At 38.9% G+C, this 71356-nt stretch overlaps 2 protein-coding genes across 10 annotated transcripts; both read right to left on the bottom strand.

Annotated features, from left to right (window-relative positions):
• Positions 1-13792: 13792 nt before the first annotated feature.
• On the bottom strand, positions 13793-41426 carry LOC127635062 (phosphatidylserine decarboxylase proenzyme, mitochondrial-like). Of its 4 annotated transcripts, none has more exons than XM_052114841.1 (8): positions 41337-41426; positions 40875-40933; positions 35306-35460; positions 21235-21471; positions 17555-17693; positions 17208-17357; positions 16815-16975; positions 13793-15894 (listed from the first exon to the last, which is right to left on the bottom strand). In XM_052114841.1, exons 1-8 carry the CDS (start codon positions 41399-41401, stop codon positions 15670-15672), a joined length of 1191 nt encoding a protein of 396 aa, XP_051970801.1. In that variant the 5' UTR covers positions 41402-41426; the 3' UTR covers positions 13793-15669. The 4 variants fall into 4 exon arrangements, with proteins under 4 accessions (XP_051970801.1, XP_051970810.1, XP_051970795.1 ...); XM_052114850.1 differs by lacking the exon at positions 41337-41426 and adding an exon at positions 23336-23501 and having other exon boundaries at positions 40875-40922; XM_052114835.1 differs by lacking the exons at positions 35306-35460; positions 40875-40933; positions 41337-41426 and adding exons at positions 23336-23501; positions 29356-29606.
• Positions 41427-42448: 1022 nt separating this feature from the next.
• LOC127634977 (uncharacterized) lies at positions 42449-63927 on the bottom strand. Of its 6 annotated transcripts, none has more exons than XM_052114781.1 (10): positions 63617-63927; positions 61817-61921; positions 61325-61626; positions 55933-56256; positions 53944-55819; positions 53452-53508; positions 48290-48494; positions 46942-47075; positions 45117-45188; positions 42449-45032 (listed from the first exon to the last, which is right to left on the bottom strand). In XM_052114781.1, the coding sequence occupies exons 3-10, from the start codon at positions 61608-61610 to the stop codon at positions 44762-44764; spliced, it is 3225 nt and encodes a 1074-aa protein (XP_051970741.1). In that variant the 5' UTR covers positions 61611-61626; positions 61817-61921; positions 63617-63927; the 3' UTR covers positions 42449-44761. The 6 variants fall into 6 exon arrangements, with proteins under 6 accessions (XP_051970741.1, XP_051970724.1, XP_051970732.1 ...); XM_052114764.1 differs by having other exon boundaries at positions 61325-61580; XM_052114772.1 differs by having other exon boundaries at positions 42449-45029; positions 61325-61580.
• Positions 63928-71356: the final 7429 nt, after the last annotated feature.

Here is a 71356-nt window from a genome sequence, read left to right as displayed (position 1 = left end):
TAAAAGTGTCCAAATACATGTTGGCTATAGGTGCTGTAAATGGCCACAACAAATGTTTTATAATAGCTGTAGATTGACTACACTGCAGGACATCGTTGTCACAGCTTGATGTGTCTTCATATATGTTATTACAACATATTGCAGGAACTTTTGTGGCATTACGAAGAGCTTGTTATTGCATCTGATGTGATGATTTAGATCCCCGGTATTTGATGACGTAAAGTAAACATTTTTAGCAAAATTTCTTCTGGAACTGTTTCAACAACAACACAACCCAAAGCAATAGATGTTCAGTATAATAGCAGTTAATCTACATCCTAAACACCCTTTCTAAATAGTTTTGTTTACCAATGTCAGTTCTGTTAATGTTTAGCAGGGGAACCATGTTTGTAGACATGACGTGTACTCGAAGGAATGTAATGTTTGTATAAAGAGTAACATTTGGTTGCATAACAGCATCTATAGACTTGTTATAATTTGCTTTGGTTCTTTTTCTTTCAACCTATATTTTTGTTTCCCTATTTCTTTCGAATTCTTTTGGGAACTTTCATTCTGTAATAATTGAATACTCACCGTAACATTCCTGAACTAATTCTCACCACTCTCCTCCCCCATCAAACACACTCCTTGTGGTTTCAACCATGCCTGAATGCCTAAGGGGGGTCACATGCACACAGCCTGCTGTGTTTAAATAAGACTCACTGTCAGCTGGTTAGCCACCTCCTCCTCTTCCTTCCAACCTGGCGCACAGGTTTGTCTCACCTTCTTTTAGAAAGACGGAAGAACAGAATGCACATGAGGTAACAGTGTGCAGCTGTTTCACGAGCTTCAAGTGGATTCTCACTAAACAAATGATCATCAGGCCTCCAGCGGTAAGCAAATTGCCTTTTTCATTCTCAGTGGTGCAAGTACATTATGATTGGTTTTGTTAGTCTAGAAATGATTTGGTCAAGTTATAAACTCTTGAATGTCTTGTATTACAGAACTACTGCCAAAGAGAGAGCTTAAAATTGTATTATGACATACTGTTATTCAGCATAGTTTGTTTAGGTTTAGGTTTAAGTTTTTCTCAGACCAAACTGAGACAAAAATACCTAACAATGCTCCTCGTTGAGCTTTCATGTTACATCCACCAATCTTGGTACAGATATTCAGACTGTTCTAGAATAGTGTACTATGTACTATGAAATTGGAATATCCATCCAAGGAGCTCTGAGCGGGGTGGGGGGGGTACCCCTCTGGGCAACTGCCCATGTCGCCCATGCCTAAATCCGCCGCCACTGCCCGATGACTTTACTATTATTGTGAAATGTAAAAAAAATAGTAAGAATAAAGAATGAAAAAAGTGTATCCAAATTTAATAGTGTACTCTAAATCATTTTACTTATGAATGTTAAAGGGAAAGTTCGCCCAAAAGTGAACCTTCATGTTCAACTTCACGTTATTCCAAACCCATGTAACTTTCTTTCTTTCATGGAAAACAAAAGGAACATGTTAAGCGCCATCCAGACTAATACATTTTCATGTGAAAACGCATTTATTTACCTACGGTTACGCCTCTCATCCACACTAGATCAGTGTTTTCCTCCACCGAAAATCAAGCATTTAGAAAATGTTCTCCATAACCACATTCTTTGAGTTTTTAAACCAAAACAGATAAGTTTGGATTTTTGCCTTATAGAGACTGACAGCCTGAGCCTCCATTCCATTTCATTGTATAGAAAAAAGAACAGCATTCATTTACTATCCATTTACATTTTTGATAATAAAAAAACATATTTAAAGGAATATTCCGGGTTCAATACAAGTTGAGTTCAATCGACAGCTTTTGTGGCATAATGTTGATTACCACAAAAATGTATTTCAAATCATCCCTCCTTTTCTTTAAAAAAGCAAAAACGGAGGTTACAGAGTGGCACTTACTATGGAAGTCAATGGGGACAAATTTCTGGAGGGTTTAAAGGCAGAAATTTGAAGTTTATAATTTTATAAATTTACTTATATTAATTCTTCTGTTAAAACTCATTTATTATTTGAACTGTAAAGTTGTTTAAAACATAATTTTTATGGTCATTTTAGGGTTTTAGAGTTTGTTGACATTATATCATCATTTAGCTTTTTTTTTAAGAAAAGGAGGGACGAGTCAAAATAACTTTTTGTAGTAATCAACATTATGCCACAAATGCTGCCGATTGAGCTTAACCTGTATTAAACCCGGAATATTCCTTTAATGTTAATACATCTTTTTTTTTGTATAATGCATTGTCAAGCTATCTCTCTTGTGACATGCCTGAGACAATAATTTCTATTTTTTCCCTTAGGCATATTCTAGTGCTCCAAATCTGACTGAAACAGGAACTGCTATCCCAAAACTACAAGGAGAGCCTTGATTTTTTCATTCTTGATTTGCTTCCCCATCCTAAGCTTCTCCACCATGAATATCACTCTTGAAAACCCGTATGGTGACGTCACCATCCCCCGTGCCAAGCTGCATGCTCAGGGTGACTCGAGCACCATCATCATGAACCCCATGGCCTTAGAGAGCACCAACAACCATAACTCCAAGAACCCTTACGGCAACTTCATAACGGGGGACAACAACCCCACAAGTGTGCCGGTTTACGGATATTCTAAGAACGGCACCCAGAACCCTCCTCCTTACAACAGCCAGGGAGGATACACAGTGAAGGAGGATGAAGAGCAGGTGGGACGCTGTTACGCCTGTTGCTGCCGCTGCCGAAGGAAGAAATGAGAACAAACGTGCCTTTAGGAGCAGAGGATTATAGGTGTACCAAATGAGAGAGATGTGGGAGACTCAGAATCACAATTCTGTCTCCCAAACTTGCTTCTTTTGGAAGCCAAATCTCATGCAATGATAAAACGACTGGATTTTAGAGCACCAATGACCATTACATACAGTATGATCCAAGGATACTTTGACGCTTGTCCTTAGACAATCCTTAGACAATCCTTAGATTGCACATAAAAAGCTGACCTCCTGTGACAACACAGAAACTCTTTAATATTTACATTGGATTAGTATGTCAAACATTGCTTTTGTTAATATGAAACAGTTAAGTTTTGCTGTAAATCTTTTGTTGAACCACCAAAGCAGCCTCATCTTTGTGTGCCTGATACAATAGCTTTGATATTGTGCTCGTAATAGCAAACAAAATTAGGCAAAGGCATGCTTAGATGGTTACGTGGTAGTGATGACATTTTTGCAACATGATATTACACTGTTCATGCAACGCAGCAGTTCCATGGTGAAATGTCCACTGTGTGGCACTAAAAGTGAATTAAACAGATGAGGTTTTTAAGGTTAATGCTCTATCAAATACTGTACCTCCCCACTCTAAACTTGCAACTTAAGCCTAACCGATAGTGTCATAAAATCAAATGTGAGATGAAAAACAAGTGCTGGAGCAAAAAATGATTTTGAGGTACTTTTACGAGTTGCCAAATCATGTGCTCATGGAGACTTGTACCCCGGCCAATTGCATCACAAGTGCAACACTTTATCAGTTGAGCTACCAGACAATTAGATCACATTAGAACAAGCTTGTAAATGTAGTTGGTTATGCAAACGTACAAAGTTTAGTTGTCATAAGATAGCATTGTAGCACAAAAAGTATGTTTTTTGTATTGATAATCTGCCGTTTTACTCATGATTTGTGTGAAAGTGAATAAAAGTCATTGCTGTTTTAGCACCCCCTAGTGTTCATTTCACCAGGAAACTAACACGATAATTACAACGAGCCACATAATTAGTTTTTTTTGTTGCTAAAATGTAGGAGAAGTAACGTGATTCTATGATTCCAGGTTGTTCAATTTTAGTGTCAGTTCCACATATTTGTTCTGGCAGTATCCACATTTACAATGTTATTTCAACCTCTGCTTTCAACCAGGAATAAATTATATGACTAAACTTGCTTATAATGGACTATAGGGTGAGAATGTTTAGTGGCTGAGGATCCCTATTTCAATTTCAATGCACGTTCTTACACCAACTATGCTTAATAAGCTGACATTGTCTGTCATTGTGTAAATGCATTAAACAATGTTACTTTATTGGTGTATGGCCATAAACGTCTTAAGAATAAACCGATTGACTTTTAGGTCGATTTTTGCCCATTATGCCGATTTTGCGTTGCATGTCAACATCATAACCGCCATTCTTAAAAGCTTATCCAATGTGTGCACCTATTCACGGTTTGATGTAAAAAGCGGAGAACGACATGATTATTTCGAATGTTATGTAAACTCTGATTTCTTGCTTTGTCAATTTTTTTCAATAAGCTGATTTTCGGGAGTAGTCAGTGTATTGGTGTGCATGTAAATGGGCCCTATCTGATTTTAATGGTGCACACTTGAGGTCAGCTCTCTTTATTTGACATTTTGTCTGGGTGAGCTCCACCAAGTTTCTATTGATCAAAGTGATCAAGAATGTGAGCCACACCCGAACATGCCGTCAGACCCAGCAGAGTGAAACTAGCAGAAGAAACCTCTTTCTTTTGCAAAAGGAACTTTGCACTGTAAACATTTCTCTGCAGAATGAGTGTTGTGCTATCCTAGTTTCTATTGAACAAGCTGTTCTGATTGTTCTGAATACACAGCTGGCACATAGCGGCCAAAGACATAACTGAATTTTACCTTAAAGAGCTAGTTCACCCCCAAAATGATGTTGTCCCAAAACTGTATGAGGGAATAATGATTGAGACAGAACATTCTGCTGAACATCTTCTTTTGTGTTCCACGGAAGGAATAAAGTCATATGGGTTTGGAACAACATGAGGCTAAGTAAAAGATGACATCATTTTCATTTTGGATCAACTGTTCCTATAAAATAAAAGAACACATTTATAGCACAAATTGTATTTTATCATAAGCAATGAGATATGTATGATGAAGTGACATTAAGTAGTATTAAGAAGATATATTTAATAAAATGGGGCATGCACATTTGTGTATGTGAGCCAGACTTCTGTATATATGAGAGTATGCTAACCAAAATGTTTTGAATGTTTGTATGTTACGCATGAGTGATCTGATATATCTCAATAATTAAAAAAAAAAAAAACATAATAGCTTTTGTCTCTGTTAACAACTGTCTTCAACTCACTTTACTGAAATTACATATAGCTCTACACCTAGTTACCAACAAGCTGACTCAGTCAGTCTCAGTGATGATAAATTCTTACCATTTAAGTAAAGGCATACAGTCCCATTATATCAGCAGCTCAACCGGTTTGGGACGCCGGGCTTTAATAGAGCAAGGGTGCAACAATAGATCACCACAGTTCCTGGAACAACACAGAATAAGACACGTGGAGACTAGACCAGCCGGTTTAAAGGTGTAAAGAAACTTATGTCACCTGGAATTTGCTGCTCAGCCTTTTTACACTAAAAATATATCCAGTATGTATACCTAACATAACATTAAGTTTATGAAACTTTGCATTATATAATGTCCAGTTTTCACATTAAATGAAAAATGTACAAGCATTTTCCTGGTAATGTAATTTAATGTGCTGCCAAGCATAAGGAGGGATAACTCAACATTTGACTAGAACAAAAATGTTATTTCTTTACATGGCAAAAGAGAATATGATGATAGTTACCGAGAAAAATGATAACTGTATAAGTTAAAGGGCTAGTTCACCCCAAAATGAACATTCTCTCATTATTTACTCACCCTAATGCCATCTCAGACGTGTATGACTTTCTTTCTTCTGCAGAACACAAACAAATATTTTATAAAAATATTTCAGCTCTGTAGGTCCATAAAATGCAAGTGAATGGTTACTAGAACTTTGAAGCTCCAAAAAGCACATAAATGCAGCATAAAAGTAATCCATAAGACTCCAGTTATTTAATCCATGTCTTTAGAAATTATATAATAGGTGTGGGTGATAAACAGATACATTTTGAAGTCCTTTGTTTTACTATAAATCTCCACATTTGACCAGCCCCGACCAGTAGGTGGCGATGTGCACAAAGAATGTGAGTTGACAAAAAACTATAGAAGAAGAATGTGAAAGTGAAAGTGGAGATTAAAAAACATAAAAAAGGACTTAAATATTGATCTGTTTCTTATCCTATTATATTGGTTCTGAAGACATGGATTAAACCACCGGAGTCTTATGTATTACTTTTATGATGTCTTTATGTCCTTTTTGGAGCCTAAAAATTTTGGCCATCGTTCACTTTGCATTGTGAGAACCTACAGAGCTGAAATATTCTTCTGTGTATGTGTTCAGCAGATGAAAGAAAGTCATACACATCTGGGATGGCATGAGGGTGAGTAAATGATGAGAGAATTTTTATTTTTGGGTGAACTATTTTTTTTAACATTTTATAAACTCAACTAAAAATTTTGAATTAATACTGGTAGATCTGATTATCTATAGCCTTCAGAGCTTTAAAAAACATCCAGATAATATATATAAATATATATACACACACTGGTGGCCAAAAGTTTGGAATAATGTACAGATTTTACTCTTATGGAAAGAAATTGGTACTTTTATTCACCAAAGTGGGATTCAACTGATCACAATGTTTAGTCAGGACATTAATAATGTGAAAAATTACTATTACAATTTTAATATGTTCAGAACTTCTTAAACTACTTCAAAGAGTTCTCATAAAAAATCCTCCATGTGCAACAATGACATCTTTGCAGATCCTTGATATTCCAGCTGCCAGTTTGTCCAGATTCTCAGGTGACATTTCACCCCACACTTCCTGTAGCACTTGCCAAAGATGTGACTGTCTTGTCGGGCTCTTCTCACGCACCTTACAGTCAAGCTGATCCCACAAAAGCTCAAGGGGGTTAAGATCCATAACACTCTTTTCCAGTTATCTGTTGTCCAATATCTGTTTCTTTGCCCACTCAAACCTTTTCTTTTTGATTTTCCTGTTTCAAAAGTGTCTTTTTCTTTGCATTTCTTCCCATAAGTCCTGCACCCCTGAGTCTTCTCTTTACTGTTGAACATGAAACTGGTGTTGAGCGGGTAGAATTCAATGAAGCTGTCAGCGGAGGACATGTGAGGCATCTATTTCTCAAACTAGAGACTCTGATGTATTATCCTCTTGTTTAGTTGTACATCTGGACTTCACATCTCTTTCTGTCCTTGTTAGAGCCAGTTGTCCTTTGTCTGTGAAGACCGTAGTGTGAACTGTACCTTTAAAGGAAATCTTCAGTTTTTGGGCAATTTCAAACATTATATAGTCTTCATTGCTCAAAACATTGATTGACTGATGAGTTTCTAGAGAAAGCTGTTTCATTTTTGCCATTTTTGTCATAATATTGACCAAAAGACATGCATTTACATTTAGGCATTTGGCAGACGCTTTTATCCAAAGCAACTTACAGTGCACTTATTACAGGGACAATCCCCCCAGAGCAACCTGGAGTTAAGTGCCTTGCTCAAGGGCCCAACAGTGGCATCTTGGTGGTGCTGGGGCTTGAACCCCCAACCTTCTGGTCAGTAACCCTGAGCCTCAACCACTGAGCCACCACTGTCCCCTATGCCAGACTATTGCATACTGTGGCAACTCAAAAACAAACACACAGACAATGTTAAGCTTCATTTAATGAACCAAATATCTTTCAACTGTGTTTGATATAAAGACAAGAGATTTTCTAGAACCAAATTATCAATTTGTCATGATTACTCAAGAATAAGGTGTTTGAGTGATGGCTGCTGGAAATGGGGCTTGTCTAGATTTGATCAAAAATAACTTTTTTCAAATAGTGATGGTGCTGTTTTTTACATCAGTAATGTCCTGACTATAATTTGTGATCAGCTGAATGCCACTTTGGTGAATTAAAGTACAAATTTCCTTCCGAAACATCAAAATCTGTACATTATTCAAAAACTTTGGTCACCAGTATATATATATGAAATCAGTTTTACTAAAACATATCTGTTGAAAGGTTTGGTATAAACATATAAATGTTTTGTAAAAGTATCAGCTCCACAGTGTGTCTGGTTCCAGGAGGGTTCCCTTGTCCAGGAAGCCATTCAATTGTAGCCTTAAAATCCAATAATCCCAAACTCAGGTTATTTGGGGGAGAGAGCATTGCTGTCAATAAATAATCAGAGAAAAAAAAGTTCACTGTAATTTGCTCTGCAAAACAAACAAAATTACAAAATGTGAAGTTATGCAAGTGAATGGCAGGAATTATCTTTAAAGCACAGCACAATATGAGTCAACATATGAGAATACAAATTTTATTTTGTGCATACACTTACATCTTCTCACATTACTTTTCACTTATCTGTATACACACGTTCTGTCTGTCTTATTGTGTACTTCTATATATTTTATCTCTATTTATATTCTTTATGTCTTGTTTGCCATATTACTTGTGCTCTGTGTCACCAAGACAAAGTCCTTGTGCGTCCTTGGCAATAAAGCTCATTCTGAGAGTTCATCCAAGTTTGAAACTTTTTCGTTATTATATCCATATTTTGCTTATATCAATCCCACTCGATCGAGACAGCACTGACTTTGGTGAAAATAATGAATCAGACACATTCATTTGAGACTCTCTCTGGACATTGGCATTACTATAACATTGTCGGTGCGGGACACTTATGATTATGCCATTTAGGCATGGGCATAGATTTGGCTGGAACATTGGGGTGTGGGTTGGACTTGCTTGTTTTAATTATTAGGGGGGTTACCTCACCCACATCCCCCTGGAATCTAAGCCCCTGCATATAGATCCAAGCAGATCAAACCTTTCATTTTCATTTTGCTGTGTTATGAAAGACAGCGCTTATTCAGCTTGATCATATGCCAATAAAATCCCTCATATATGCCTCCTTTACTGTTGATCCTATGATAGAAGGGATATTGGGGTTTTAATTTGCTGTGAAACAATCCAGTTGAATTAACTTTTGTCTGTAACATCTGCAAAACAAAGCCTGCTGCAAGCATGATGCATATATTTACATATATGTGCATATAAGTGATGCATATAAGTGTGATTCCAACGTTGTGTTCGTTTATGACATGCTTGCGTGGTATTTATAAATGTGAATTTGATATCACAACTCTTGCAACTCGAAAAGCGTTGTATCGTAGATTCTCGATTTCTCTCAATTCACTGTCAAGCAAGGACACATAAAAATAATAACATCTCCCTTGCAACCTCTCTGCGCCCCTTAGTGTGAGAAGCACTGTATTAAAATATTCTCTCGAGCACCACCCATTCATTAACATTTATATGTTGAAACAATGAAAATTTAAAAATACAATTAAAACTTAAGCCTTTTGCATTTTAATTTAAACTGTTACTATTATTGCACGAGCAATAATGTATTATTCACATTTGCCTTTTCATTGTGAAATTGGTCTTGCCTCAAGATTTTAGAGAAAATTCAATGTCAAATAAATTGTATTTTTTAATTTGACATGGATGATGCATTGTTCTAGTGAAAACTAAAATAAAACAAAATTAAAAGTAATTTAATTTTATGTTTAATTTTGGCACATATTTTGCAGACACTTTTTAATAATGAAATGGTTAATAATTAAACGGTTATAAGATTTGAGTTTTAATTTTGTCCTTTTATTCATTTATTTAAAATTGGCAGGATATCCCTTCCATAGATTAGAATCAGAATGAGCTTTATTTCCAAGTATGCTTACACACACAAGGAAGCATCCAGTGCAAAGAGAATAAAACAAATATACATATACAAACATTTGAAATGTACATATAAACATATATATGCAAACAGTAAAATAATAAAAATAAGATACAACAGATAAAGAAGAAACTACAGAAGGCAATAATAATGCTGTTCAAATATGTTACGTGCAAGTTGATTTAATGTATCGTGCAGAAGAGGTAGGATATGTAAACAAATGGAATATAAATATGAATGAATAGTTGAATATGCACATGATTGTACTGCCACAATGGAGAGTATTGGGGGCAGTTTTACCTGTTCATATGGTGAATGGCCTGAGGGATAAACTGTTCTTGTGCCTGACTGTTCTGGAGCTCAGTGCTCTGTAGCGCCGGCCAGAGGGCAACGGTTCGAAGTGTGCTGGGTGAATGGGGTCAAGAGTGATTTTGCCCTTTTCATTGCTCTGAATTTGTACAGTTCTTGAAGAGTGGGAAGGTGAGAACCAATGATCCATTCAGCAGTCCAGACTATCCTTGAAAGTCTTCTGATGTCTGACTTGATAGCTGAACCAAACAAGTTGGCAAGTTGAACTTCCTCAACTGGTGAAGGAAGTACAAACTCTCATCCAGTCAATGTGAGTCTCCCACTTCAGGTTCTGTGAGATGGTAGTGCCCAGGAACCTGTATGACACAGCTGCCACAGTGCTGTTTAGAATGGTGAGTTGGGTCAATGTTGGGGGATTCCTCCTAAAGTCCAATATCATCTCCACTGTTGAGCGTGTTCAGCTCCAGGTTGTTTTTGACTGCACCAGTAAGCCAACTGTTCAACCTCTCTTCTGTATGCAGACTCGTCATCATCTTTGATGAGGCTGATGAAAGTAGTGTGTAGGGTATTACATATATAATTTAGAGATCAATCAGTTAAAATGGGTATTTTGCAAGCTTTTTACCACCATTGTATGTGTTATGATGGGTGTTGAAGCAGGACAAGACGGACAAGAGGTGCGGATCCAAATGCGGTTTTATTGGGATAAACACATAAGAAATCAAAGGTAAACACAAATGAAAGTCCACGATGGGAAAACAGGAAACTAAAACACAATGAAACAGATAAACATGAGGAAACAAAACTCAAACAAAACTAAGAACTCGGGTAAGGGACACAGACCAGGCTAGACGACATTCAAGAAACAAACAACAATCGACAGAGACTACACAAAGAACCGGGGTTTAAATACACAGACAAAGTGGAGACTGAACGAGACACAGGTGGAAACAATGATGAGTGCAGGCAGTGAGGGAGGCCGGGAATTGTGGGAAATGTAGTTTAACACACGGACAGTGAGACTCAGGGCGGACAACAGGGAAAACGTGACATGGACCGGGATCGGTGACGGGTGAGATGAAAAATACGGAGCGGACAACAAGGAAACGTGAAATAATCGTGATAGTGAAACCGAGAACAAAGGGCAGACAACACAGGAACGTAACAGTATGTAGGGTAATTTGTACGCATGCTAAATTTAGGAGGGAATTTAGGGTCTCGAAATATGTGAGCTATGAACTAAATAAACTGTCCTTATTAGGTAATGAAATGTACCAAATCACGTTCGACAACCATTCTAAATTAGATAAATTATAAATAACTACCCGACTTCGGATAAGTGGTTGAAGATGGATGGATGGATAAATAACTATATTATTTGTCTTAATAGATTCTCCACCATTGAAATAGTAATACAACATCTCGTTGTATCAGCTCACACTTTCTATTGTAAGGAATCAGCTTTAATAAGTGAATTATGATTAATAGCTTATTGCAATAGCGGCTTGGTTCTTGGTTGAATGTTCGTTCTGTCGATGTTTTAACTTCTGTATGATCTAATTTATTGTCTGTATGACTGATGATTTTAGCTGTGAAGTGAGGCCTTCTCACTCCTCGGGATGTTGAGTCCCGAGCTGCCGTGGATCTCACATGGGAGGACCTGGCTGTCAGTGAAGCGACCAGATGAAGCATGTGCAGGCCGAAGACGAGTGAAGAGAGGAGATGAAGAGAGCAAGAGCACGAGTTCTTCCTGTGTGGAACTATTTGAACTGAAATTGGCCACATCCTCCAAAGGTGTCCTGTGCCAATCAGAAGTGACTTTTCAGTCTTTTCCGACAGTTGAGTAATGGTCTCTTGTTTCAGACTCTTAAAAATGTCCTGCTCAAAAATAGTGCATATTTAATCATGAGCTTTTATATCTTGGGAATGGTACAAGAGACATAATATTCATTTTCACCAGATTTCTCTTCAGACACCAGCGAACGCTTACATACTAAACATGACATGTTTTTATGGCTGTTATGTGTGTAGGTAACAAAACATGAAAATCCCTGGTTACAAAATCATATTGGTGTACACATCATTGTATTTGATCAAGTTAAGCCTTATAGTAACCATTCTTAGTAGAATTAAATGAATCATACAAAATTTAATTATAGGTGATTGCACATTGCTACACACATTATAAAGAGTTCCATCAGTCTATAATCATTAATTTGTCAGGTACAAACGTTACCACAGTTCAAAGTGATTTTCAGCATTATCTAGCAAGGCTAGATTAAGATGAAATGTCTTAAGAGTTGTGCAAAACTGATGGTCCTTGTAACATTACAAAAGAGAAGAGTGGTGTGGGGGTTCTTGTGAAGGCCGGTAATTTATGGCGTGGGAACATTCCGAACTGAAAGGCTGGGTTTCTCATTTCAAATCATGTTGGTGGAATTCTTCTGCATATATAATCTTACAAGTGTCTTCTGCAAACTTCAGGAGCATAACAGAGGGAGTGGCGGCGCAGTCATTTGTGTACAGGGTGAAGAGGAGCGGGGGAGAGCTCACATCCCTGGGGGACATCAGTACTGATTGTATATATTCTGGAGGGGAATTATCCCAGTCTCAGTAACTGTTGCCTGTCAGTCAGAAAGCTGGTGAGGTGGGTTAATTTATTCCATAGGAGATCAGGGATGATGGAGTTGAAATTCGAACTGAAGACCACAAAAAGGATCCTTGCATATGTCCCTGGTCTATCTAGATGTTGCATTATATAATGCAGTCCCATATTGACTGCATCATCCACTGAACTGGTAGCTCGATAGGCAAACTGCAGGGGATCCAGAAAGGGTCCAGTGATGTCCTTTAGGTGGGCCAACACCAGTCTCTCAAATGACTTCATGACCACAGTCTTGGGTTTCTTTGAGACAGGGATGATAGTGTAGTGTTTGAAGCAGTACTCCAGTGATGTGTTGAAGATCTGTGGGAAGATGGGGGCCAGCTGGTCAGCACAAGCTTTTAGACAAGTGGGTGAAACACCATCTGGGCCCTGTACTTTCCTTGTCTTTTTCTGGAAGACCCAACACACATCCTCTTCACAGACCTTAAGTGCAGGTTGAGTAGCGGGAGGGGAAGAGGGGGGTTGCAGGAGGTGTAAATGTTTGTATGATGTGAAGGTTGGAGCAGGTGTGGGGTGTGAGACTGGGCTTTTCAAATGAAAACACATTCAGGTCATCAGCCATTTGTTGATTTCCTACAGTCTTGGGGGATTGTGTCTTGTAGTTAGTAATATTTCTCAGGCCACCACACTGACGCAGGGTCATTAGCTGAAAACTTGTTTTCCAGCTTTTCAGAGTAGCTTCTTATCAGGTTACGAGGATAAAGGGATTGATAAGAGTGTAAAATCCCAAAAAAATATACTATACCTGAATAGATGTGGTTAGGGGAAATTCTGACTGAAATAAGTTCTAAAAGGATAGATGTATTTACTGGCTAGATTTAGTGACTGCAGGATGCCATGACACCAGCAGAGGGAGTGCTCTTATTACAATGCAACCCTGATTGTTGACAAACCCTCTTTACATGCAGATGATACAAGTTTAGAACCTCTATGGCTTTAGTAGAGATACTTTTAAGACAACAACTCCACCTATCATAGGAGAGAGCATAACGATCAACCGGCATGTAAGTCATCGTGTGCAGACCTGTTGCATATTTGTCCATGTCTTCTCTTATAAATCAGCAATTTTATCGTAGTAAACTCCACACATAGTTAATTCCAAAAGGATTGTTTAGTGTAAAACATGTTTACGATTAGCAGACAGGCAGTCAATTAATTCAGTGATGAGCTGTTTCCTCACAAAGCAGTTTATTCAGCATCTCCTGCATAGACATCCATTCAAATTAAAAAAAGAATAGCCTATTGTCTCCTTGCCAGTGTACCACTGCATTATGCTTGGTTTTGCTAACCCTGGCTTACTCTTGGTGGATAAGTTGGGTTCTGGTGTGAGCGTGAGAGGGTCGCGGAGGCTGGCTTGGGGTAAATAAAAAAAATATATATTTCGGCCTATGTTTCCTGGTCAAGAATCAAAGTATTGCAGTGGTACCATGGTATGGTAGTATCAGATGGTAACACCATGGTACTTGATAAATATACCATAATAGTACAGTAAATTATTACCACATTCATGCAATTACACTGTACTCCAGGATATTTAATAGAATACCATAGTGCTACTATGGTACATATCTAAAAACAGGGTTCCCACAGCCATGGAAAACCTGAAAATATTAGGGGAATTTTTTTATTCTGATTTCCATGACTGGAAAAGTTATGGAAATTATATGCAAATTAATACAATCTTAAAATCTTGGACTTATGTTCAGCTCTACAATATTTAATCAGTTGGAAAGTTCATAGAAATTCATTGGTCAAAGGGAGAAGGAACCTGAAAAAAAACAAACACCAAAAATCATCATAAAAACAAACAAACATGGTATTATTACCATGACAAAACTCAAAGGTAACAACATGGAACATTTTCCTAGTTTTAGACTTGACAATACACAAAATTTAAATAATATTTAAAATGTATTAATGAAAAGTTTCTTTCACTTTGAACTAGATTGTAATTAATGTTAAATTAATTTAATTAATAACTTTCACACTTGTGTGCACAGAAAAACAGTTTGGTTAACACATTCAGAACAAATCTACCCCAGAGGCCCTTACTTCTGCTACCAGAGTCATTCCCCTTATCTTCACATGCGTGGACCAGAGCGGGGGAAATTGGGAATATCTTTATCCCAGTATAGAGTATGTTGAACTTTCCAGATGCTTGTTTAAAAAAACAAAACCAAGAACAGACATTAAGCCATAAGATCACAAAAGAACTTTGATTCATATCAAAAGGGCAAAAAACAAACATAACGAGCGTTAGTAAAAATATATCTTGCGTTTTTGGCACTCATCAAATTGAGACAAAAACAAAAACAAGTACAGCTTTCTCTACTAGCGTAATACTTAACATTGATCTCCCAACTAATCACCTGATCAACAAGCAAAGGCATAGTTCAAAAATTAGAGAACAATGGCAGTGATAATTGTTTGACTTTTCCAGAACAATAATTTTATCATTAAAAGAGCGTAACTATTCTAAAGAGAGAGACGAAAGTCTGGTAACAAGTAAAGAAGGTTTGATAAAAGAAAAAGCCATGATCTCTTGTACATTCCTTATTTACGAGTGGGAGGTGTATCCCCATGCTTGCGGAGTCAACGGTGGAAATATCCTTGACTCTTTAAACCCTTCAACATTGACTCCAGCCAAAGGCAATATGGCCAAACACAGAAAACAACAACCACCCTTTAACAGAATAGAAAAATAATTTAGAGCAAAAAAATCTGGATGGCATTCATGGTACACAAAACTTTACAACTTGATGGTCTAAGCTTTGCCTAAAAAAAAATAAAATAAAAAAAAATTACAACAAAAAGGACGAAAGTGTGTAAACCCCCTAAAAATGACTGGGAGAACCCGATGGCAATAATGCAACAGTGGTGGTTTGAGTGAGTACATATGAGTACACATATATCTCAGTTTAAACAGAGAACATCTCTGCAAATGTGAGTGTATTAGTCCTTAAAACCCTGAATGCATCAGCACACAGATTAGAGTGTCCAGCAACAAAATCCATTCCCCTCTCGTCAGCATTACATTGTCCCGAGAGGTTCTCCGAAATGGATCTTCTGGCCTGGTTGCAAACTAAAGGTAAAATTCTGTGGAGCTTCGAATAACAGTACAATAGTAGAGCCCAAGTTGAACTCGCCCAGGTGCTCTCCTTTCCTCATCGTCACACCTTTTTGGTTGTTGTTCGTTAAATAGCTGAAGTCATTGTAAGAGCCTTTGTTGTAGCGAGGGTTGTTGGTGCGTAGTTCCTAAAGGGAAAATCCAACTTAGTTAATGTGAAGTGCTAAACAAGGGCATAGCCAGGAAATTACTTTTGGGTGTGCCTAAAAAATGGATGGGCCAAATTTTCACCCACATTTTTTTTCTATGAATTTTCCTTACCTCCCGAAACACGCCTCATTCAAACCATTCTTTCACACTTTCAGGAAGAAGATTTTACGAATTTTTACTAAAATTCTGGGTGGTTCTAATTTTGGTGGGCCCCGGCACAACCCAGCCAATCCTTGGCAACGCATAGTTTATGACCTAGAAGACTATATATTTTAATGATTGCACTGCTTACCCAACTACATGTACAAGCTTGTTCAAGCATGATCAAATTGTGCATTAGCTCAACTGATAGAGCGTAGCACTTGTGATGCAATGGACTGGGCTATGATGAGTACAAAAGGACTGTTTTTGTGGGTGTTTATTGAACACTGACACCTGCTGGCCCCGTTGCGAAGGTTTAACCCATACCAACCATCTTTTACCAACCACAGAACAGAATGAAGCAATTATACTGTGAAATTAAATAAATATGAAAAAATACAAATAAAATATCTGGTACTTAGTGAACCTTTAAAAAGAGAAAAGAAATTCCAAACCCATTAGATTAAGTGCACGTATGCAATTTAAGAAATGTATTATTATTAGACAAGCAGGGTCATGAGGTTGCAGAATTGCAAGTGAAATGTCACTCTCATCAAGTCAAATGAAAGCAAGCAGGTGACCACTATCAATTCTCTCACCCATTAACCCACATTGTTACACAATCCTACTACAGTCTGAAGGCATGTCGACATTGCTCGCCATCTCTATAATTATAATCACACTGATCAAAATATTGAGGTTGTTACATTTTGATAAACTATTTAGTCTACAATAAAAATGAAAACAGAGTTCTGACCTCGTCAAAGTAGATGCGTATTGATCCCACATTTGTGGCTCCTACAGCTGTGAGTGAAAAGAAGCCATGTGTCCAATCCCCGCTCAAGACCACACGCTCATTATGGCAGAAAAGTTCCTTAATCCAACGTGCAACTCCTGGATTTACAGACATCAGAGAACCTAGAACAAAAAATACATACATCAGACCACACAAGCCTCGTGATTTAGTTATGTAACCACACACTGATAGTATCGTGAAATGGTTAATTGCCATCCGATTGGAAAAGACGCTTAAAACCTAAGCTTATAAGACCTTGTTATAAATCTATTTAAAAGACAGCAAAACATATTTTCAGAAAGCAAAACAAAACACCACCTAGAGAGAGAAACATATGATTAAAATGCCACTGACCTGGGAAGTGTCGTCTGTGTGCCACCCTCCAGTCTGCGGGCGAATGGAAGCAGTGGTAGTCTCCTGGAGCCAGATACACTACACAGTGAAACAACTCATTCCCCTCCTTAGTGACTAGGGAATCCTGGAACGTGCCAGGGTCATCCTCATCTGAATAGGACGAAAGTAATGAAAACATGTGAGATATCTCAGGACACTTTATTATTTCAGTTATATCTTTCAGGGTGAAGGTACATTTTCTGCAAACCATTCCATAAAAATGTGTATAATATATAATCACATACACATACATACAAGGGGGGGCCTTGTATTGAAAAAGGTTGAGAACCACTAGTATATGGACTCACTTCTGTTAACGGTGAAACTCTCAGTCCAGGTATGTGGCCCGAGGAACGTCTCCAGGGAGTAGGTCACTCCCTTCACCTGCTCCACCTCACAGTTCTTCACATGACCAAAATGAAGAATCTTGCCATCAGCAGGGCTAATCTATAGGGTGAATGACCACATTTGTCAACGACCACATTTACATGCACTTGAGAAAACAAAGTGGCTTTCTGAAATGTCATGTAAACCCGATGTTTACTTGCACCGTTTAATGGGATAGTTCACCCAATAATTAATTTTCTCTCATCATTTACTCATCCTCATGCCATCCCAAATATGTATGACTTACTTTCTTCAGAAGAACACGAACACATTTTTTAGATATACATCTCAGCTCTGTAGGTCCATACAATGCAAGTGAATTGGTGCCAAAATTTTGACGCTCCAAGAAGCACATAAAGGCATCATAAAATTAATCCATATGACTCCAGTGTTGAGATTAGTGCCTGACCAATATATCGGTATTAGACTTTCACAGATATATCAGTATCGGCGTATATGTTTTCTGATACGCGCAGATATGAAAACATTTTTCAGAACATATAATGCAGAAAACAATGCTTGGGGTGATTTAGAATTGGTGTCATAACGTAGTTTGTCCAGTAGATTGCGCTCTGACTCATTGCTTACAGAGCTGAGCTGACGGTAGTTCTGCAGACAGTGCAGAGTTAAGTGGTGTCTTCACGGTAAGTTGCTAACTATTTTGTGAAATACATACTGGAAAGTTAATAAACAATGACCACAACATTTTCCCTTTTCAATATAACTAATATAACGTTAACCCTGCCCCTGACAACCATGTCACTCATGTTTATCACATCTGTGTGCTGTTAGCCAGCTATAGTTTGCCAGTGCAGTCAGTAATGTAGCAGATTGAAAGGTAAACATCACAGCATCTCAGCAGACAACAGTGCAGTGGTGGATTGTGTCTGGCGAGTGTTAATTTCATGCTATGTTGCTACCTAGTTGGTTACAAGCAATGCTGGAAAGTAAATAACATCCATCTTTTGCTCTCCCTGACAACAAGTTTATAGCTAACTAGCTAACCACATATCTACTAACATACCTTGCAGCTGAGTGAAAGCTAATGTGTAAACAATTCACTAATCTGTTTTGTTCAGGATCCGCAATTTGGTAGCCCCTTCAACCAAACAATTCCAGTCATTGCATTTCCAAATGTAATATTTAAAAGTCTGGTTTTCCAGCGTTGAAAGTTTCCCCTGAAAATGAAAAGCAGAATACGGTGCAACACTGGTGCAGCATTTATCTCTTGACCTGGCAGGTGTAAATGATTCTTGTTTTACAACTTGCCCCTAATAGACTGTATTCAAATAGTCAGCATTTGAATGATACTAAACAATACTGCTGATGTTTATTTAGATATTTATTTTAGTTGTATTTATTTAAATTGTCAGCAACTGACTGATACTGAACATACAGTACTGATATTTATTCATACAATTTTGTGTTAAAGTGTTAATTTCTAGAATTTGTTGGCAATGGTTAATGTCAAATATTCAATGACAAAAATATTTAAGAAAGCAGTCTTCTGAGTACCTTTGCATAGTCATATCAGTGCAAAATCCACATAGAAAAGGTCTGTTTTCATTCCAGCTCAAAAAATAACTAAATCGCCACCATATCGGTAATCAGTGAATTTCCCCCCCTCTAAAATCTGTATCGGTCTAAAAAAAAATCCCATATCGGTTGGGCTCTAGTTAATATCCATGTTTTCAGAAGTGATATGATAGGTGTGTGCTTGAAATTCTTCTACCTGTCCAGTAGCGGTCGGTATGGATAACATTTGAAATCACCAAAAACACAAGAAAAAGAATGTGAAAGTGATCCGTTTCTCACCCACACCTATCATATCACTTCTGAAGATATTGATTAAACCAATTAATTATTATAGATCACTCTTATGCTGACTTGTGATTTTTGGAGCTTCAAAACTATGGCACCAATTCACTTGCATTGTATGGACCAAAAGAGCTGAAACATTATTTTAAAGATCTTCATTTGAGCTCAGTAGATGAAAGAAAGCCCTACACATCTGGGATGGCATAAGGGTGAGTAAATGATGAGATAATTGTCATTTTTGGGGGAACTATCCCTTTAAGGGATTAAGAGAAAGCAGTTTAAGACCCCATTTTCACCTGGTATTAAGACGCAATTTGGTGAAACGATCACACGCAGTCAGCGCTAAATACAGGTCTTAAGGGGTCTAAAACGTTTTGTGATCGGATCACAAAAACCACACATGAATGTGGTCAAAAACGCATGTGACCGCAATGCATTTGATGTGTAAACTCTAATCCGTCCTGAATGCGTCCCGGACAGCATTGAAGTGCCACCCCTTACCTATCGATCAACATCTGCACTAAAACAGTGTAAACTTTGCTGGTTACGGGCGTCTTTAAAAGGAAATAACTGTCCGATCAGAAAACGTTAAATAGCAAATATATACACAAGCATGAGAACTTCAAGGATCCTCTTCAGTGTGTCTGAAATCAACATGCAGAGACACTTATGAGAAGCACGAACATCTGCAGCTCAGGATAATACAGGCAATCCAGTAAAATAATGGACATTTCTGCTCGAAATGTTGCTTTTGTGCTTAGATTAAATTTCAGCTGCATCTCAGAGAGAAGTGTGCAGTTTGTTGTCTTTTCTGACTTTGTTGTGCATTAATGGCATACAGTAACACACAGACATAAGAGATTGATGTATGCATGTCATCATGAAACAGAGTCCCTCCCATCCAAATCCAATCACAAGTGGTCACAGGAGACACATTTAAGCAACCATGTGTAAACAGCGATGTGTCTCACCTGACCAAATGCGATCTGACACCCAAGACGCATCTTAATACCATGAATAAACACAGTCTAACACATCTGGGTTTCTCCCGGAGAATGCGGCTTATGTGGTCAAAGGCAGAAGCAGCGTTCTTACAGGTTTTTGAGGGGTGAACAGAACGGACAACAAACATAGGATGGAGCCCAACAACAAGTAAACAAAGCGGAAAGTATTTGCCATTTCTGGGAGTGCAGTGGGAAAATTACATACACTCTAAACTATACCCATTTATACACACTAAAGTAAAACACCCAACTCTCCCAAACGTTTGTGTATATGCGCTCATACGTTGGGGGAATCCCGGAGTTTGAAGTAAGAGGTAAACCCCACTATTGCAATGCAATTCCGCTGCAGGTCATGATGGAAAAACACAGCAAAAACTCCTGAATATCCTGAAATAGAAATAGAATAAAATAGCGAAGACTTCATAGGATGCCATGTTTGTTATTTATACAAGCGTCACGGGGAAATTACGTTGCTGTGGAGAAAGCTGCTTACTGACCAAGCCACATATATATGGAAGTAAAGAGTATGCCGCTTACACGGTGCATGTAAACGGGAACGCAACTTCCTCACAATAAGCTGCTTTCTGCGGTCAATGTAATCGTAGACAATCACATAATTATGTAAGGGTTTGTGAAACCACCAAAAGCAGAGTTTCCTCCATGTTTGACATTCAGCTGAAAGGTTGCTATATGAATCTGCAGTGCCCACCCCTATTAGGATAACAAGAATGTCTATCATTTAAAGAATGTATTTTTCTTTAGTTACAAAACATACTTACCACACAGTGCGAGTCGCACACTGGACGGGCCTGAGGTTTGAGTTTCCGCCTAAAAAACTCGCCCAGGTTTCTGTAGTGCTGTAGATCTTCCACAGCCGCTTCCTTCATGTTGACTCCAAACGTCCATATATACAGTCTGTAGATAGGTTTCCGTAACCAGGTGGGCAAGTCTACCTGGTTCAACCGACCCCACGCTCTGGACAGCAGTCGTGTGGGTATGGACTTGTAGATCGTAACCTACACCCAGAGACAGAGAGTAAGGACACCATGCACAAAGAAGCCAAACATCCATGTTCTACGATCAGGAAACCATTGACTCTCCACTTTTAGTATTATAGTTGCTGTTTGTGACCATGCATACAGTGAGGTCACATTTATAATTCCAGTGAATAAAGTGTCTCTGAAAAGATACGCTGCATTCCAGTTTGCCAGATGTGTGATTTATGGTTTAATGCATTTTGAAGCATTAGATTAAGGACATATCAAAGGTATTGTGGGAGTGTTTGGTGTATTGATTTGATCCATTTGAGTTGGATTTCCAAACTGGACAAGTGCAACAGAATGCAAACCTAACCCCACCAGAATTCCAACTTGGAAACTGATGTCATATGTAATATGTCCTGCACCTGTATGTGGCTTTCTATCACCCTCTAAGTGGCATATGTCCAGTATCAGTGTAGCTTGCTGATCATTACCGGTAATGGCATGGAGCGATACTAGATCAGTGCTTCAGACAGTATAGACTCAGTATAGACAGCTCTTGCCCTGTATCTCAACCTCTATATGCAGGGCAGGAGCTGTAAGTGGATTACTGTAGCCAGCTTCAATCCCATCTGAAAGAAAGCTAAATGTGGACACACTCCAATTCACAGGGTCTTAAAGGGTCATGGGTTGTAGATGATAGGTATGGGTTTAACAAGCAGGAAGTGTAGGCAGGATGTTGCCTGACCCAGTAGAGACCATGAACCTAAAGTAGAGTTTCATTTTAAGGCAAGGTTTATCTGTTTGTTTAATCTCATTATATTACATTACGTCTAAATTGTGTTGAATTGGAATCAGGATATGGGTAGGAAAATAAGGGTTGTATGTTTTTAATGTTCTTTCTGAGGGGCTGGCAAGAGACAAAGTGCAACTAATTTTAGTTAGTATAAAATACCTAATAATATACAAATTAATGTTTGTACTGCATTTATCAGTGCTGCAATTACATAATATCATGGTATGTACAGTTCCTGCGTGAGACTTCATAATTTTTAGTCATGCAGCAAAATGAAAAGTGCTGTATATGAAAAATTATAGATTTCCATTAACAAAACAAAACAAAACATTTTCCTCTGTTTGAACTTCCCATCTTCCACTGGAGATACTATATCTCCTGTAAGCATCAGCATGGGCTGACTGGCAATTTTTGTGGGAACTGAACAATAGTGGTGTCAGAACCACAGTGGCACAGTGCCCTCAAAGGGACAAAGCACTCCTCAGTTCAGTGCAGCATCAAGGGACAATGGTTCTTTTCACGTCAACCCCAATGGAGCTCAGAGTGTCCATATGCAAGCAGCCATCTGCTGATACCAGCAGCCCTTTCCTGCTGACCTCAAATCAGTTTTACAGCTTCCTTTCGCTGGGTTATGAATACAGAGATATGACCCCCAGATCAGTGTTATCCAGGGTGTTCTATCTTAAAGGGATGGTTAACCCAAAAACTACAATTCAATCATCATTTTCACATTTCCAAATCTGCATGATCACCCTTCACTTTAAATTCATTTTTTTTCGCCATTCAATGAAAGTGAGTGGTGACTGAGACCTATATTTTGCCTAACTTCTACTTTTTGTGCCATGGAATGAAGAAAAAAAAACAAGTTTGAAACGACATGGAGGTAAAATAATGAAGATAATTTACATTAAGTGAACAATCCCCCAAAGTTGCCCATAATATTGCCATAATCTCAGACATTAGTTGTGCATAATGAATTGAACAACCCAATGGGCTACTATACACTGATGGATATCGATGTCTCTGGATAGTGAGATGTTGCACACAAACACACACATCATACAGGGTCTTTGGGCTCTATTTGATGTTTACACCTGTACTTACTCTGCTTGTTGGCCTCCAGCCCACTTTGGCAAGAGGTTTGAGTGCTGCGAAGGGCAGGATGTAGTAGAGGAAGGACAGAGGCCATAATCGAAGGCGGGCGGTAGGCCGGGACATGCAGCTCATTTGTCCTAGACGCCGCCGTAAGGCCAGTTGTGGGAACTGCAACCTGCACAACACAGCTATGATGCCACAATGCACAAAATTCCCAGCTAGACACATATAGAGAATAAAGGAAACAAAGGGTCCAGAGATGCAATGGGGTGAAATCACAAACCTGTCATGAACATGTCCAGGTAATATTTCAACCCACCAAAAAAAAAACTTTGAAATCAAATGCTTGCAAATTAATTGAAAACAAAGCTAATAAAGCGCAAGTTTTTTGCATTGTTTACTATTAAGCATTTACATTCCTGTATTAATGCTCATGAATGCAAAGCAAAAATATATTTGAATGGTAAAGTATATCATGGTAGAATGTTATGCTGATTTAATAAACATAATTGTCTAACAGTCATGTTCACTGTAATAGAGAAATAATGACTATCACTACACTTCACTTTTATGAATTTGGCAGATGTTCTCATCCAAAGCAACTAAATGTTGTTTACCACAGAGAATAATTTAGAATCATCTCACATTTATAAAAAAAAGAAAATTATTACAATAAGCCACTTACAATGGCAGTGAATGGGGGTAGGTCCATAAACATTAAAAAAGATCGTAAAAAGTACAGCCACAAGAGACATAAAACATAAATTGTGTTAACATTATTCCATTATAACAGTTAATTTGGTTTTGAAGAAATGTCGGCAGGGTCATGTAATATTCATGAGACCAGGCTGGAAAAGTTTAGGGAGTTTTAATGTCTCAATTTAAAATTAAAGTTGCCTTTAATACATTTTAATGTAGCAGTTTATGGTTTCATATATATATATATATATATATATATATATATATATATATATACATACATACATATATATACTACACACACACACACACACACACACACTCACCTAAAGGATTATGAGGAACACCTGTTCAATTTCTCATTAATGCAATTATCTAATCAACCAATCACATGGCAGTTGCTTCAATGCATTTAGGGGTGTGGTCCTGGTCAAGACAATCTCCTGACCTCCAAACTGAATGTCAGAATGGGAAAGAAAGGTGATTTAAGCAATTTTGAGCATGGCATGGTTGTTGGTGCCAGACGGGCCGATCTGAGTATTTCACAATCTGCTCAGTTACTGGGATTTTCACGCACAACCATTTCTAGGGTTTACAAAGAATGGTGTGAAAAGGAAAAACATCCAGTATGCGGCAGTCCTGTGGGCTTAAAATGCCTTGTTGATGCCAGAGGTCAGAGGAGAATGGGCCGACTGATTCAAGCTGATAGAAGAGCAACTTTGCCTGAAATAACCACTGCTACAACCGAGGTATGCAGCAAAGCATTTGTGAAGCCACAACACGCACAACCTTGAGGCGGATGGGCTACAACAGCAGAAGACCCCACCGGGTACCACTCATCTCCACTACAAATAGGAAAAAGAGGCTACAATTTGCAAGAGCTCACCAAAATTGGACAGTTGAAGACTGGAAAAATGTTGCCTGGTCTGATGAGTCTCGATTTCTGTTGAGACATTCAGATGGTAGAGTCAGAATTTGGCGTAAACAGAATGAGAACATGGATCCATCATGCCTTGTTACCACTGTGCAGGCTGGTGGTGGTGGTGTAATGGTGTGGGGGATGTTTTCTTGGCACACTTTAGGCCCCTTAGTGCCAATTGGGCATCGCTTAAATGCCACGGCCTACCTGAGCATTGTTTCTGACCATGTCCATCCCTTTATGGCCACCATGTACCCATCCTCTGATGGCTACTTCCAGCAGGATAATGCACCATGTCACAAAGCTCGAATCATTTCAAATTGGTTTCTTGAACATGACAATGAGTTCACTGTACTAAAATGGCCCCCACAGTCACCAGATCTCAACCCAATAGAGCATCTTTGGGATGTGGTGGAACGGAGCTTCGTGCCCTGGATGTGCATCCCACAAATCTCCATCAACTGCAAGATGCTATCCAATCAATATGGGCCAACATTCCTAAAGAATGCTTTCAGCACCTTGTTGAATCAATGCCACGTAGAATTAAGGCAGTTCTGAAGGCTGAAAGGGGGTCAAACACTGTATTAGTATGGTGTTCCTAATAATCCTTTAGGTGAGTGTGATATATATATATATATATATATATATATATATATATATATATATATATATATATATATATATATATATTTTTTTACAGTAGAGAATTTCTATCTCTTTCCTATTTCAAATATGTTTTCATGTTTATTCTGTCTTGTATTTTGTATGGGCGTCTTTGTGTTTGGCATTTTCATGTTCTGGAGATATTCCACCCCAATATTATATATATATATATATATATATATATATATTATATATATATATATAAAAAGTGAAAAGTTGAATTGAAAAATGTATTATATATTATATTTAAATGAAATAGATAATTATTTAGTATGTCCCTCTTTTACTTAAATGACAAAATGAACTTGAGGTGGCATAAACAAAACCTGATGATTCATGTTTGTTTTCACAGCAGGATTTTAAAATGTAAAAAAAAAAAAAAAAAAAGGTTTGCATCATAGTAAGCAAAGAAATCGGAGCTCCTTTTGTACAGAGGAGCTCACATGTTCAACATCACAAATTTGCTCATTTGATTAATAACCAAGTCTCGTCTCCATTCAGCTCAGTTCCTTTCAAATCAGCCACTCTCTCTAAGCAAAGGCTGCTTTCACCTGCTTAACACCTTTAGTCTTATTTAAGGTTTATCATAACCTTCCTGTTACACTTGCCCTAGAAATGGTGATAGGACTGGTGCGGCCTCAATAAAATGTCCTTAATATCACAGTGAGCAAGAGGATGACGAAGTTTTTTTATCAACATAAAACTATTGAACTAATGCGAGTGTGTGCGGTTTGTTGGCCCTCCATCAAGTGTTTCACGTGAAGTGGGACCTTTGAACAGAACTACTAAACCCACCAGTAATCTTTTTTTTTTTTTGTCACCATTGCGCTATTTTTAGCATCAGTGAGGGCAGATAACTGGTGTTTGGTTTAGATCAAAACAGACTGGAAGGGAGGGGAGCACACAAAACATGTTGCACCTTTATCCTGGTCGTGCTGATGAACTCACTAAGTCGCCTTGTTTAACTGCATTTCCTTGATGCTTTTTATAGAGAATGACACCAAGAGCTTGTGCTTCTAGCTAAAGTGAGATTAGCTTTAGTGTGTCAGTAAAGTTGGTCATATTTGGCCCTGAAAGTAATGACAGCACCAGCAGAGTTGACAGGGACAGTGGGATTGTAGCCATGTGGGTGATCTACAGATTATAACACTGTCCATCCTAATCAGGATGAAACTTTGCACTGACCTATGGGCGGAGAAGACTTAGCCATACACAAACAGTCAGTCACCTATGTGTTTTAGATATACTCACAATGGTGCACAAGAGAGCATCTTCTACCAGTACTACCCATCCTATCTGATGGTCTCAGTTCGGGAAAACAATATTGCTCACATGGGCCATGATGTGAGCAGAACACAATCAAGAAGTAATGATTTGCATCACTGCACAGCAGGGGTGGTTCTAGACCATTTTGACTGGGGCAACTATTATACCTTAAATGTCCCCTGTACACAAATAAAACCAATTGCTGTTTTAATATTTAATATTTGCTGATATATAATTTTTTTTAAAGACAACCGAAGATTCACCAAATTTGTTAATTTCTTTTTATTTTAAAATATGTAAATAAACAGGCTTATGACAAATGTTTAAATTAGTCAATACACCCTAACATTCTGTTTTTACCCACAAACTTGCTGTTCTTTGGAATGACTAATGCAATAAATGGGTAAAATGAATGATAGGCTACAGTAAGGTTTTAGGTTAGAATGTAAACAGTAGGCTATAATCAGCATGTACAGGTCTTGTAAATGGTCACCATTTCCTTCATGATTCTTTTAAGAAGTTTGAAGCAATTTTTTAAATTCACTGGTTCATTTTAAATGGTCCAGTGTGACAAGTGAATTTTTAATGTATGTATCTATCTCAATTACTATGAGTTAAAAAGGTTGCATGCGTTGTAATTATAGGTGGCCAATAAGATGGCATATATACGTTTTCTTAATCATTATTATGTTGTGGCTTGGTGTGCGCCTCTTGTTAGAGAATGCTGTTGCTAATATTAAGCTCAATACTCCATTATTGAGCACATGTGTGCCTCTCCCTTGAAATTGGTGCGCCGTGCGTTAAGTATTTGATTGATAAATGGTATTCATAAAGAGGACGTTGCCAGTACAGTAAGACAAAATACACATGTTAAAAATACATTCTCTGAAAAACATAAATATCTTATGCAGTGTTGTTTCTAAAACAAGATCAATCAAATTGCTTGTTTAAAGGATTTTTTGATATTTTTACAGGAAAACAATACAAAAATTATATTTAAGTACACGATTTTGCCCTAATATCAAAGATCTTACTAGAAAAAAAGAAATTATGATCCAACATAACATTTCTTGATGAAAAAAAATTATGCATGTAAAATGGCTAGAAATAGCATTTTAGCTTAGCGTAGAGCTGACAATTTATACAAGGTTTATTTCTATTTCTTCTGCTTCAAATTACTTTAAATGTACTTCTCTGTCTGCTCCTATGATGGTTGCAGGCATCTTGACATGGGGGCACTGGCAAGGTTAGGGATTTTTAACAAACCCTTTATTATTAAAATTTTAGGGCTGGACAAATATACAGATTTTATGGTTAATCATGGTCTACATATGAACTATTCCAACGTCGATTCTTAAAATCCCAAGACTGATCTGGTTAGTTCGTTAGTGGACATAATCTGACTTCAACATAACTAGTAGTCAAAAATGGTTTCCTTTCACAGTTTGAATGTTGATGTAATCTAATTTAAGAGATTAATATCTGCTTCCACCACCAGCATAGAGAGAGATTGGCTATACACTTGTCATTATTTTTACAGTTTACACATATCTTTGATGAGGCAACTATCTTCGATTTCAAATATGGAACATTTTATTGGTTCAACTGTGTTCTTTTGTATGGGTCTCTGTTTTTATGCGTATCAAGCACTTCTAACCTTTCACACGACAAACACATTTTGCGATGCATATTATGCAACCTCATTCTAGCGGTTAGCAAATACAGTTATTGAGATATGCATCTTAATGGATCTGCACAATGACTGTTGGTTTTTACGAGTGCAGTATGAGGTTATCATTCAATAGGATTTAAAGTGTTCCTGGCCTTCCCCCAACCTGTCCAGCACAGATTAATAGTCATTGAAGAACAAATGCGATTAACAGTGTGCTATGCAAACCGTGAGGACACCGCTAAACATTCTTTGAAATCACACTCCTAGCATCCGCCAATGTTTCTTGCACACTCTTTTCTAAAAAGCCCCCTTGTTTCTTCATTGCAGACACACACTGGCCAATCACTGGCTCTCAGTTTCTTTCGCTCACACACGGGGAACAGCATCTGCTCTGGTTAGAGCCCTGTCGACTGTGCATTTTGCTTTGGATGAAGAGCGATTCAGATCACTTGCAATGTTGCCCTAGCAAATGCTTAACGTTGCATCGCAATTAGACCAAACAGGGTCGCAGAGCTTTGTGGGGGTCTCTGGGGGGGGGGGGAACAAAAACATCCACTCACATGAAACACATTTTTCAAAGCCCACTGTTCGTGCAAGGTCTCCATAATCCCATCTCGCTCGCCCACTTTTCAGCCCTACTGATCCTACAATTGTTCTCACTCACACCAAGTGCGCTGTCAACAATTGTTCTAAATCCAATTCATTCTCCGCCACACTCTCCACAGCTCCGCTACAGCTAAATTCACCTGTCATCCACATGCATTCTCAATATGGACCAGTTCTACCACCACACACACTCCTTGCCAGTACCTGAATCGATTCCGGTGGCTGAGTTGAGACGAGCCCCCAGGGGCTCCAGGGCCTCCAGTGCTGTTTGAGGGCTCCCCTGTCGCTCCCGCTGAGGAGCCCTGTAGTCGGAGGTGCCGCACATCAACCCTGACTCTGTGTAGATTGTAGCAAGTGTGAGAGCTCTGCAAAGACCTGCAGCATCTCACCATTTCCCCACACCGTTCCGCAACGGTCCCTTCTGTTGTTGCTGCTGCTTCTTCAGGCTTGGCTGACACATGATCACTGTGAGAGGATTAGTGCATTTCACAAGCTTTAGCCCTTCTCGCGCTCCCTTCGTGCCTTCGGCCCGGGGCCCCCCTGCTCGTCACGTGTTGGCTGCTAAAGTCTGATTGGATGGCTAGTGGATGGGTCCACCTTCTCCTCTAAGCCGCTACTGAATTCAAAGTCCTGGTGCTGCTGGTAAGGCAGCAATAAGAAATGGATGGGGAGTAGGGAAGGGTTTGTAAACAGACAATCCTGTCAGCATGTGCTTGGTAGATGCTGAATTCCATTTATGGACCAGATTTGCCACAGTCTTTGATTAGCCCGAGCACCGAGTTGAGAGTAAAAGTTTGGCTTGACACGTTCCAGGTGTGTCCAAACATAAAATCTACGCAATCCATTTGTCATTGAATAAAGTCACTTTTAATACCCTTTCTGTTCTTTAGTCAGTTGTTCCTCAAAAACGAAAAATGCACTAGGGCTGTCACGGTTACTTGATTTATAAAAAAAAGATCCTCAACTACAAAGTTGTAGAATCGACAAATTGAAAATAAGGCCCGTTTATCTACACAATCGTTTTGCTTTTATGAAGCAACATAAAATAATATCACGAAAAAGATGTCTGGCCGTTACGGATGCACAAACACATACACATACTGTTCAATAAATCTGAACGAATCAGCAAATTATCATTTGAGTTCTGTTCTGTGTAAATTCATTTCCATTTGAATGTAATGCGATCTTTCTCCTCATGTAAATTCAATTTCATGATGCCCCACTTCCAATTAATATTTTATAGTTTAAGCAACAATGCCCACAACTGCTGCAACTTTATCTCACGTGAATACTGTATTCCGAGTCAAAAACAAAAAAACAAACAAATAAAACTGCTTTTATATCGCTAAAATAGTTTAACCACAAATATAACTTAACTTCAATAAACAAGATTGATGTGATCACATTAAACTCTAATGCTGATGCGCGAGAGCAGCACTGCAGTTCGCGCCTGACTGAGAATTACACTGATCACAGTCCAGATGCACTCTAAACTTTCCAAACAGCTTCAGCTTATGTAGATCGCAAAGTACAAGGGAATTATACAAAAATACAAAATAAGTAAATATAGAAGCACTCTCGTTGTGGAATAAAAGGAGCCGGAGATTTTAAAGAAGTTACATCTTAAATGCTGTTATTTAATGTGTTACAGCTTTATTAAAGTTCAAATAATACAGAAGCAGATCATGTAAATAACTACAAACTCCAAAACTGGCAATTCTCTGTGCGGTCAGCACCTCTTCTATGAGTTGTGCGAATGTCCCGATCTGAGGGGGAGAGACTGAAACTGTATCCGGCTGAGGCACACTCTGTCGCGGGGATGCTCGTCCCTCCAGCGCACACTTGCTGCAGCTACATTGTAATGCGATGACTCGCAACTTATTGAATCATAAAATATGTTACTGTGTATTTCTTATCGTGAAGAAAATTGACAATATGCACCTTTAATAATAAGAGAGACTTTGTTTTTGTGAGTTAAGGATGGACTGAAGTGAACAGAAAGGTGAGATAGGAAGTCTTCGCATTATACACTGCAGAAAAACATGTTTTGATTTGTTTTGGCTTGTTTTCCAATAAAAATATCTAAAACTCACTTAAAACAACATACATTTACTTTAGCAGCTATATTGCAGAAGAAAAACAAGTTATCTGAGAATGTTGAATATAATATTAAAAATATAAATATTTTAAAATATCTAAAAATCCTTCAAAAAGATGCATTCACCTGAGAAGCAGCATATAAGATATTTAGACTTGCTTTTAGAGAATAGATCTTGAATATAAGTGTATTTTGTCTTTACTGCACTCGGATAAGTATGACCAAGTGAAAAAAATACACTTATATACAAAATACACTTACTGTATATTTAAGATACATTCTCTTAAAGCAAGTCTAAATATGTTGCTTCTCAATTAAATATATCGTGTTTTAAGGATTTTTAGACCATTTTAAAATGGAAAACAAGACAATAACACTTGATAACAATAGGATTTTTTTTGCAGTGAATTTCTTCAATTAAACTTAATAAAAAGTATTTTCCCCCTTTAATTCAGTGAATGTCATTTAGAGGTATTTTTAAAAGATGATTTTGTCCTCTTTATTGTTAGCAAGCACGTTTAATACAACCTTTTAAGTCGGGGCACAAGCAGAATAACTGGTTAAGAGCTAATAATTAATCGCCGAATAGTCGTTCTAATAATTGTTAGATTAATCTATTATCAAAATAATCGTTAGTTGCAGCCCTACACATTAATATGTGCTCATTTACATTCGCTCTTTACAGAACTGCCGGTTTCCCTAAGAAAACAGAAAAAACAATTTGCACACGTTTAACAAATCAAAGTAAATATACTTGTAAATAGTACAAATTAAACATGTAAACAAAGATCTAAAAAAAATATATCTGCAACAATTTCAAATGGATTTGCTCATTTTTAAAAAGCTAAAATGTGACAAATTATGAAAATCGCATAAAATATAATTTGTAAAACTAATATCTCATAATGTACCTAGTGAGAAGGTCCCTTTTATCTGCATTACCTGGAGCGAATTGATTTCAAATGCAAGTAAAAGGGACATTATAAATAAAATATACCCATATGAATCAACATGGGAATCGAAAGGTTGTGAGTTGCAACCAAATCGAATTGGGAAATCAGTATCGATACCCAGTCCTACATAGCATCCATCATTTCAATCGGCTGTGTAGCTCATTTGTTGTGTATGACACGCAGAAATGAATGCAAAAAAAAAAGTAATGAAGGATCTGAAAATCTGTAACTGCTATTATGAACCAATGTATATTACTGTTATGATCATGTAAGCACTAAAACAAGTAAAACGACTGCGAGTCATACGTCTATTTGCGGTCCCCTGAAAGGGAGCATGTCATCTTCCAGTAAAACAGGAAGTAAACCTTCCTGCCTTGTCTCATCTCAAGATTTGTACAAATACAATTTCCTATCCAAAATAACAGTTCCACAGACCTCCCGAAGAACAATGAACAAATCGTGAAAAATATCGACACTTTCCTCTTGCTAAATCTACAGATAAAATGTATAACAATCAAACATAAGAGGTACTATCATATTTTATGATATAAATCAAGATCAGATTTGAAATAACTGACTTACAGTTAAAAGTGTCTAAAGAATGACACGATGGGAGGTCTTTTGTTGTTCTTCCTCTAGTTTTCAGTAGAAGAATCTTCTCACAGCTCACAGTCTCTGTATTCAGATGTTGAATGACAAGAGAGTCGAGGGGATTTCATAATCACTGAATATTAACCAGACCACTGAGCGGAAGCTTTTACTTCCTATTTAATCAGTCACCGTCATATTGGCCATCCCACTCCCTACACATTTTACAACCTAACAGCGTACTGCACACAAAAATGTGAGTCACAGGGAGTGAATTTACAAACATTATGTCTTGCAGTCACTTGATATTTCATCATTCCTCACATCAGGGATCGTTGTGTCAGAATGTATTCACTTTCTGGATTTGAATCAAACCGGCATCTGGAATCTGAGCTGTTAAACTGAAACCTTCTTTTATTTCGTGACTAACTGCATCAGAGAACTTGGTGTGCAAGTAGTGCTGTCTGGCGCCAGGTCATCAATGGGTCACAATGAGTCACCATCAGACAACTCCACGTTGGAGGCAAATGTTTATCTCTTGAATGAGGGAGATAAATCATTACAGCACACTAGGAAAATCACTCCAGCAAAAACCGTCCAATCAGATATCAGTGACACCGTAACAGAATCTCAGGTGATTCTTAAACAACCAGATGAGCTGACCAGCTCTAATGGACATATAAGAGAAAATAAAACATTGCACCTCAGTTATTTTGCTGGACAACTAAATTAATTTGTTGACATAGGAAATTTTAATGAATGTGCTACAGTTACTAAAATGTTTTTTTTTAAAGGGACAATTTACAGCAGAAATAAATGGGTGTTCGGTTTATAGATTTATCAAATCTGTCAGGTTCTTGCCCAAATCATGGCCTCTGCAACTGAGACCGTCAAACCGCTCATCTTATCACGTGGCTTGTTGAGCGCGTTATGAGGGTTCACACAATTCACCGCGGCATTCATGCACAACTCACCACGTGGCCCACCGAGAGCGAGAACCACATTATAGCAACCATGAGAAGGTTACCCCATGTGACTCTACCCTCCCTTGCAACCGGGACAATTTGGTTGCTTAGGAGACCTAGCTGGAATCACTCAGCACACCCTGGATTCGAACTCGCGACTCCAGGTGTGGTAGTCGGCGTCTTTAGTCGCTGAGCTACCCAAGCCCCCAGTTTTTCAGCCTATTAAATGGAGTGACTATTTGCACACAAATAGTCTTATGGAAACAGAGAAATTATAAAGACAAACTGCACCTTCAAGTGTCACTGCAATGGTGTAGATTCAACAGACGGTGTGGATGTGCTTTTTTCATGCGGAAGGACCAGGGTTTGATTCCCCCTTTTATCCAATCCTGTTTCTTGTTTTAGTATTCCCTTTAATCCTACTTATAATCATAAATATATGTGAATAGATAGCACTGGTTGATTTACAACCAGTGATTTGGTCACGGTGAATGTTGAGGAGCATAGAGAAAGGTTTGATCTGATTATAATTAACCATGGTTTTACTAAGTGCAAATAGACTCTGCCTTTAATATAATTGTGTAATGACTAGAATTAGACTGGCAGTAGATTTTATTTTTTCCGACAGTAGAGCATTAAGAAAATAAGAATAGCCAAAGGACTTCAAGTGTCGTCAAACAAAACACATTGCCAAAATCGTGCCCTTCACCCCAAGAGCTTGTTATTTGACATTTCAATCAGTGTCACATTAACACATTCAGGTTTAAAGGTACCAAAGGAGTATTTGTGCACCTTGTATTTGAGCAGGGCGATATCACATTCACAAAGCATTGGCAAAATGATTAATGACACACCACTGAATCTTATTACCTCGTCCTTCGACAAAATATTCTAAGAATAAAAAGAATTTAAAAAGTATGCCATTTTTTTTTTATTCCAATTATGAGAAACTCTTCCCTTAATTTTTCACCAAAACATGTCATGCATTATCATGAAATTAATCCAAAAATCACTGCAATCTAACATAATATCAATCCTTGCCAAAAGTCATTCAAAGAATCCAGACACAGCCGAGATGCACAGTGACATAGACAAACATTATGTGGACTAACACTTAATGTAGGATAGACCATGTACACACTGCAGTTAAACACGGTTGTCAGTCCACTTCTGACTGCTTAATTCGTCTTCGGTTATGTACAGGACTGACAACAGCATTCTATCCACTGTATCATTCAATCAAAGTTATGTCAGTATCCAGAGACATCGAGGACATTTCAAACACTGTAATACCATCAGTGTCCCAACTAAACTCAAGCGTTGCATAAAACTCACAGCACACAACCTTGAGGGCTAAAATTAGAATGTGGGCAAAAGGTTGTGAATACAGCAGACAAAGCTTTGGCAATGGGGATGTTTTGCAACAGCCCCTGCGTTTGTGCGAGTAAGTTTTCACACATACGAGACTGTGTGCTGGTTGCAAAAATATGACCAGTGGAGGTGGAATACGAGCACCCGTGACCCGACAGGATAAGACACGGAGACCTTACCTGAACTTCATTGGCAATCCGTGGTGGCACTGCAATGCCAAGCTTTTCCAGCTGCCGATCTCTATATCGCTCATACTGGTCGTATCCAACGTAGCCCCCGCCGATAGCTATAAGAAGAGGAAGAGGCTGTACACGGGCCTGAAGTCCTGGAAATCCTAAGATATAGTAAACCGAAAAACACCATTCGATTTATTCATCTGCGGTCGCAGTCAATTTAAGGGAAATATTAAGGGTTCAATTTCAGACATTACAAAACACACATGAAAATTATTATTCAAATACAACACCAGGTTCAATACTTTGAAATATATAAGTGGTAGAACTGTAATTTAGCATCAAACATGGAGAATTGGAAATGGGTGGAGACTAGCAACTTGGATATTTTCTAAATGGTAAGGTACCATAGGTTTAAATTAGGGCTGTCGATTTAACGCATTAATTCAGTGCGATTAATTTTATAAAAACATAACGTGTTCAAAAAATTAAAACAATTAATCGCAATGCCCCCGCAAAGCTTGTAATACCACCTGTTTACTCCAGAGGGCAGTAAGTGAAATTTCAGCTGTGTGGCAATGCACAGTTTATACAGTGAAGAAAACACGTAACGTTCTTGCGTTCAAAATACTTGGAGCACAAATCTGAACTAAGGGATCTCGAGATGTGTTCCAAGTATTAAACTATATTTAACTTGATACAGTGACCAAAACATTTTATGTTTATGATGCAATGCACCAGAGACGCGACACAAGCATGTCTGACGCAGATGTAAACTGACGGGTCCTTAAACAATTACTCATAATAAATCTCCAACTGATTGACAAATTCACTTGTGAAATGGATTGCTGTGAACTGTGTGCCAATGATTGACTTATGATCAATAATATGGTAGTAAACAATACATTGTATTCTAAAGCCGCTTTATATCAATCGTCATCGTCTTATCAACGATTCACTCTTCTGCCACAAGAATGTAATGCTGAATTTTTTTAATATATGCATGTATATATATATAAGCCAAATCTATGCCTTGCTTGTACCCCTGTCCGATTTTCAAATACCTTTTGCTTCAGGTAAAGGTTTGTAATGTTGTGACTCAGGTCTTAGAACTCTTTCATAAAAGGATTTTATGAAATCCTTATGGAAGAAATGAACGGGAAACACTAGCGGAACGCAGACGGCTGAAAAAGGGGCCACTCCATTGACAAAATGTAATCACAGTTTTCCTTTTCATTATTTACATTATTTTATCAGGACCATTAATGAAGCTACACGTTAACAGTGTTGTCACGTGGTCTCATGAAAATGTGTGGAACCATTAGAACACCCTAAACTGACGAAAAATTATCTTGATTCTGAGACAACCTACAGGCAAGGCTCCGGGGCCAGATGGTTTTGCCGCTGAATTTTTTTATCTTATGCTACAGAACTGGCTCCAATTTTGTTAGAAGTTTATACGGAATCATTAAAGTATGGAAAGCTTCCGCCAACCATGACACAAGCCTGAATCAAGTCAAGTCAAGTGGTTTTTATTGTCGTTTCAACCATATACAGTTAGTACAGTACACAGCAAAACGAGACAACGTTCCTCCAGGACCATGGTGCTACATAAAAACAACAAAAGGACCAACACAGGACCACATGAGACAACACAACGAAATAAAATACCTATATAAACTACCTATATATACCTATATAAAGTGCACGTGCAAACATGTGCAAAAAGTACGGGACAGTAAAACAAATTACTGACAATGAACAGGACAATAGACAGTGCAGCGCCGACCAGTACTCAGTAGTGCAAAAAGATGACAGTTTCTAAAAATGTAAACATAACATACTATGAGATAGTGTTCTATGCACATAGCAGTTATTGAGGTAGCAGACAGTTATAAAGTGACAGTAATTAAAGTGCAACTCAGGACACGTGTGTGTCAAACCAGTCTCTGAGTATTGAGGAGTCTGATGGCTTGGGGAAGAAGCTGTTACACAGTCTGGCCGTGAGGGCCCGAATGCTTCGGTACCTCTTGCCAGACGGGAGGAGGGTAAAGAGTTTGTGTGAGGGGTGTGTGGGGTCAGTCCACAATGCTGGTTGCTTTGTGGATACAGTGTTTTTTGTAAATGTCTTTGATGGAGGGAAGAGAGACCCCAATGATCTTCTCAGCTGTCCTCACTATCCTCTGCAGGGCTTTGCGGTCCGAAACGGTGCAAGTCCCAAACCAGGCAGTGATGCAGCTGCTCAGGATGCTCTCAATAGTCCCTCTATAGAATGTAGTGAGGATGGGGGTTGGGAGATGTGCTTTCCTCAGCCTTCGAAGAAAGTAGAGACGCTGCTGGGCTTTCTTGGTGATAGAGCTGGTGTTGAGGGACCAGGTGAGGTTCTCCGCCAAGTGAACACCAAGGAATTTGGTGCTTTTGACGATCTCCACAGAGGAGCCGTCGATGTTCAGCGGAGTGTGTTCACCTTGTGCTCTCCTAAAGTCAACAACCATCTCTTTTGTTTTGTCGACATTCAGGGACAGGTTGTTGGCTCTACACCAGTTCGTCAGCCGCTGCACCTCCTCTCTGTATGCTGACTCGTCGTTCTTGCTGATGAGACCCACCACGGTCGTGTCATCGGCGAACTTGATGATGTGATTCAAGCTGTGCATTGCTGCACAGTCGTGAGTCAGCAGAGTGAACAGCAGTGGACTGAGCACACAGCCCTGGGGGCCCCAGTGCTCAGTGTGGTGGTGGTGGAGATGCTGTTCCCGATCCGGATTGACTGAGGTCTCCCAGTCAGGAAGTCCAGGATCCAGTTGCAGAGGGAGGTGTCCAGGCCCAGCAGGTTCAGCTTTCCAATCAGGTGCTGGGGAATGATTGTGTTGAATGCTGAGCTGAAATCTATGAACAGCATTCGAACGTATGAGTCCTTATTGTCTAGGTGGGTGAGGGCCAGATGGAGGGTTGTGGTGATGGCATCGTCCGTTGAACGGTTTGAACGATCACGCAAACTGCAGTGGGTCTAGTGAGGGGGCAGCTGGGTCTTAATCTGCCTCATGACGAGCCTCTCGAAGCACTTCATGATGATGGGTGTAAGTGCGACGGGACGGTAGTCGTTGAGGCAGGACACTGAAGACTTCTTTGGCATGGGGATGATGGTGGTGGCCTTGAAGCACGTTGGAACGACGGCGCTGCTCAGAGAGATGTTGAAGATGTCGGTAAGAACATCTGCTAGCTGGTCTGCACATCCTCTGAGCACTCTGCCAGGAATGTTGTCTGGTCCAGCAGCCTTCCGTGGGTTGACTCTACGTAGAGTTTTCCTCACATCTGGCGTGGTAAGACAGAGCACCTGGTCTTTGGGAGGAGGGGTGGACTTCCTCGCCATCACGTCGTTCTGCACTTCAAACCGAGCGTAGAAGTCGTTCAGCGCATCTGGAAGGGAGGCATCTTTGTCACAGGCAACTGATGTTGTCCTGTAGTTGGTGATGGCCTGGATGCCCTGCCACATGCCGCGTGTCACCGCTGTCCTGGAAGTGACTGTGGATTCTCTGGGCGTGTGCGCGCTTTGCCTCTCTGATTGCCCATGACAGTTTGGCCCTAGCTGTTCTTAGGGCTGCCTTATCAGTCTGATTCTTAAAAAGGACACAGATTTAAGCGAGTGTAAAAGTTACTGTCCAATTTCCCTGATCCAGCTAGAATACATTTTGTCAAAATTCTCTTATACATATAGATCAGGTGGGGTTTATTCTGGGCTGCAGCTCTTCTGATAACATTAGGTGTTTCATCATTATCATGTGGTCAGTAGCAAATGATCAGACTCCGGTCGCTGCCATCTCACTTGATGCCGAAAAGGCGTTTGATATGGTAGAATGGGATTATCTTTTTAAGATTTTGGTAATGTATGGGTTCGGGAGTACATTTATTGGTTGGATTAAGTTGCTTTATTGACACCCTGTAGCAGTTTCCCAGTCAATTGCAAAACACCCTGTCAATAAGTTACATAGGCTGATTGACAAAGGTGGGCTAGGCCTACCCAAGATTTTGTTTTATTACTATGCGTTCAGTCTCAGACATTTGGCTCATTGGTCGCTTCCACCTGAGAGGGCCCCTCCCTGGTTTTCTATTCAACAGGAAGTTTTTGCCCCTATTTCACCATTGCAAAGCCTCTCTATCAAACTAACCGGAGAAGTTGAGTCACACTCTGTTATTTCGCATTTACACTCGGTATGGAGAAATGTGTCCAGAATAGAGATGTCCTGATTCATCAGCTGCCGATCAAAATCGGCCGATATTCGTCTTAAATCCGTGATCACGCCTAGATGGTGGGCAGTGGTGGCTCAGTGGTTGAGGCTCAGGGTTACTGACCAGAAGGTCAGGGGTTAAAGCCCCAGCACCACCAAGATGCCACTGTTGGGCCCTTGAGCAAGGCCCTTAACTCCAGGTTGCTCAGGGGATTGTCCCTGTAATAAGTGCATTGTAAGTCGCTTTGGATAAAAGCGTCTGCCAAATGCATAAATGTAAAATTTAGGGCCGGTCTTTTTTGCAGCATGCAGGCAATCACACATACACTGCTCCTCTAATGAATGAGCACTTTCTCAGCCCTTGAAGCATGACAGAAGGGCTTATGGAGGATGAGTTGTTGGCAATTCTAAGCATTCACGAATTAAAACTTTCAGACATGATGTAATTGAGATGAATATGCCGGTTTGTTTTTAAAAATGTGTAAGAATTACATGTGTATGAATATTAATTTGCCCATTTTCTAGAGTTGTTACGGTAGTTATTCGGACTCGTTGCACAGTGAACAGGAAGAGGATATAGAGGCTGCTAACAGTGTATTACTCCCTGCTAATTCAGAGTCTGGGGTACGGAGCTTTAACTTCTCTCAAGAGATTATGGGAGAAAGATTTAAACTTGGTATTAGAGGTGGGGGTGTGGGCTAGGATTCTTAAAAACGTAAAGTCTGCATCTAGAGACGCAAGGGTGCACCTTATGCAATTCAAAATTTTGCATAGATTTTATTGGACCCCCTCTAGATTGTATGGGCTTGGTCTTAAAAACACACCCACCTGTCGCCAATCGGAGGATGGTGACATGGCCCATGTTTTTTGGTGGTTCAGAATTTTGTCTGACATGGTAGGCACTAGGGCTTTGTTTTGCCCCAGACTTTGTGTTCTGGGCGATGTGGTGGTCATTGATGTGGGGGATAATCATATAGAGAATTGGGTTCTGACCTGTGTGATGATTGCCAGGCAGGTTAATTTGAGGGGTTGGAGGTCAGCTGGTGTGCAGGGAAGATGGGGTGGCTTGGGATTGTTTACTGGGGTTGGGGATGGAGGGTTGTGGGGTTTAAATGTTGATTGTGTGTGTAATATATATATATATATATATATATATATATATATATATATATATATATATATATATATATGTTATGCATTTCTTTGTTATTGTATGATTTAATAAAAAATTTTTTTTTACAAAAAACGTCCTTAAATTTGATTCTCAGCAGCTTGATAGCGCCATCTATCGGCTCTTACGAGGAACAACTGATTTACGTTGGTGAAAATGTACAGTTAATGCCACATACCTTTTGAGAATGACTTCTGGGGACTCCATCTTATAACGGAGGTACTGCGCAGCAGCAAACTACATACAAGAGAATTTCACAGTGTCCCATTAGCCTATATACAATATTGCAATCGTGTAATTTACAAATATAGTATAGCTTGACACCTCAACTACTTAAGTGTTGCTTAGGCAGCTAGATACAAGTAACGTAGCAATGGCATTAAATACTAAAAGATTACTTGCAATGCTATCGTCACTATATCAAGAGCACGTAAGGGACAATTTGATTAAGATAGATTGTAAATGCTCCCTTATTGAAACGAGGCTGAATCTGAGCAACTCGCTAACAACCTTTGGGCTCAGGTTCAGTCGCTTTGACCTGTTTGTGGTATGTATGGGATAATAAAGCCTGACACATACAGCTGTCTACATTTACCGACTGAGGTTCTGATGTAAGCTCAAATGAACATCACACACTTACCTGCTATTTCGCTTTCGTGTCCCAGCAAGGTGGGGGAGAAACACTGTGCGCAGGAACGCGGCCATGCTGCTTGTATGCGGTTACATTGACTGCGACTCGGTTCCTCTCATCAGAAAGCGCACTGACGCCAACTTCTGGAACGGAGTGTTTCTCTGTACCAGTTAAAGAAACAGTTCACCCAAAAATGACAACTCTCTCATCATTTACTCACTCTCATGACATCCCATATGTGTATGACGTTCTTTCTTCTGCTGAACACAAATTAAAATCTTAGAAGAATGTTTCAGTTCTGTAGGTCCTTACAATGCAAGTGAACGGTGACCAGAAATGTTAAGCTCCAAAAAGCACATAAAGGCAGCATAAAAGTTATCCATGCAACTCCAGTGGTTTAATCTTTATATTCAAAAGCGATATAAATGTGGGTGAAAAAAACAGATCAATATTTAAGTCCTTTTTTACTATAAATCTCCACTTCCACATTTGTCTTTTGGCGATTAGCCTTCTATTGCCACCTACTGGGCAGGGAGGAGAATTTATTAGGAAAAAAGTGTTTTAACTTAAACGTTGATTTGTTTCTCACCCACAACTATCATATCACTTCTGAAGATACAGATTTAACCACTGGAGTCGTATTGATCACTTTTATGCTGCATTTATGCGATTTTAATAATAATAATGGATGTGATTTTTGGAGCTTCAGAGTTCTGGTCACCATTCACTTGCATTGTATGGACCTACAGAGCTGAAATATTCTTCTAAAATTTTAAATTTGTGCTTAGCAGAAGAAAGTCCTACACATCTGACATGAGTGTGAGTAAATGATGCGTAACCTTTCGGAGACATTCTCAGTAAAAGCTGACATTTTTGAAAAATTAATGTTGGAATAATCCTTTGTTGTTATTTCTTTGAATAAACAGGCAGTTAAACACTTTTGTTTTTAAATATTATTTGGTGGTCTAACTAACTAACACACACACACACACACACACACACACACACTTTAAAATTGAACCAACAAGGAGACAAATATTAAAATGATAAAAAAAAATTGTTAGTAAATTATTTTTTAAATATGAATAAAAAGCCAAGCATAATACACAAGTATGTCTTATTTAACACAATTTTATTCATAAAATACTTATATAAAATCACACTGCATTACAGCACTCAAGCAGTATTTAGTGTTGGTGGGCTAAAAGATCAGAAGTACAGTCGCAGTATCTATAACACTGTGTGGATGGAAGGGAAATAAAGAAATAAAAAAAAGATCAACACAAAATGGAAATCTTTCCATCATGAAAAAAGATCAAACAGGCAGTTCCACTGCACACCTGTGTAAACATACAACACCTTTCCTTTCAAAATTAGGGTCTGTGTGTACCATCCTAACAGTTTAAAGAAATAAGCAGACTACTTATGGTTACAGGTTGTGTTGAAATCACGTTTCTATCACTCCGTTCTACTGGCACAGAGATGCTTGTCAGGTAAAGGCACAGACTCTTTGGAAGTCAAGTGCAGATATCTGATAGACTTTCAAAGCTTTAGATTATAGGTCCAAAACTACATTAAAGTTGATTGTAAAAGCTCTCCAATAGGAAAAATAAAACATGACCACATCAAGACTAAATACCTGGCCTTGCTTGCATTCTCAAACAATAAGAAAAAGTAAGCTGTACAATGGAATGATAAAACTAAAACAACCCATGTCCAATCGGGCCAGCTCATCACTTTATTAGCTGCTAAATAAACCAAGTGGTGGGGGGTGTAAAAAAGCTTTCTTAACGTCAACCAGATATTACACCTGCAAGACAGAAGCATAGATTCACTGCAAACATTTATCAAATCATTTACAACCCCGCCCCCCCACACACACATTTTAAATTACTGGCTTATCTTGTGTTAGAGTCTCTGCATGTTCTCTTACTATCTGGCATAATATATGTAATAATTTAATACTACCAAATACAAATTCATTTAAATCAAACAGTGAGGCATTAGATGGACAGCTGCAATGGATCAATTTAACTTAAAAAGGCTGAAAGAAAGCAAATTTTATCATGACAGCCCAAGAACACCACATGCAAAAACACAATCTTTAACATCTAAATGAAATACATTAAGATTTTTAAAAGAAACAAAAATCGCAAAGAAATCCCAAATACTGCACAGTGCCTTAAAGGGACAGTTCACCCAAAAAATTACAATTCTCTCATCATTGACTCACTCTTATTCCAACTCAGACATGTATGACTTTCTTTCTTCTGCTGAACACAAAGATTTTTAGAGGAATATTTCAGCTCTGTTGGTCCATTCAATGCAAGTGAATGGTGCCCAGAACTTTGAAGCTCAAAAAAGCACATAAAGTCAGCATAAAAGTAATACACACGACTCCAGTGGTTAAATCTATGTCTTCAGTTATTTGATGGGTGTGGGTGAGAAACAGGTTAATATTTAAGTCCTTTTTTACTATAAATCCTCCCTGCCCAGTAGGTGGCAATAAAAATGAATAATGTAAATCACCAAAAACAAAATAATGTGAAATTGGAGATTTGTAGTAAAAAAAGGACTTAATATTGATCTGTTTCACACACACCCCTATCTTATCAATTCTGAAGACATGGACTAAACCACTGGAGTATTATGGATTAATTGTATACTGATTTTATGTGCTTTTTGGAGCGTCAAAGTTCTGAACCATTCACTTGCATTTTATGGACCTACAGAGCTGAAATATTCTTGTAAAAATCTTTATTTGAAGAAAGAAAGTCATACACATCTGGGAGTAAATGTTGAGAACTTTCATTTTGGGGTGAACTATTTCTTTAAGAGACTGACTTAAAAGATGATAACAACTTACAAAATATATATTTTTTCTAGTCCGGTTTTTGGTAGCAAGTCCAATAGCATTTCAGATACACAGGGAATAAGTAATAATTGCTAGTCCAGACTTAATGCACATGGAAAAATGGTTCATTAATTCAAGCTGCTAATTTGATAGATCGTTAGTAGTCTAGAATGAGCACCCACCTTATTTGTGATAACATAAAATGCATAAACAGTCTTCAATCACAGGCTTAAAAATCACGGTAAGGAACATGTTGGTTAGCAACGTGTAGCGAATGCGAGAGTAACATAGCTGCAACAATCACATTGTGGGGAAACAGAAAGTGCTTCGTTTAAGTTTAACTATAATGTGCTTGTATTATGGACCACCTCACACACAAACACACTGCTCAAATGTCTTTTGGGTCAGTGCACATTAATTTGAAGTCTCAACTGTAAATGCTACAGGAAAAATGTCCATCCAATGATGTGTGAAGCTCTAATTCTTTGCGTGTTCAGGCAGTATGACAAAAACCAACATTTTTGGTAACTTAAACCTGTTCACAAGAACTGAAAATGAAGATTTGTGGAAACATCTTTGTTTAAACCTCCAGGCCTTGGCGAGAAAAGTAGTCTTCCAGTTCTGTAAGCCTCTCGATTAGCATTATGTCAAGGTCAACATCATCTTGTCTACCCCTACGAGCCCTTCCCCGTGGCCCCTTTACACGTAGCGGCCCCAGGTTACTTTTAGCCTTACGTTTCCGTGGCAGTGTGAAATCTGGAAAATCTAGAACTCTTTTACGTTTCTGATGACCAATGCACACCAGAGTGCCATTCTTCTCTTTCGGCTCTTCAAATATCGTCTCCAGACTACTGTAAAAAATGTAAGTAACAATCAATTTCCAGAAAAACACAAAAGCTTCAATCTAGATCAAAAAGTAAATGGTGGTCGCAAACCTGTTAGGGGTTGGAGACTTGTAATTCTTGTTGGTATATATTTCTTCCAAACTGAATTCCTTTTTCTTCAACCTTATGGAAAACAAATATACCAATATGAGATAACATTTTACAAACATCAGATATAGCTCTGGGCAGTGTATTGACGATATACACTGATGAGCCAAAACATTATGACCACCTGCCTAATATGTTGTTCTCTGCGTCGACCCACCGATGCATGGGCTCTACAAGACCCCTGAATGTGTCCTGTGGTATCTGGCACCAAGACATTAGCGGCAGATCCTTCAAGTCCTGCAAGTAGTGAGGTGGAGCTGCCGTGGATCGGACTTGTTGGTCCAGCTCATACCACAGATGCACAATCGGATCTGGGGAATCTGGAGGCCAGGGCACAACCTTTAACACTCCTCATGTTTCTCAAACCATTCCCGAACAATGTGTGCAATGAGTTAGGGAGCATTATCCTGCTCAAAGAGGCCACTGCCATCAGGGAAACCATTGCCATGAAGGGGTGTACCTGGTCTGCAACGATGTTTAGGTAGGTGGCAAGTGTCAAATTGACGTCCACATCAATGGCAGGACCCAGGGTTTCCCAGCAGTTCATTGCTCAGACCATCACACTCCTTCCACCGACTTGTCGTCTTCCCACAGTGCATCCTGTTGCCATCACATCCCCAGGTAAACAGCGCACATGTACACGGTCGTGTGCCATTGTAGGCGCTTTCGACGGTGGACAGGGGTCATCATGGGCACTCTGACCAGTCTGCGGCTATGCAGCCCCATACGCAGCATGGTGCGATGCACTGTGTGTTGTTGTAACATATTCCTCCCATACCCATCATTAAAAGTTTCTGTGACTTGTGCCACAGTTTTGAGACTTTTCAGAGTAGATACACAAATATCGATATATATATATATATATATATATACATACTGAATTTTGTCAAAAGGCTGAACATTTTTGAATATTTTCTAGCTGTATCTCCTAGCCCTAATTAGATAACACAATTACAGTGTTTGGGCAGTGACATAAGTTTCATAATTTTGGCTCTGTATCCCCTCTTTAATTTGAGGGGATTTACATCTAAATTGGGTGAATGGTTAAGGAATTACAGCACATTTTATACACAGACTCCCATTTTCAGTCAGTCACCTGATCTCAACTCAATCGAACATGCATTTCACTTGCTGGAGACAAATATTAAGGCAGAAAGACCCACAAACAAGCAACAACTTAACACAGCTGCAGTAAAGGCATGGCAAAGCATCACTAGGGAGGGAACCAAGAATTTGGTATGTCCATGGTAGGGATGTGCAGAACGACTAACTTCACTGATGTTTAAACTAAAAATTTGGAGTTGACTAGTCTAAAAATGAACCAACCTTCAGAAAACAGTCAAAAATCTGTGTTTATGCGACCAATTTCAAATGTATCTCTCTATTCCAAATCCGACACTACATTCCACTGAAAAGGGACATTTATCTGCGCGTGCTCGCCATGAATTATCATCATTGTACATAAAATATAGGACATGACATGCATTCACTGATTTTCAACCAAGTATTAAGTATGATCCATTTATTTATTATTATATTAGTCTGTCCAGTTCCTTTTGAGCCCCTGAAAAAGGGGGGGTCTGTGTATAAAACTTGCTGTAATTGCTAAACCGTTCACCCAATTTGGATACAAATCCCTTCAAATTAAAGCTGACAGTCAAACTTCTTGATTGTTTCATTTCAAATCCATTGTGGCAGTGTACAGAGCCAAAATGATGAAACTTGTGTCACTGTCCATATACTTATGGAGTTGTGAGAAAATGCTCACCTCTTTGGTTTGGGAAGTCCCATTGGAGTAAGGTTGTTATCAGGTTTTGGAACAGTCTTGCGAATCCTAATTTGGGAGACCTTTTTGGAACGCTGACCAGGTGGAGCTCCAGCATTAGCATCATAAAGTCCCACCTAAAAGAAAGATGAATGTCATTCTAGAGAAAACTCAACTGGCACTTGTAATCTTACAGTTCAGCAACGTCAGTATGTCAAGATATTTATTTTTCAAATATAGTCCCAAGCATATACATACATACATATATATATATATATATATATATATATATATACACATACACACACACACACACACACACACACATACACATATACATAAACACAGCACCATGCAAAAGTCTCAGGCGCACTATATTTTCCACAAAAACATTTGTCTAAAAGAACAAGGAGCCTTACCACAGGTGGTATGGCCCCCACAGAGCCAGGATATCAATATCATGGAGTCAGTCTGGGACAGACTAAATAGATAAAAGAATTGTGGCTCTCCAAGAAGCTTAGAATATCCTATCTGCCAGCAACCAAGGAAAACTGTGTCCTAGGTGTATCTAGGAGAATTGGTGTCATTTTGAAGGCAAAAGGCTATCACACCAAATATTGATTTTGATATTTTTATGTTTACTGGACTTTATATGATATTAATTGATCATTTAAACTATTTATGGCATTCATTTTGAAGAGTGCCTTAAACATATGATCAGTACTGCATGTGTATAATATACACTCACCTAAAGGATTATTAGGAACACCATACTAATACTGTGTTTGACCCCCTTTCGCCTTCAGAACTGCCTTAATTCTACGTGGCATTGATTCAACAAGGTGCTGAAAGCATTCTTTAGAAACATTCTCCTTGACCTCTGGCATCAACAAGGCATTGTCGCCCACAGGACTGCCGCATACTGGATGTTTTTCCCTTTTCACACCATTCTTTGTAAACCCTAGAAATGGTTGTGCGTGAAAATCCCAGTAACTGAGCAGATTGTGAAATACTCAGACCGGCCCGTCTGGCACCAACAACCATGCCATGCTCAAAATTGCTTAAAATCACCTTTCTTTCCCATTCTGACATTCAGTTTGGAGTTCAGGAGATTGTCTTGACCAGGACCACACCCCTAAATGCATTGAAGCAACTGCCATGTGATTGGTTGATTAGATAATTGCATTAATGAGAAATTTAACAGGTGTTCCTAATAATCCTTTAGGTGAGTGTGTGTATATATATATATATATATATATATATATATATATATACATACACACATACAGTATATACTTAATGTATTTTATCCTTCTTTTCAAAACTCTGTTCAATTGCTGAAATAGAATACCTGGTTCATTTCTCTAGATGCCCCCCGACCATGCAGACCAGGGTATTTCACATTTGCACTGACAAAAGCAAAACTGGGGGCAGATTCCGTGGGAGATCCATCCAAACGCAAAGATTTAGGGCTGATGCTGTGCCGTGGGGAATGATCCAGACTCCGTTCTGGTGTAAGACGAATTTTTGACAGATGAAATGTTGATGAGGCTTTCCTAAACACGTTAAAAGGAGCAATATGTCATTTAGAGAGCAGATGATAATATACATTTTACATCTTAATGATTATGTGGTCATCTTAACACTAGTCATTACTGCAGATTGTAAAATTAGCAGATGGATTGGCTTCATGCTTTAAGATGAAAAGACTGCAGATTTGTTTTTTTACTACCGGTATTAGGGATGGGCATTTTGGTAATTTTGTCTACTCGCATACTTGAAGTAATTACTCAAGTAGCCTACTTGTTGAGTAATCTGGGGGATAAAAATAGTTTAAGACCAATCATTCTGTTCAATTCAGCTGAGCTTCGTCTAGCTGTTTGAAAAGAACGTGTCTGTGTGTGTGTGTCTCTGGAGTGTTTAGAGCGGTCTCTGCCCAGGACAAATAAATCATGTGTGCTGTGTTGGAGCTTGATACTGTGATGATTCAGACAGTAAGGTACCATTGGAAATCATTACATAATCTCAAATAAAAAATAAGACCCCTTTTTGACACGTTTGTACATAGTTGTCACAAAATTTTGTCATAAGTACTTGTGCCCATCCCTAGCCAGTATATGGATCACTAATCCCTAAAGGTGAAGTGTGCAATTGTCTGCACCACTAGCAGAACCAAAAAGAATAGCAAAAATAACTAGAAAAAAAAGTTCGTCGAGACAAACTTTAAGTTGGCTTGTGAAAGTTTGGACCAGAAAGTTTGAAGAAGTTTAAAGTAGTTTGAAGTTTAAAGTAGTTTATAGTTTAAAGTAGTTTATAGTTTAAAGTAGTTTAAAGTTTAAAGTAGTTTGTAGTTTAAACTAGTTAAAAGTTTAAAGTAGTTTGTAGTTTAAAGTAGTTTAAAGTTTAACTTAGTTGCTAGATAGATAGATAGAGAGACAGACACTCAGATAGATACACAGATAGATAGACAAGTTTTTAGCATGTTTTAGCACTTTGCTAGGCAAAGCTAGCATGTGTTAGCATGAGGCTAGCATGTTTAGCATGTTTTAACACTCCGCTAGGCAATGCTAGCATGTGTTAGCATGATGCTAGCACATTTTTAGCATGTTTTAGCACTTCGCTAGGCGATGCTAACATGTGTTAGCATGATGCTAGCACGTTTTTAGCATCTTTTAGCACTGTGCTAGGCGATGCTAGCATGTGTTAGCATGATGCTAGCACGTTTTAGCATGTTTTAACACTTCGCTAGGCGATGCTACCATGTGTTAGCATGATGCTAGCACGTTTTTAGCATGTTTTAGCACTTCACTAGGCGATGCTTAGCATGTGTTAGCATTATGCTAGCACGCTTTTAGCATTTTTAGCACTTCGCTAGGCGATGCTAACATGTGTTAGCATTATGCTATAGCGTATTTAGCATGTTTTAACGACTCGCTAGGCGATGCTAGCATGTGTTAGCATGATGCTAGCACATTTTTAGCATGTTTTAGCGCTCAGCTGAGCGATGCTAGCATGTGTTAGCATGATGTTAAGCACGTTTTTGCATGTTTTAGCGCTCGGCTAGGCAATGCTTAGCATGTGTTAGCATGATGCTAACACGCTTTTTGCATGTTTTAGCGCCTGGCTAGGCAATGCGAAGCATGTGTTAGCATGATGCTAGCACGTTTTTAGCATGTTTTAGCACTTCGCTAGGCGATGCTAGCATGTGTTAGCATCATGCTATCACTTTTTTAGCATGTTTTAACACTTCGCTAGGCGATGCTAGCATGTGTTAGCATGATGCTAGCACGTTTTTGCATTTTTTAGCACTTATGCTAACACGTTTTTAGCATGTTTTAGCACTTCGCTAGGCGATGCTAGCATGTGTTAGCATGATGCTAGCACAGTGTAGTCTGATTACAACATTAATGACTCTAATGAGCCGGTTCTTTTGAATCTAGTGTGAAACATACAGTGTGACCAGTGTAGTCTGATTACAACATTAATGACTAATGAGCCAGTTCTTTTGAATCCACAGTGTGAAACATACAGTGTGACCAGTGTAATCTGATTACAACATTAATGACTCTAATGAGCCGGTTCTTTTGAATCTACAGTGTGAAAAATACAGTGTGACCAGTGTAGTATGATTCCCAAATTAATGACTCTAATGAGCCAGTTCTTTTGAATCTAAAGTGTGAACCATACAGTGTGACCAGTGTAATCTGATTACAACATTAATGACTCTAATGAGCCAGTTCTTTTGAATCTACAGTGTGAAACATACAGTGTGACCAGTGTAATCTGATTACAACATTAATGACTAATGAGCCGGATCTTTTGAATCTACAGTGTGAAACATACAGTGTGACCAGTGTAATCTGATTACAACATTAATGACTCTAATGAGCCGGTTCTTTTGAATCTACAGTGTGAAACATACAGTGTGACCAGTGTAGTCTGATTCCCAAATTAATGACTCTAATGAGCCAGTTCTTTTGAATCTAAAATGTGAAACATACAGTGTGACCAGTGTAATCTGATTACAACATTAATGACTCTAATGAGCCGGTTCTTTTGAATCTACAATGTGAAACATACAGTGTGACCAGTGTAGTCTGATTCCCAAATTAATGACTCTAATGAGCCAGTTCTTTTGAATCTAAAATGTGAAACATACAGTGTGACCAGTGTAGTCTGATTCCCAAATTAATGACTCTAATGAGCCAGTTCTTTTGACTCTAAAATGTGAAACTTAAAGTGTGACCAGTGTAGTCTGATTCCCAAATTAATGACTCTTATGAGCCGGTTCTTTTGAATCTACAGTGTGAAACATACAGTGTGACCAGTGTAGTCTGATTCCCAAACAAATGACTCTAATGAGCCGGTTCTTTTGAATCTACAGTGTGAAACTTACAGTGTGACCAGTTTAGTCTGATTCCCAAATGAATGACTCTAATGAGCCAGTTCTACAGTGTAGTGTTAAAAAAGTTTAACTTAGTTGCTAGATAGATAGATAGATAGACACTCAGATAGATAGATATTTACCCTTAGACATATAGAGAGATAGATATAGATAGATAGATATTTACCGTCAGATAGATAGATAGAGAGAGAGAGATATTTTTTATATAATTATGGTCATAAATAAATCAACCCAGAAGTCTGTACGATTTTCTGGTGCAGAAATATTTGATTTGTTACTCGGTTGCTAGGGTAAGCCCATGTGGTTGCTAGGCAGTTACCAAGGTAATACAATACATGGCTCCTTTCCATCCTGAGTGAAATAAGTCAACCCAGAAATCTCTACTATTTTCTGGTGCAGAGATATGTGATTTGTTACTTGGTTGCTAGGGTAACCCCATCTGGTTGCTAGGCAGTTACCATAGTGATACTAATGAAGTCTCCTTGCCATCCTGATTGAAATAAGTCAACCCAGAAATCTGTACTATTTTCTGGTGCAGAGATATGTGATTTGTTACTCGGTTGCTAGGGTAACCCCATCTGGTTGCTAGGCAGTTACCATAGTGATACTAATCAAGTGTCCTTGCCATCCTGAGTGAAACAAATCAACCCAGAAATCTGTACTATTTTATGGTGCAGAGATATGTGATTTGTTACTCGGTTGCTAGGGTAACCCCATCTGGTTGCTAGGCAGTTACCATAGTGATACTAATCAAGTGTCCTTGCCATCCTGAGTGAAATAAGTCAAACCGGAAGTCTCTACTAATTTCTGGTGCAAAAATATGTGATTTGTAACTCGGTTGCTAGGGTAACCCCATCTGGTTGCTAGGCAGTTACCATAGTGATAGTAATGAAGTCTCTACTAATTTCTGGTGCAAAAATATGTGATTTGTTACTCGGTTGCTAGGGTAACCCCATGTGGTTGCTAGGCACTTCTCAAGTCTCCTTGCCATCCTGATTGAAATAAATGAACCCGGAAGTCTCCCTGATTTTCTGGTGCAGAGATATAGTTATTGCTAAACGGTTGCAAGGGTACTCTGTTTAGTTGCTAGGGAGTGGCTTGACAGCTGCCAATCATGAAACTCCAAAGGCTGCTTGTCAGTATGAATGATATAAACCAACTCCCATGCCACTGTGACATTCAGAATGGAAGATATCCCTCTATGGATTTTGGTTGTTAAGGTGCTCGACAATGGTTGCTAGGGAGGGGCTAGGAAGTGTTGAGGTGATTCATGATTGGCTGTTAGCTGCCCAGAGTCAAACGAGACCACCCTTGTGTTTCTATGACACTTCCATCCGGAGATATCCCTTTGATGTCTTTCATTAGAAGTCTATGGGAGTTGTTGCTAAGGTGCTTTAAATTGTTGCTAGGGCGTGGCTTGATAGCTTCACAATGATCCCGAGAGACTGACTGGTCGTCTGAGTAAAATGAGCCCGCCCCCTTGTCTCTATGATACTGTGATCCAGAGCTATGTTCAATACAAAATCCCTATGCAATTTTTTCCGAGTTTGATCGTCATTTTTAGGAAAACCGTAAGTCCGATCAGTTAGAAAAGATATAGCACACTATTCGGGATTAGTCTGAAGGTCTGTGCCGAGTTTGGTGCCTGTAGCTTAAAAGCTCTAGGAGGAGTTAGATATAAGTTTAAGTAGGATTTCAGTAAGTTGGCTCTCACAAGCCAACTTAATAAGTTTAAGTAGGATTTCAGTAAGTTGGCTCTCACAAGCCAACTTAACTAAATTTTTACATTTTATGAAGATGGTGACAGATCAGAGATGCCATCAGAGACAAGAGGTGTGAAATTTCAGGAAACTTAATTCACTGATAGTCATAGTGATGTTTGGATTAGCAAATGCCACACTAATAATATCATATTAATGCATGGCCTCTATGGACCTTTTCCTTGCAATTATGTTTGGTGCAGCTAGTGGCGCAGAAATGAATCTTTTTACACTAAACCATAATTGTTGAGCAAAGATAGACAAAATTTGAATTGTGTAATCAGTTATGTATGGTAGGGTTTCCAGAGATATGCATCAGACTACTGTGCTGCAGGGGGATATGCCCACCGTGCTGAAGCCCTTTTCCTGCAGGGTGTAGCTTCTTGACTGGATCGTCGTGTATAGCTATTAATGAAAAGATGTAGATCAAAACGAGTTGCATTTTTAAAGCAAGCAGCATGCAGGCAATAATTTGTCAAGGAAGGGTTCCCACACCTTGTCACAAATGAATTTCCATGATTTTACCATGACTTTACAAGTAGCATGTGACTATCAGCCAAATATTTTTTAAATCATCTAATAGAGATTGCACTCACAAAGAGCAATTTCCTACTAAAAATATTTTAAGAACAAATATAGTTACTATAAAATTTTCCCAGACCTTTTAGGATTTTGTTTATTTCATTACCTTTCCAGGCCTGAAAATTATAAGAATAAACTCCATGACAGTGGGAACCCTCTGAATTTCAGTTCATATTATATCAACTTTCATGCAATCGAAAACAAAATTAAACCATTTATTTTGCATGCAAAACAGAAGTGTCATCAGTTATAACTTACTGGTGATCGTTGTCAAAACCTGGTGGGGCTGTAAAGTCAACCAGTGGTCGATAAGGATGAGACTTGCACTGGCCCAAAATCCAACTTACAACTCTATGGACACCAGGACGTGACACCTGCATGTGCAAGTTGATTCGCCTGTGTCGAAACCACAGTCTGAAGGACGATGGAGAAGATAAAGCCAGGACAGTATTAATACCTGCCAAAGAGAAGCTCCCTTTGCTTGAAATAGACATAGGCAGAGTGTTGGGCTGAAAAACTTGAGACAAGCTAGAACACACAGTGTCTTTATCCAGCTCCTGATTGATAGACAAAGCATAAGAAGGACAAGTTAGTGTCTGAGTCAACCGAGGTGAGATGGGGACTATTGAGTCCTCAAGAACTGGCTGCCAATGGTCAGATATCTCTTCTTTCTCCTCATGAAAGGACAGAGAAAGCGTTTCACCTACTTTAACAGAAGGAAATCCAGGAAGGTGACGTTTCCTACCATCGTAGTGTTTGAGCTTGGAATCAGACCTACTACAACCAGTCCATCTGTCTGGCAGTGCCAAGTCATTTGTGGAGCAGCTGCTGGACACCAAGCGCTGGGCAGTGTCAGAGAGTTGATTCAACAGTTTTTCAGTATCATGGTTAGACTTGAGTTCTAGATTAAATGGTTTTGAGGACCCGTTTCTAGGAGCAAAGAGTTGGGAACTTGAGGGTGTTTGAGAAACCGGCAAAAGTGAACCCAGTGTTTTTGGGTCCCCTACACTTTTTATCAATTGGTTTGGTAAAGTGAGTTCACAGCATGGCAGGATTAATGACCCTTGAAAAGGAAGTTTTAATGAGCTATCTTTTGAGTATGAAAACTGACCATCAAAGCTAGTATGCTCCTCAACTTGCTCACTTTGTCCCTTACTACCTACCTTTGTGCTGTCAGTAGAATCTCCAATATTTCTACCTGCCTGTCCTTCTGTTTGTCTTGAAGTTGGGAGGCTCCCCAATACTGAAGATCTAATACTCAATGAGGTAGAAGAGTGAAAAACACTTGTTAAGCGTGGCTTATCATCTTTTATGACAATCTTTTCCCTGATTTCTTCCTCTTTCTTATTAGAAGTCTGAAAATGATCTAAGAGAACTGAACAAGCCTTGGATTTATCAGCATTAAGTTGTGCTCCAAGCGGTTTTGAGAAGGTAATTTGACTAAAGGACTGCGGCTGACTATTCTCACTCTTGTCTTTTGTGGAATTTGTCAATGCCACATGTTTCACAGAGGTCTTTGATTTTGTTGCATTTGAAAATAAATAAAGAGGATCCATATATGGCTTTGAACTCAAGCCACTTGGAGATGAATATTTGAGAAATTGAGTGCTAAAGGAAGGCACCTGGGGGTGTGAAGGAACATGTAAAGACTGATTATTCTTGGTGGCTTCTAATTCCTGGCTGGAAACAGCATTCTCCACACTATCAGAAGATTGAGCCTCCTGTTTACAAGGGAGTTCCAGGCTATCATTGTTATCGGAGCTGCTGAGAACAGAATCAACCAATAAGCTTAATGCAACTCTATCCTTTTCAGCTTCCAATTCCATCTCCAGTTCTTCAAAGTCGGAAACAGGCGAGTAGTTCCCCTGCAAACAGTTCTCAGCCGGTCTCGAAAGGCTAGTTTTCAGCATTCCACATGATGAACTGGAAGCACTGCAATTCCCAATTAGACACTGACAGCTAGAGTCCTCAGGCTTATGGGCAAGGCTTTGCCTGGCCTGGGAAGGAGTTGATATTGCCCATGAACACACAGGGTCTTTATTTACCTCTGGGAACAGTGCACTATAAAGTGGTCTAGAAGAGGAAATATTTGAGATCATTCCTTTGTTGTCTTTTGACACTTTTGGATCCTCTCCTGCAAGCACATAATAATTAACATTAAGACACTTATGAAGTAAACAAAATTATGATGTGTTGATGTTTGCATCCATAACAGAAATATGTTTACTTGCTAACATAAAAATTTACCAAGACTGCAAGCAGGTAAAACACAAGGAGTATTCGGACAGCTAGAGGACAAGTCTCTGCCCAGTTGGCCAACTTTACTGTGAAGCAGGGATAAACTCCATGTGTGGGCACAGCTTTGTGAACACAGTTGGTCCATCCTCTTCTCCACTGCCTCAAAACGCTTGGTCAGAGAGTCAAAGGTATTTGTCAGCAGTTGTTTCATCTCAGTTTGATGGGACACAAGAAATCGTTCTAGAATGCCTAGTTGCTCTCCTGATGGGCCAGTTAAAGGAGCTGAATTGACGGTGGCAGATGTCCATGTTCGTGGATCCCTCAACTTGCCCTCTGTAAAGCAGTTCAAAAGGAGATATTAAAAAGAAGATTATTCTTAGACCCTGACTAGACCAGCCTACATTTTTTTTTTTTTTTTACAGTGATCTGAGCTATAGAAGCACGATCTACAGGTGAAACTCGAAAAATTAGAATATCGTGCAAAAGTTCATTAATTTCAGTAATTCAACTTAAAAGGTGAAACTAATATATTATATAGACTCATTACAAGCAAAGTAAGATATTTCAAGCCTTTATTTGATATAATTTTGATGATTATGGCTTACAGCTTATGAAAACCCCAAATTCAGAATCTCAGAAAATTAGAATATTACATGAAATCAATAAAAAAAAAGGATTTTAAATACAGAAATGTCGGCCCTCTGAAAAGTATAATCATGCATATGTACTCAGTACTTGGTTTGGGCCCCTTTTGCATTAATTACTGCCTCAATGCGGCGTGGCATGGATGCTATCAGCCTGTGGCACTGCTGAGGTGTTATGGAAGACCAAGATGCTTCAATATCGGCCTTCAGCTCTTCTGCATTGTTTGGTCTCATGTCTCTCATCTTTCTCTTAGCAATGCCCCATAGATTCTCTATGGGGTTCAGGTCAGGCGAGTTTGCTGGCCAATCAAGCACAGTAATACCATGGTCATTGAACCAGGTTTTGGTACTTTTGGCAGTGTGGGCAGGTGCCAAGTCCTGCTGGAAAATGAAGTCAGCATCTCCATAAAGCTTGTCTGCTGAAGGAAGCATGAAGTGCTCTAAAATGTCCCGGTAGACGGCTGCGTTGACTCTGGACTTAATAAAGCACAGTGGACCAACACCAGCCGATGACATGGCTCCCCAAACCAACACAGACTGTGGAAACTTCACACTGGACTTCAAGCATCTTGGATTGTGTGCCTCTCCATTCTTCCTCCAGACTCTGGGACCTTGGTTTCCAAATGAGATGCAAAATTTGCTCTCATCAGAAAAGAGGACTTTGGACCACTGAGCAACAGACCAGTTCTTTTTTCTTTAGCCCAGGTAAGACGCTTGACATTTGAAGCCCATGTCCAGGACCCGCCTGTGTGTGGTGGCTCTTGATGCAGTAAGTCCAGCCTCAGTCCACTCCTTGTGAAGCTCCCCACACATTTGAATGGCCTTTTCCTGACAATCCTCTCCAGGCTACGGTCATCCCTGCTGCTTGTGCACCTTTTTCTTCCACACTTTTCCCTTCCACGTAACTTTCTATTAATGTGCTTTGATACAGCACTTTGAGAACATCCAACTTCTTTTGCAATTACCTTTTGAGGCTTTCCCTCCTTGTGGAGGGTGTCAATGATGGTTTTCTGCACAACTGTCAGGTCAGCAGTCTTCCCCATGATTGTGAATTCAACTGAACCAGACTGAGAGACCATTTAAAGGCTCAGGAACCCTTTGCAGGTGTTTAGCTGATTAGAGTGTGGCACTTTGAGCCTACAATACTGAACCTTTTCACAATATTTTCTGAGATTCTGAATTTGGGGTTTTCATAAGCTGTAAGCCATAATCATCAAAATTATATCAAATAAAGGCTTGAAATATCTTACTTTGCTTGTAATGAGTCTATATAATATATTAGTTTCACCTTTTAAGTTGAATTACTGAAATTAATGAACTTTTGCACGATATTCTAATTTTTCGAGTTTCACCTGTATAAAAACATTGTTGTCAGATTTTACTGCTGATTTGAAATATGTTCTTTAATCATATCTCAATCAACCGTTTGAAGATTTTGGTATTTCCACTTTTAAGTAAATAGCTGTAGTTTATGCCGCTTCTATCCATAGACAACAGCTACCTGAGAGCACTCCAAAGATGGCTGCCAAGTGGACTGACTTGCCTCGAAAGGAACTTTGGATTAAATGCACATACAGTGCATCCGGAAAGTATTCACAGCACTTCACTTTTTCCACATTTTGTTATGTTAAAGCCTTATTCCAAAATTGATAAAATGAACTATTTTCCTAAAAATTCTACAAACAATACCCCATAATGACAACGTGAAAGATGTTTGTTAGAAATCTTTGCAAATGTATTAAAAATAAAAAAAACTTTAAAATCACATGTTTATAAGTGGGGAGCAGCACAGCCATTTTCAGATCTCTCCAGAGATGTTCAATCGGGTTCAAGTCTGGGCTCTGGCTGGGCCACTCAAGGACATTCACAGAGATGTCCCGTAGCCACTCCTTTGTTATATTGGCTGTGTGCTTAGGGTCGTTGTTCTGTTGGAAGATGAACCTTCACCCCAGTCTGAGGTTCAGAGCGCTCTGGAGCAGGTTTTCATCAAGGATGTCTTTGTACATTGCTGCATTCATCTTTCCCTCCATCCTGACTAGTCTCCCAGTTCCTGCCGCAGAATAACATCCCCACAGCATGATGCTGCCACCACCATGCTTCACTGTAGGGATGGTATTGGCCAGGTGATGAGCAGTGCCTGGTTTCCTCCAGAGATGACGCTTGCCATTCAGGCCAAAGAGTTCAATCTTTGTTTCATCAGACCAGAGAATTTTGTTTCTCATTGTCTGAGAGTCCTTCAGGTGACTTTTGGTAAACTCCCTGTGGGCTGTCATGTGCCTTTTATTGAGGAGTGGCTTCTGTCTGGCCACTCTACCATACAGGCCTGATTGGTGGAGTGCTGCAAAGATGGTTGTTCTTCTGGAAGGTTCTCCTCTCTCCACAGAGAAACGCTGGAGCTCTGTCAGAGTGACCATCGGGTTTTTGGTCACCTCCATGTCTAAGGCCCTTCTCCCCCCGATCGCTCAGTTTGGCCAGGCGGCCAGCTCTAGGAAGAGTCCTGGTGGTTCCAAACTTCTTCCATTTACGGATGACGAAGGCCACTGTGCTCACTGGGATCTTCAATGCTGCAGACATTTTTCTGAACCCTTCCCCAGATCTGTGCCTCAATACAATCCTGTCTTGGAGGTCTACAGACAATTCCTTGGACTTCATGGCTTGGTTTGTGCTCTGACATGCACTGTTAACTGTGGGACCTTATATAGAGAGGTGTGTGCGTTTCCAAATCATGTCCAATCAACTGAATTTACCACAAGTGGACTCCAATCAAGTTGTAGAAACATCTCAAGGATGATCAGTGGAAACAGGATGCACCTGAGCTCAATTTTGAGTGTCATGGCAAAGTCTGTGAATACTCATGTACAAATGTTTTCATTTTTTATTTTTAATACTTTTGTAAAGTTTTCAAACAAACATCTTTCATGTTGTCATTATGGGGTATTGTTTGTAGAATTTTTAGGAAAATAATGAATTTCATCAATTTTGGAATAAGGCTGTAACATAACAAAATTTGGAAAAAGTGAAGTGCTGTGAATACTTTCCGGACGCACTGTCTACTGCTCTGATAAGCTTCGAAGTTACTTGTAACGCTTCCCATTTCCTTTCCACCACAGAAGCAGATCCACGTCAGTTGGTTTGCATGACTCCAACAAGAACCAAATACCAAATCAAATTGCAGCATTCGAGCAGTGTTTTTAATCCTCAACAATTAGTCGATTGCTTGTGCATATTCCAAATTCTAGGTTGATTAAAATATAGTTATGTGTCATGTTATTCCTGTATTTGGGTTTTGCTATATGCAAGTCCTTCTCCTGTATTCTTGTGCATATCATGAGAAAGTTTACTTTTTTGAGACAAGGAAAATATTGGATATTATAAAGTTAAAATAGTGCCAAAATGATTTACATGCACAGACTAAGTTCTGTGAAATCATAAATCAAATTGCAAGCGTATCTATCTTTTGCATGCGCACAGAACATTTAGTAAAGGTGTAAATCAAGTTGCAAGTGTCAGACACAATTAATTTACACTTTTGCAATTGTTTATTTCACACATAAAGACTGATTCTACATGGTCAATCCATTTTGCTGTTCATGACACCCTTTCTTTGCTTGCATTTCACTGATTGCAGGTTTGCAATGTTTTTGGCCATGTTTAGGCACAAAAACAGTGCAAAAAGTCTAAGTGCGAAAAAGTCAATAGAATACAGATCAAATTTACTTTGTGTTAACATGAAGTTACAGATTCACAAGACATGATTTTTTTTTTTCAAGTATTGCTAATTTTTATCTTACGCTTGCAACTTGATTACAAAAATAATCAATTACAAAATATTCTGTGCAGAATGCAGATGCAATGTATTTTTACACTAGTAACTTAATTTACGCTTTTACAAATCTTCCTCTACGCATGCACATTTTTGGCACTAATTTACCTTCACTGGATATAGTGTAACTGCACAGACAAGGTTAAAAAGCAATTCTATCACACTAGACTTACGTTAGCTAGTCTCATGTCTCTACTTTGGAAACTGTGTGATTTAATGTTTATTATCTTGCCATGTGTACTTCATTGCATTGCTGTAACCTCTACTTTATCTTTTTCGTTACAAAAACTGATGGACATGTTATTTTCTGTAGTAGTGGACATTATAGGGGCCTGGGTAGCTCAGCAAGTAAAGACGCCCACACCTGGAGTTGCAAGTTTGAATCCAGGGTGTGCTGAGTGACTCCAGTCACGCTTCCTAAGCAACCAAATTGGCCCGGTTGCTAGGGAGGGTAGAGTCATGTTGGGTTAACCTCCTTGTGGTCGCCATAACGTGGTTCTCGCTCTCGGTGGGGCATGTGGCGAGTTGTGCGTTGATGCTGCGGAGAATAGCGTGAGTCTCCACACGTGCAACGTCTCCGCAGTAAAGCGCTCAACAAGCCATGTGATAAGATGTGTTAAGAAACTGAGATTCGTCCTCTGCCACCCGGACTGAGGCAAGTCACTATGCCACCATGCCAAATTGGGGAGAAAATTGTCAATCGAGCTGAAATTGTATCCGGACATTCCTATATGGTGTTTGATAATGTCTTGTATCACATAAGACTAAGATACTGGGAGCAATGACTTGCAAATCTATGAAAACATATTGTTAGGGGTGGATTGCTATTTACATGGATTATGACCGGTGAAGCCGAAACAAGGCCAGTATGATAGAATACAATGACTTCTTTGGAATGATTTAGTTATTTCTGACCACATGTTTTCAACATTACCTTCATCGTCACGAGTATACATGTGCATGCGAGCTGAACTAGGATCAAACGGCATCTGTCTTCGTGTTCCGTCAGTCTCTGGAGGAACTTCCCACATGGCTTTCTCAAAGACAGATGTCAGAGGGCTGCCACCAGATCCACTCTCTTCCTTGCTGGTTTCTCGGCATCCTGTGGCCAGCTGCTCCTGATACAGCGGAGAATGTGGAGCACGCCGGCATGGACCAGCTGCAGATGCAGGTACCTGCGCTGTCACTTTCTGTTCAGTCGGAGGATTGGACAACATCATTTTAGGGATTGACGGACTGGAAAAATTCGATTGAGAAAATTAATTAAATGCATTTCACCAGAACTTTAATTACACTGTTATATAAAAATGTATTATTATTAATATTGTGTCCACGCCTAGATCATCTTACAGTCTTTCTTTTGACATTTATTACAAGGTATCAGATGGCCATACCATGATACTCAATAACAACCATATTTATATACCTGGGTATTTGAATGGTGCTCCAAGGGATGGTTCACCCAAATAGAAAATTCTCTCATCATTTACTCACCCTCATACCATCCCAGATGTGTATGATTTTCTTTCTTCTGCAGAAAAAAATTGAAGATTTTTAGAAGAATATTTCAGCTCTGTCTGTCCAAACAATGCAAGTGAACGGTGACCAGAATTTTTACTCCCCAAAAATCACAAAAAAGCAGTATAAAAATGAATCCATGTGACTCCAGTTAGAGCTAGGCGATATGACGATATATACTGTGGCGACAATATGTGAATCGATCGAGATTTTGCTATAGCATGTGTGCAGCAGCAGCGTACCTATCAGAGGGCATGCTTCACATCTGACTGAAACCAGGCTTGAGCGGGAATGACAAAATCAATGACAAAAACGCGCCCACAAACTCGTTGCTGATTCTTTACAATTCTAATTTTGCGGGTCACAGTGTACTGCTGCATCCTCTAAAGCGGAGGATGCAGCAGTACACTGTGATGTGGACAGCGTTACTGTGATCCAGACACCCAAATCATATCTTTAACATGCCAAGGTGAGCTAGACTACACCACACATCTGTACTTCTCCATCATTTGATTAATTATTGCTGATATGATCATTAGAAAAGTCAAGAAATGAAGGAGAGATTGTTGTTAAAACTGGTGGGACATCTGTGGTGCAGGGTCACAAAAAAGCAGACGCAGATTAGAAAAATCTAAAGTGCAAACTGTGTCGTGCGACGATATTCACTTGTGGGAATACATACAATCTGTTTTACAACCTCAAAATGAAGCATGCTAAAGAATATTACGAAAGCCAAAAGATGCGTTCCGCGTTAATTCAGTCTTTTTTCTGCAAGATGTGTCATGTAATATTTTCCTTGTCACTTTGCTTTGAAAAGATCTTGAGTTAATTTCACAGACTAGATTTTCCAAAAATAGGCATTACAATAAGGTTATGTATTATGTTAACCAAATTTGATTGGTTTTCCAGGAAAAAAAATACATTATTTACATCGCGATTTAAAATTACTCATATCGTGATATAAGATTTTGGTCATATCGCCCACCCCTAACTCCAGGGGTTTAATCCATGTCTTCAGAAGCGATATGATAAATGTGGGTGAGAAACAGATCAATATTTAAGTCATTTTTACCAATAATCTCCCCTTTCACTTTCATATTTAAAGTCTTCTTTTGTTTTTTGGCAATTCACATTATTCGTGCATATTCCCACCTACAGGTCAGGGCTGATCACAGAAGAAAGAAAGTCACACATCTGGTTAAGAGTTTACTGACCTACTGGCTCCTTTCTGACCATGTGCAAGTTCCTAATTGAACAATTACAAACAAATGCAAACACATCAACTCCCCATTAACACATGTTTGGACATATTCAGTGGTCAGTGAATTGAGAGGAACGCCCCATTCAGCTGTTTTCTGTCATGCAACCGCATAGTTCACATTTTAACCTGTCAAATATACTGTATTTACACATGCAGACACATTTCACTACATAAACAGACTGAAAGACATCTGCTCAAGCAACCCGTTTACAGCAACCGCGTGAATGAAAGTAAACAGGAAATGACACGACTGAGAAAATATAGGACTAGACCAGTTTTTGAACTTTTATATATCTCATAATTCATCAGAAATATTCATAAATGTCTCAGTTGGATTAGTGTTGGCCATCATGATGTCTATGAAAAGGCTTCACTCGTGTACGTAAGGCCCCCGAAACGACTATAAATAAATCAGAAGCACTTCAGGAACATTTACAAAAGCAGTACCTCGGTTGTTTTCTCGTTTGCAGCTGTCAGTCCCCGCAAATAAATGTCTCCGGAGGTGAAAATGTGCAGTTATATCACTAATGCTCGCGGAACCATCCTCCTGATTCACGGCTCAGATGTGATTCCCCTAAGCCAGTGAGAAGTCATTTCCGGCGACTCTACAGACCCATATCCAGAGTACTGTGCAGATTTAAAGAGCAAACTGAACACGCCTTATCGTTAAGGTATGCACAACATTAGGTATGACATACATACAACGCATAAAGATTTCAACGCAGAATTCTCGATCATTTCTCTTATTACGTCCGACGAACAGCGATGACAACTTCCGCTCTGTGTGCCGCTGTAAAGCGTGCTGTCATTGGCTACTGCAGGAAATCAGGCAGCATTTCTACTGGACTATACAAATTATCTATCTGTCTGTCTGTCTGTCTGTCTGCCTGTCCATCCGCCTGTCTGTCTGTCTGTCTATCTATCCGTCCGTCCATTCGTCTGTCTGTCCGTCTGTCTATCTATCTGTCTGTCTGTCTGTCCGTCTGTCTGTCTATCTATCTGTCCATCTGTCTGTCTGTCTGTCTGTCTATCTATCTGTCCATCTGTCTGTCTGTCTGTCTATCTATCTATGTCCGTCCGTCCATCCATAGTCAGCAGTCCATCCATCCATCTATCTATCATCTATCTATCTGTCTGACCTGTCTGTCTGTCCATCTGTCCGTCCATCCATAGTCAGCAGTCCATCCATCCATCTATCTATCATCTATCTATCTGTCTGACCTGTCTGTCTGTCCATCTGTCCGTCTGTCCATTTCCTTCCATCTGTCCGTCTATCTCCATCCATCCAACCATCCATCTATCTATCTGTCTGTCTGTCCGTCCGCCGTCCGTCGGTCTGTCTGTCTATCTATCTGTCCATCTGTCTGTCTGTCTGTCTATCTATCTATCTATGTCCATCTGTCCATCCATAGTCAGCCATCCATCCATCTATCTGTCATCCAGCCATCCATCTTTCGATCTATCTGTCTGTCAGTCGGTCCATCTCATCCATCCATCCATCCATCCATCTATCTATCTATCTATCTATCTATCTATCTATCTATCTATCTATCTATCTATCTATCTATCTATCTATCTATCTGTCCATCTCCATCCATCCATCCATCTTTCTATCTATCTGTCTGTCCGTCGGTCCATCCCATCCATCCATCCATCTATCTATCTATCTATCTATCTGTCTGTCTGTCCATCTCCATCCATCCATCCATCCATCCATCCATCTATCTATCTATCTATCTATCTATCTATCTATCTATCTATCTATCTATCTGTCTGTCTGTCTGTCTGTCTGTCTGTCTGTCTGTCCGTCATTCCATCCATCCATCCATCCATCCATCTATCTGTCTGTCGGTCGGTCCGTCATTCCGTCCGTCCATCCATCATTCCGTCCGTCCATCTCCATCCATCTGTCCGTCCGTCCATCCATCATCTATCTGTCCGTCAGTCCATCCGTCTATCTGTCTGTCTGTCCGTCCATTTCCTTCCGTCTGTCCGTCTATCTCCATCCATCCATCCATCCATCCATCCATCCATCTATCTATCTATCTATCTATCTGTCCGAATATATCTATCTATTTATCCATCCATCCATCATCATCGTCTGTCTGTCTGTCTCTCTGTCTGTTTGTCTTTCCATCAATCTATCCATCATCATCTGTCTGTCCGTCCATCCATCCATCTGTCCATCATCGTCGTCCGTCTGTCCGTCCATGAAGAACTTGCTCGCCTGCTCCCGGATGCTCCGTAGCCCAGTCCTCAACCTCTCCTCTGCCCTCCGGTGAATGGCAGTGAGTCCTCCAGCCCCTGCTCCAGATCGCAGCGACGACTCAACGACAGTGCATCCCGCCTCCCTCCCAGGTTTCGGCACCACTGTAACCAGTAAAGAACGGGCAAGGAGGAGGTGGGAACAGGCTGAACAGTTGTAAGGTCTATCTATCCATCCATCTATCATGGGATATCTTAACTTTTTGAAATTGGCTGCTGTGTAGAATGATTTTTTTATTTTTATTTTTTACTTACATTTTTTGCATGGTGTAGGCCTAATGTCACACAGGACCCACACAGTAATATATGTGAAAATATGTAATGAAAATATGAAAATAAATATGTCCTGAAGCAATAACGATGGGTGAGCTAATATGAAACAAATTAGGCATGCTGATGAGTGACATGATGTGTATGGAAGAGAGTAAGGTGTAATCCTCTTTATGCAGTCCACATAATAAATAGCACTTATAAACTAGCACTTTCCTAAACACCTGTTTGTCACTGTGAACTGCAACATTTTCCTGATCCATGAGATCATGTCTAAAGTTTGATTTTGAGGTAATCTGATCTGAAAAATTTATAATTTTTAAAATGTTGCAAAAAAGTGATGAGAAGTGATGAGAATAAATGAGCAGAATTTATTGAATAATCTTAGCTGCGTCTTTCTCAATGCTCAGCCTAAATTCATCTGACAAGATCAAGTTAAACAAGTGTTATTATACCCAGAAAAGACAAATGGAAAATTACTTCTTCACGACATCATTGTCCCATGATTAAAAATATGGGCATTATATAAAATTATATATAAAGATATAATAATATATAAAGAAATTAGTAAATATTTAAGCCAGCAATATGAAATGAAATACAACACAGATGTATGTTTGCTCTCTTGAAGCCACACAAACTCATGCTGCCTTTACAAACACTGCAGAAAAATACTCATATTCATCAAAATCATAATGTAGATTCAGTTGTTTATAGCATACCTGAGATTTTATAAAATGGCAAGTGTGTTTGAAATCAACAGGCCCCTTCAAGCATGCACTGTTTTCTGAAGTGCACTTTAAATAAGCATGATCTTTATTTAAATAAAGCATCTTTCTGCCTCAAAAGTATTTGGATTAGTTGACCATTTTTACCCTATAATCATTGCCCCTATAAGTACATGGTATTATTATAAACCCCCACACAAGGGGTAAAAGTCCCTCTCGCCACATTCAAAAAAACTATAAAAAGTAACTAAAACAACCTTCTGTTATTATTTCTTGTCATACAAATGATGTTGCTCCATCAATTTTCAATAAAAATATATATTTTTCAATCTTTATGTATTTTGTGACAAGAAAAGAATTAATAATAAAATCACATTTTCCATAATGTTTACCTTTAGCCTCGATATCATGTGATACCTTTAGCTACACGTATCATGTGATAATACAACATCAGTGTGCTCAATTATGTCCAGAAGGGGGCATACTGGAACTGCCTTTTCCAGTTTTTACAATTGGTTACATACTTTACATACTAGTAGTAAGTACTCTTTTTGCAAACAATTCACACAGCTGTCTTTCTCTTTCACCTCCATTCATGTTTGCATAATGCAAACATTACACATTTGGAAGAAATGTTGTTCATTTTGTTATATACTTCAGTAGTATACTGAACTATAGTATTCTTCAGTATGAAATTATGCCTGAAAAGCCTAAAGCATATTGCTCTCTAATTCAGTTTATTTCACAGTTTTAAACATAAATTGAACACTTTTGAAAACAGTATGGGGAAATGCGTTTACTTTTCAAAGCCATAGAGTATACTGAAATGTTTTTTACCAAGATTAAACATTATACTATTTATAATTTATTACGTTTAACTTAATGAAGAATGTAAAATTATGCATTTTGAAAAAAGAAAAACAGGTTATTTTTACCCCAAGTGATAAATTCTCCCAGAATATGATTTACACACGCAAGTGCTTTGCTTAAGAGGACAATTGTGATAGAGCAGGAAAGATGTGCATTTCCTTGAGTAAATACCAGAATAGGAAGTGTGTTAAAGTTTTAGGTTCAGGTTTTTAACTTTAAGACTTTGGTTCTGTGTAATTGAAATGCTGAATAAGATCTGCTTTGTCATCAACACATAATTTGACTTTTGTCTGAATATCGACACGGATATGGACATCTTTGCTCGATGGCCACTCAGTGGTGGGGGGCATTATTTTCAAGCCAACCACATGAGCCGTGCATGTGTCTGATGACCACTCAATATATGATCTCCTTCCTGCAAACAGGTAAATTCTCTAATGATTTACTTATCTTGAAGCCATCCCAGATGTGTAGGACTTTCCTTCTTCAGCAGAACCGAAGTGAAGATTTTTATAAGCAGATTTCAGTCAGTTTGTCCATACAATGCATTTTAACAGGTGACATCAGGCTGCTTTCTGTTTGATGGTCCAAAAGGCATAATTAGGCAGCATAAAAGTAATCCACATGTCTCCAGTCGATCAATTAATGCCTTCTTTAGCAAACCGATAGGTTTGGGTAAGAACAATAACCATAATTAAAATGTTTTTAAACTTTAAATCTTTGCTTCCGCCCAGCTCTGTCTTTCTGTTTGAAATGAATTAACTCTAGCGTGACGTTCGTTCCTCTGTTGTGTACAAAGCGCGCACTTCCGACTTCTCACGTGAACACGCCATTGCGCGCACAACACTGATGTGTCGACTGCTGGCTGGAAGCCATTTTTTAAGTTAATCAACTTTTAATTATAGATTTATTTTTTACACAAACGTATCGATTTGCTTCAGAAGACATTCATGGATTGACTGGAGACATGTGGATTACTTTTATGCTGCCTAAATGTGCCTTTTGAACTGTCAAACAGCCAGCAGACTGATGGCACCCGTTTACATGCATTGTATGGACAAACTGAGCTGAAATCTGCTAATAAAAAGCTTAAGAAGGAAAGTCCAACACATCTGGAATGGCTTAAAAGTGATGAGGGAATTTTTATTTTTGTGTGAACTATTCCTTTAAGAGTCTTTCAAAATGACAAGACACAGGTAAAATCTCTACTATATTAAAATTAAATACTGTAAATGCTAAATGTTGTTGGTAAATATTATTTAGCCAGAATACACTGCTACATCTGATTGGGCGTCAACCCAGAAACATGCTTTTTGCCCAGGTGTAAGGCATCTATAAATGGTTAAATATATGCAAAGAAGACAATCACAATTCAGTATGCAAATGTTACAAAGACATCATCACTGTATGTTTCAATCTAAAAACATTATAAAACAAAAGGCGCAAATACTAATATATATATATATATTAATTAATTAATGGCAGAAGTTTAATACTTTTGGTTAGGAATTTAGAGCAAACCCCTAATCAGAATATTTGAGGACTATCAATGCAGTGCTGCCTTGCAAACCCCATAAATGTATGTAAAGTAAAAATATGACTTCTGAAATAATTTAGTGTGTTTTATGAAATCATTCACACCGCGCAACGATGCTGAGAGTGCTCATTCTTCTTGTGAGTCGACCTCACATTTGGTCTCTTTAGTTGGCCAGGTGGAATGTATAGATCAGCAGGCTTGGCTGCCGTACGTGTAGCCACAGTGGTTTTAAAGTATATAGTTGCGTACTCTGTGTTGCTGTGATAGTTTGACGTCTGCCTCGGTTTTCCTCTGCAGGGCGCACCTCCGGACTGCAGGACTTCAATGTCTGCGTAGTGTAAGGCGTCATCATCCTGCTTTTGCCTTTTCTTCACCCGCGCATACTGTGGATCAGCTGTCACGGCGTCATATACATAAACATCAGTAGGGGCCTGGGATGAAAGAAGTTATTGTCACAAAATCACTCTGTGTTAAAGTTGTATTTTTCTGAGACCGGTTAATAAACAACACACCTTATGTTGAGGAACCACAGGTGGACCTGAAGTAAACAAAGTATTTGTTAAATAGCAATCAACATGCTCCTGATAATCAAGCTATTTAAAGTAATAAACATTGTCTTGTGACTGTCCATTAAAACCATAATCTTGTAGATTTTGAGCTTTTTTCTTTGGTTACCGTTTTTTTTTGTCCATTTTAGTGATATTTTTCTTGGATTTATTTCCCATCTGTTAAAAGGAAAGAAAAACATGCAACTGAAATATGAAGGTTAGTTGATTTGTTCTGGAGTGAATAATTCATAATGACAAAGTTGATCATTAATAGAGGAAGAATTTCCAACTTCCCACTCTTTTGTTCCATTATGTAGGCTATGAATAAAAAATTTTCTTCATCTTTTCTAAATGCTGCAAACATCACTTTCATGTGTCTGGTGTCATTTAGACACAATGAAGAATCAACAATGAAGGGGGAACTTATATACTAAATAACTTTTAAAGGAATATTTTGTGTTTAATTCAAGTTAAGCCCAATCGACAGCATTTGAGGCATAATATTAATTACCATAATAATTAATTTTGACTTGCCCTTTTGGTAAAAAAAAGCAAAAATCTGGGTTACAGTGACGGCACATACAATGGAAGTTAATGGGGCCAATTTGTAAATGTTAAAATATTCACTTTTCCAAACAGTTTCAGTTAACATGATGCTAATTTGATAAAAACACTTTTAAGTTATAGCCAATTTTGCAGCTTTGTTGTCATGACGATGTAATGTCAACAACCCCTAAAATGACAGTTAAAATGATGGTATAAACAACTTAACATAACAAATAATACATGAGTTGTAATAGAAGAATTAATGAAAGTGCTTTTGTAAAATTATACACTTCACATTTCTGCCTTTAAACCCTTCAAAAATTGGCCCCATTGAATTCCATTGTAAGTGCCTCACTATAACCTCCATTTTTACTTTCTTAAAGGGGACCTATTATGCTAAATTCACTTTTACATGGTGTTTGAACATATATTTGTGTTGGCAGTGAGAGTACACAACCACCCTATAATGATAAAACCCAGTCCTTTTTTTTAATCCCCATTAATCATAAGCACTGTCTCAGAACAAGCCCTTCACAGATTCTGTACAAAGTGCCCACGACTGTTGACGGATTGGCTACTGCTGACGGACATGTTTGTTTGTGTGTGTTTCGTTATAGCGCATAGCGAACATTGTAACAGTGTGTGTGTGTGTGTGTGTGTGTGTGTGTGTGTGTGTGTGTGTGTGTGTGTGTGTGTGTGTGTGTGTGTGTGTGTGTGTGTGTTGCTCATCCAACGTTGCAAATCTGCTGAAAAAACTCTACCACAAAATAAATAAATGTATCAAATAACCATTCGGAAACTTCCTGGTTCATTCTCAAAGTTGTTACTTCTGAGTCTCTCCCTCATCAATGTCTGACTCCGGTTCAAACATATATAGTAGGACTCAACACCAACATTATATGACCTGTGTATTTTGAGCAGAAATTCACAGACACATTCTGGGGACACCAAAGGTTTAAATTACAACATGTGAAAAGGGGTATAATAGGTGCCCTTTAAAGAAGAGGATGGATGAGTCGAAATTACTTTTTGTGGTAATCAAATATTATCCCACAAATGCTGTCGATTGAGCTTAACTTGTATTGAACCTGAAAGATTCCTTTAAATGCTGAACAAAACACCATGTAGTAATACAAAAAGGAATCTTGTGCAAAGTTGATATGAAATATATGGGGATGTTGACGTGTCCTGCCATGTGACATTCTTCATCAGTATAGCATTAGAAGCTTTTGTATCCCTTTTATACTAAAACAGCATTTTGCTAATTTTTTTAATGTTATTATACTGCTCTTATGACGTCTTGTTAATTCATAGACTTCACTGTAAAAATGTGCTTCATATGGTCGCATCTAAACTAACTAGTTTATTCAAGCCAAACATATTGTTAGCACATATAATCAGGTTACACCATCAAAACCAATTT

This window comes from Xyrauchen texanus, chromosome 4, assembly GCF_025860055.1.
Source record: "Xyrauchen texanus isolate HMW12.3.18 chromosome 4, RBS_HiC_50CHRs, whole genome shotgun sequence".
Classification (NCBI taxonomy): domain Eukaryota; kingdom Metazoa; phylum Chordata; class Actinopteri; order Cypriniformes; family Catostomidae; genus Xyrauchen; species Xyrauchen texanus.
The sequence above is the reverse complement of the archived record's forward strand: the minus strand, read 5'-3'. Positions and strand labels throughout refer to the sequence as shown.

Excerpts from the sequence above, each read along its gene's own strand:
- LOC127635062 (XM_052114835.1), bottom strand. The coding sequence starts at position 29,543 with ATGGTGAGATGCTGCAGGTCTTTGCAGAGCTCTCACACTTGCTACAAT. Across the intron at positions 21,472-23,335 it reads GCTGGAGGCCAACAAGCAGA|GTTACGATCTACAAGTCCAT; the intron begins GTAAGTACAGGT and ends CTCTGGGTGTAG. Across the intron at positions 17,694-21,234 it reads TGTGCGACTCGCACTGTGTG|ATTAGCCCTGCTGATGGCAA; the intron begins GTAAGTATGTTT and ends TTCACCCTATAG.
- LOC127634977 (XM_052114764.1), bottom strand. The coding sequence starts at position 61,876 with ATGATGAGAGAATTTTCTATTTGGGTGAACCATCCCTTGGAGCACCAT. Across the intron at positions 47,076-48,289 it reads CATCTAGAGAAATGAACCAG|GTGGGACTTTATGATGCTAA; the intron begins GTATTCTATTTC and ends TCTTTCTTTTAG. Across the intron at positions 45,033-45,116 it reads AAGTCTCCAACCCCTAACAG|TAGTCTGGAGACGATATTTG; the intron begins GTTTGCGACCAC and ends CATTTTTTACAG.